Genomic DNA, 72,089 nt, shown 5'->3' with positions numbered 1-72,089 from the left:
CAGTGCCAGTACACAGGAATTAAACATAATGATGATTATTATTTCTCCTGTAATGCATTTCACCAAGCAAGCTCCAGGGAAGCCGCATAATAATGTGGGTGAAAGGTTGCACTGTTACACACTCACACACGCTCACACATATTCTCACTATCACACACTCACAAACACACATACTCTGCCACTCACACACCCACATACACACTCTCTCACACACATATTCTTACTAACACAAAAACAAACACAGACATACTCAAGTCGTACACAATCAGATCTCTCACTCACTCTCTCACTGACAAATGTGCATGCACACACACACACACACACACACGCATACACTCGCTGTCATTTAGATGTACACACACTATCGTCTCCAACATTAAAATTATTCTTTTGAAGTGTCAGGACATTTTCACCACCACTTTGATGAATTCTGGGAAAGTCCTGGAATCCATCCAGAAGATATGTGAAAATGGCTGACATTGTTGACTTTAAAATATAACAAGAATATCTTTTCATCAGCACTGTATGACTCATCTAGCATTGTTGCAGCGCACAGAGGAAGTGGGAAGCTTGTCCTTGGCCTCTGTCTTACAAGCATTTGTCTCACGAAGATTCCCACTTGAGTTCTCAGGTAATCACAGTTTAATCATTAGGACTGTTATAAGTGTAATCCTCTTTTGTCAACTTCACAATCATTACAAACAGGAATTACTTGTCAAGGAAAATGAATTTGAAGTCATTTGCTGAGAATTTTAGCAACAGCATTACTATTTCAATAACCATTAACTATATGCTGTAGCTGATTATAGTTTTATTTACCACGTTTTACCCAATTGTAAATATTCTGTTATACTATGAGATGGTAGAAAAATGTGGGCCTGGATTCATAAGGCATTTGACATCTGGAGTGCTGATGTAGGATCAGGGCTCATAGTGGATAAAGTTAGGATATGGAGACGAGAAAACATATCTTAGATCAGAGATCCTACACTGAGATGCTTTATGAATACAGGTCCTGGTCTAGGATCAGTTTAGCCTTTTAAAGCATAGTGGATAAGCTTAGGATAAGGACAAGGGGAGCTGATCCTAGATCAGCGCTCCTACTCTGAGATTCTTTATGAATATGGCCCCTGCGCCTTTGTAGCCTTAAGAGTGCTGGTGGTATTTTAGGGACAAGTCTGTGATGTAACTATTAAGAAGCTGCTAAGAAGCTTCCGATCCTTCGTAGCTCTGGGCCAGAGCAAAGGTAAAGGGCTGCTGCAAACTCGCTCGTGGTCACGGGTGAGACCGGCCTCAGGGAATACGCTAGCGTTCCCGTGCTACATTCACACTGCCATCATGAGATTGCTGCGCACTGGGTGGGCCCGAGATCCAACCCATCAGCGTGGGGAAGTGAAAGAAACCGCAGCAATGGCAGGCAGAATATTCATGAAAAAATACAGACGGAGTTACCACTAAAGACAACCCACTGATTTTAGCCAATCATGGTGTTGCTGTGGAGCTCAAAACTTTATGATTGGTTCAAACAAAGTCAACTTCAACTTATTACGGGGCTCATGAAACCATCTTTAAATACAGTATTTCCAAATTGTATTCATAAACACAAATACATACATCTCCCAGTGTTGTTTCTGTACTGTCAATTGATACTATCCCCAGTTACTCCGTGTATAGTCAGAAATACACAAAACAATACACTGAATATATTTTCTCCAAATAAAATAAACTGTAAATTCATTCTGAAAAGGGGGGAGTCAAGACTGGGTTGCAAGGCAAAAAACAAAACCCAATAAAGCGATTTCACATTATTTTTCTGCAGCCCCCTTGGTTAGGATGTCCTGTTATGTGCTGGGAAGTCCATTAGTCATCACCCATTGTTCGAGGAGCAATCTAAAAATAAAATAAAACTTTTGAAAGTAAAAATCAATTTAAAACTAATTTAAAACATGTGGTACATTCCAGCTCAGATCTTTAGTCAAATTTATGAGAATTTCTCCTGCAGGAGCCATATAGAGGACAAATAACGTCCACTTCTAATTTAATATCTTATTACCATAAGCTCGGTGCAATGCACAGCATAGCAAATTGTTGTTCTTGCAACCGCTCGCATACATGGTAGGCACTGGATTCCCTTCAAACTGGGCTCAATTTGCATGACACAGCGCGAGTCTGAGGGATTGGGGGGGGATTATACTGGAAAAGGCACTTCCATTCTCGGCCTATTGTGCTAAAGAGAGGTATCGCATTTGTACAGACGGCAGGAAAATGTGAGAATATTGCGACGGAGTGCCGAACACGCGCGGCGAAATGGAAACATCAAAGATGGGCAATTTTCACATTTTCGCAACCTACAGAAAATTCCCCGAAAAGGCTGTACTTTTATTTTAAAGGGAAGAGTATTTACCATATCATGAACACAGTTTTTTTTTTTTCCCCCTCAATTTTTAATGACTTGTCAGAACTATTATATTGCAATAGTACTCCGGCAACTTACTGTGGTGATTATGGACAATGATGACGAAGTAATAAAGGGCTTTCAGTTGAGCTTCCTCTGTTTAATCAGAAAACATGGCAAGTAGTAATGCCAGTCACATAGCAGCAGTTTTTAGTTCATGCAAAAATGTATTTCTATAGTAACCAATTAAACTGTCCATGCAAGGAGGCGGATGTGCAAATCAACTTGGTGAAAAATCAGGTACTTGCAGTGATTATTATTCTTACAGGAAAATGATGACTAAATTGTGCAATCATTTCAGGAGAATTCACGTGCTTATAATAACTGCATTTCTCGGTTGATGACACATTGAAGGGTCTTTCTTTCAGCATTTGAATCTACTCCAGTGATCAATGAAAAATAATTAGTTTTGTAGGCTCAATAAAGACTTTTTTTTAATCATTCCCAGAATCTTTTACTCATTTTTTTCTCAAATGTGCAGGGTTTTTCCTGCATTGAAATGTCTTAGCCTAGGCCGACTATAGGAGAAATCATGCACAAAATAAGTAAAAGAATTAGAAATGGTCCTTGTATTTGCTTTCAGGCTTACGTGTAAACTTAGGCACGATCAATTAACTTCAGTAGAATCCACTTAATTGCATAAAATAATGAGACAGTAGACAGAGTGGATGGAAATGCAGGCTTCCGATGACGACACATGATCGGACACTCGTTTGTGTTCATACAATTATGGGCACCTGCGAAACAAGTTCCTCCTCAAACTCCATTTTGTGCTGCTGTATCTCTGTGTCGGCACGTCTATGTAGTTTTGCGTGTGCATGAAACCTTCGCGACCCATGTTGATGCATCGTAGGCTTCAGGCATCAGCTATAGATGTGATCTTCAGCAGAAACTAGACTAACAGTTTATACTAGTCCTAGATCTTTATTTGGTTGAGAGACAACCTTAACCACGATTACTTACACAACTACCACTGCATATATTTCAGATTACATATCTGTATGTTTCAATATTTTATTGAAGAAATTCAGATGAAAAATTATCATAATATAATGCCTTTCATCACATGTCAGACTAATGAAGCTCACCTCAGCCACCGCCAATAAGTAGCCCCCACCTGGGTGATGCACGGCAGCCATTTTGCGTCAGAACACTCAGCACACATGAACGGAGAGTAAGAAACGCATTACCCAGCTATGCTGTCATTCTTATCCTATTTAATTGCCTTGCTCTTGGATACAATAGCAACACTTTCCTGTAAACTAAACCTGTGGGCACCTGGTTAAAAGTTCAATGCCCTAACTGCTGATAAGATACAATATACATTATAGCATTATAGCAGGAATCCCGCATACATTCTGATTAGGTTGCGAAACTGTAAAGCAATTCAATGCCTGAATATTGTACATGAACTGAAGTAAGCACAGTAAATAAGCATGAGATGGCCTCATAAACATTTGCCTTTGTCTAAGTGATGTAAATGTATAATTTAAAATGAAAAATGTTTCCATTGACTGGAGGAATTACTGAAAATTAAGATTAAGCCCTGTGAGCTATTTTTTGCTGGCTAATTCATTAGCAGTCCTTTGGAGGTGTATTTGCTTATTAGCTATAAGCAACCTATATTGGGGTCATCCATTTTGCACGCATTACATTAGAAGCAATGTGGACACACTGTATTGAAACTGAGCCTAATTCTTTTTAAACAAATTTTGTTGTTGCTCTTTGTGGGTCCTGACAACAAAACAACCTAAAAAATTAAAATAAACCACTTAAGATTGTAGCTTACAATTAAGGCAAAGCACACTCTGAATAGATTCAACGAGGGCCTGAAATCTATAGCAGTGCCTTCAAAATCAGTGGTGCTTGCTCCATCAGGACTGTGAGATATGCCAGTTACATCACAGGCTACATTCATCCAGCCCTGGCAGACAGACAAAGCCAACGTCTGCATTTACAACAGGCCACAAATACTGCCTGACGTTTATCGATTCTGAAGTTGGGTCACTGAAGAGGCTGTTTTAATCTTCAGTGGATATCAGCACAGTCCACACAGGCACAGCCTTTCAAGCAGATAAAGGTCACATTTTGAGAAAACTTAAGAGTTGGCTGCTTATTACTGCTGCCATATCCTGACCACAATCAAAAATAATACACTCAGCAAAACAATATGTAATAGTTTCGTGGTTTTGTATAAGTAGTACAAACCACAGTAATTCAGATGAAAAATGTAGGCCACATTTTTCAAATTCTAAGAAATATATATGTTATCCACTGCATTTTTGTGCCTTCTATAAATGAAAACTTTAGGTCACGAAACCAGCTGACCAAGTTGTTTTTTGAAAATGAAACATGAAAAAAGTGGAAACACATTTTTATAAAAATGCTTTCTACAGTATGAGCTCTTCTTTCAGACATCATCTCAAAACAGAATAAATTAGCTGATCAGTCACAGTGACATGAAAGATTAAATGTAGTTATTAGTGAGCATTTACACCTAGCTATGGCGGCATGCTGAAGAGGGATCTTTCAGGAAATGAATATAATTTCAGTACGCATTGTATGAGCGGTGAATATTCAAGCCTATTAAAGTTGCAAGTTTCTTTTGGGAAAAATTAAAAGGTGCTTTTTGCGTTTTCCCATCATTTGCTTGAATGGAGCTGGGCCTTTGTGCTCTGGGTGAACACAGAGCTTCGCTGGCAGGAAATGGGGTGATCTGGTGAAGCCAATGTTCGCTGAATGGCTTTGGCTTGGCTCTGGTGGCGCGGTACGGTTCGGGCTTCATGTGCTGCCTGTTCTTTTAAATCAAGGTTTGAGAAGAAGAGGACAGTCCGGTAAAACCAGCACAGATTGTGAACAGCGGGAGTTGCTGGGTGGCTCATTCGAGTAAGGCACCACGCTGAGGTGCATGGATGAGCGCCACTGATCAATCTGGACTGTGCCAGTGCCGAATGTGCCTGGTAGCTCTGTAAGGTGACGTCGCCCAGGGTTTAGGAGGGTTTGGTCAGTTAGGGGTCTGCAACTCCTTGCTTTATTGCGACCCTTGATGGTTGATCAGGCACCTGTGAACTGCATGACAAAGCTGCCTAGGAAAGGTCTTCCTCCTACTCCACTCTATGCAAGCTTATCTGTGGGCTGTGGTTATGAAAAGAAGCGGGCTGGTGACACAACATTTCAGAGGAGAGCCGCAGATGTCAGTCACAAAAGGTTGGACGTTCCAAATTAGTGTGGGATTTGGCCATGATCAGGACTACATTGGGCATCAAAATAAATAAATAAATAAATAAATAAATAAATAAATAAATATACTGTAAGCCTGCTCCTCTTTAATGACATTTCCAACAATGTTCAGATAAACACTTAAAAGGAATATGACAAATCTCCTGTAATGGGTAGACTCGTTAAATTTAAGAAACACCATTAATAGTGAGGGAAAACACAAAGGCCTGGATATAACCGTACCATTAATGTCCTGTAAAACCTAGATTGGATTCTAATTCACTTTATTCATATATCCAGAGGTAAGATGTTTAGCACATAGCTGTATAGAGGAAGACCTTGCAGAAATAAATGATTTTTTAAATCGGCCTAGATTCACACAACATCTATCCTTATACTTTGACTTTCAAATAAATGCCAGGGATACTTTCTTTTAAAACATAATTTGCCTTTTGAGTTCATTTTGATGATTACTGAACTTGGCAAGCTGTGTTTGTGGAGAAAACAGCAATGCTTTTATATAATTTTGAGTCAGTTCTGGACAATTCATTTGTTTGCCTCTGCAAGGTAATCTTACAAAATGGATGGATGCAAAATGACTTTGGCCTTTGGACACGAGGAGCAAGCAAGCATCATAAACCTTCCAACAAAGGTTCAAATTCAAATTCACTTCAGTTCATTTCAATTTAGTTCAGTTCAAGCTTACCTTTAAGAATTGATTTGTACATAATTCCCTCAAATGTGCGAATTTTCATAATTTATTGCAGGAGGAATGAACAAGGTCATTGTTCTATTGCATTTGATCCTGTGAAACAGAACCTGTACCTCATGTTGTGAGAAGAAGTTCCTGCCAGCCAAAGAGGCTGTGGAGTCCTGGTAAAGGAACTGGGACTCAAAACCCAACTCCCGAGGGGATCTAGTTTCATGCAATGTGTTGCTGGGCTACCTTTGAGTGAGATGCTAATGCTAATTTTCAACTGAAAAGGTAACTGACTGATTCCTACAGCTGACTTCTATCCTCTGCATTTGGAATGGAACACAAAATAATACAGGTTGTGTTCTTTGATTAGCTCTCAGTGCACCAGAACACACTCGGAGTGCTCTCTGGTTGTTGGGAAATTTAGAGCGTTCCGAGCATTGGCATTAGGAAATTCAGAGCAGGGAGTGTCTGTTTATTCAAATTTTTTAAATGGCTGAAGAAGTTAGTGTCGTTCGCAAAAGAGTGGATTTCTGTGCACTCTGTGACGCTCAAACCACAGAGCATTGAAATCAGAGCAGATTTTCAGAGGGAATTTAAGAGTGCGCCTGTAATTAGCTTATGGATAGCAGCTCTGTTGGTTATTTTCAACTGGAAAAAATAGAGAGCTCGTAGTATATTCCGCTCGGTACTGGTAGTTTTAGACTAGAGGCCTCCTAGAATATTCTGCAGATGTTTTAAACAAGTCTGAAACAAGAGGCTGTCATGTTGAGGGAACCTGATCCTGACAGCAGAGCAGTAATTATGAGCTGTTGGGTGGAAAATGGCAGGGATTCCCCCCTCAGCAAGGCAAAAGCCTCCCCCCAACCCACTCAGCAGGAGCTTGCATAAAGAAACAATGTGTGTGTGTCCGTATGTATGCATGTGTCTGTGTGTGTATGTGCGTGTGTGGTTGTACGTATGTGGTGTGTGCCTGTGTCCGTGTGTTTATGTGTGTATGCTTGTGTGTGTGTGTGTGTGTGCGTGTGTGTGTGCATGAAATATACAGTGTGGCCAATCATGACAGCATAGCTTCATCCCTCTGCCTGTGAGCGGTGGGGCTCTGAAACATTGCCTCTGCAGCTGCCAGTGGGGATCCTGGAAAACTTGTGTTGGTAAAAGTAAATCAGCTAAACTAAAACCATTAAGAGGCTCTCAGTGTAGGACTCAATGTATTTTTAAATTGCATTCATATTAAAAACTCATGGCTCAAACCAAGGGCAATCAAATGAGACCTAAAAATCATAATGAGCACATGCAGCAAACCTGGTGTTCTGTGTTTTAAGATCAATAGCTGTGTATGTATGGAATGCACATATGGTATTATCAAAGCAATGTATGTGCAGTATTAGTGTAGTTTAATCGGAGTGGAGCTGGGAAACCATATGGTTCAAGTCGCAGTCTGTAGGGTAGCTAACACAACCCATATGGGAATCTCCATGCGGCCAGGGGTTTGATTGCTTACCCTGGCACTTTCTGTATGGTACTGTGCTCCTATCTCTACCTGTAATCATCTCTGCTTTCCCACTGTCTGAAAAAAAGTAAAAAATAAATAAATAAATGCGCTAGGAGGGCAGCCTGTCCTGGTTTAAAAATTAATAAATAAGAAAGCTGCGCGCTTTGACGCAGTTACATTCTGTGCATCTTTTTTCCAAACAGTAACATCTGTTTGGTATAAACATGATGCTACAGCAAACAAACTTCCATGAATAATAAGCACAAAAAGGGCAATGAGAAATGAATAATTAATATATAAATATAGAATAAAAAGTCTACATGTGGTGACAACCACAGTCAAACTGGAAGGTTAAACTCAAACAGGAAGTTAAAAAAAATAAAAAAGGAAAGGGGTATGTGATCTTCATTTGCACAAACTATCAACTTTTAATGTGCTCTGCACTTTCATTTTTGATGTAAAAAAGCAAACACAATACCAGGAGTATAAACCCTGCTGTCTACTGTTCGGAGCAAATTTGAGTTCTCTTCTTTTTTTGAGAGCTGAATGTTCACCAGGGACAATATCCAACTCTTTGGCGCTTGTGATTTATTTATTTTCTCCTTCCTGTCCCCCTGTGTTAGTCACATGTCTGTGGTTTGTCGAGAGGACACCAAGCACCTACAGGAAAAAGCACTAATGGCAGCATCCTAGTAAGCAATCATCAGTCAAAACTTAGAATGTCAGCGAGGTAACAATAATTGCTGGGTATGACATTATTATTATTATTATTATTATTATTATTATTATATTCACCAGTATCTTATTTAGACGTATTTCCAGTATATTATAGTCTGTTCCATTTCTGTGAGGGTAAACAGCCTTATATAAACTAAATATTCATGTCAAATATTAATGTAAAAAATGAAATTTATCGGTTCTGTAATGGTGTCAGTGGATCCTCCTTTTCTAAATTTTCCTGAGGCAAGCCTGCCTCTGAAACAGCACCCAAAATGTCTGCCAACCGTGACACTCCATCAAGGGGTGCAGCCATTCTGGAAGAGAAGCAAAAGCCAAATTTAGGCACCCGTTTTTGGCTACGGCCTGTCCCCTTGGACAATGGCGGCATGTTGGGGACATCCTCACTGCACTAGCATGCTGCTAATGCCCGCTCCCCTCAGCACTGCTGTTAGGGAAGGGCATGGTGAGAGTAGTGTGCTGTTCTGGGCCTGAGACCAGTGTTCCTGAAGCCAGGGGAAGGGAGCCCAGCGCACTGACAGTAATCAGCCCCCAATGTTGCGAACATATGAATTCAGGCTCTGGCGTCATACCAGTCCAAATAAAGTTGGATTTATCAGATGGCAATCAGGGGTTCTGCCAATATTTTGAAGGGTGAGAGATTCATCATCTCTCCCTCTCTCGTCTCTCTCTGTCTTTCTCTCTCTGCTTCTCCCACCCTCTTCCTCTCTCATTTCTCTCTCTCCCTCAACATTCAACATTTGAGATTCAGTACTTTATTGCCATATCAACATCGTTCAACACAGAGAGGGATTTAATTCAGCTCATTAAAAACATGCACATGCATCACAGGTAAACACATTAAGTTGATTCATTTAACATGTACTTTAAACAATACACAAAAGCATATACACACACATGCACATCTGCTTTGCACTCCTGAATATTATACTGTCAATTTGCATTAAAATGTGTCAAAACGGCAATCTACAGCATAAAAAATGTAGTCCTAGTCCTTATTAAATAAGAAAATCTGCCAGTCGTCCCCTCCAACTTATGGACGAGCGTCAACTTTTTGAGTGGTTTTCGACCAATTGCAGGAATGAAATGTTGGAAATATAGAATTACTTCTCTGGCTGGGGATTTAGAATTTCGAAGCTAAACACTTGCAGTTTAACGGAGGATAAAATTATAGCAGTGACTTCAGCAAATATCTAGTTAGTTTGTTCTCTTAGTGGCTTAATTTGCTTTCTAGCAATACATAAAGATAGGTGAGCTGGCTAGATAGCTACCATTATCATTTCAATGTTAATACATCAAAAGCCATTTTATCTCAAAAGTAAATATGTCAAACAGATAGATGTTTGTCGGTACAAATATTAATGAATGATCAAGGTTATTTATAAGTAAGCAAGCATCAGTACAAAAAAGGGATTTATAAAGCTGTAAATGTAGTTATTGATAAGCAAGTTTCAATAGAGAAAGGATGACTGTAAAGTTACTTATTTATAAGAAAGCATTGGTACAATGAATGATTGAGCTAAAGCATTCACTATTGACAAGCAAGCGTCGGTTTAGAAACAATCAAGCTGTACCATAGTTTCCAGGATGGTGAAAACATTTCATTTTCTTTAAACTAGATGAGACTTATTTAGGTTATTGGCCCGATTGGGCAAGGGATAGATCAATCAACTGGCCCGAACCAATCTCATAGTGGCCCTGGGCCAGCAGGCACTCCTTATTGTCAAGCCCTGGTGTTCAATGCAGAGTTGTAGAACCCAAACAGAGCAACCAGGGGCCTCAAGATGCTGCAAGATGGAGCGTAAACAGACAGCATCATCTACTGACTGGCAAACAGACAGCATCATCTACTGACCGGCAAACAGACAGCACCATCTACTGACCAGTTAATGGACAGCATCATCTACTGACCGGCAAACAGACAGCATCATCTACTGACTGGCAAACGGACAGCATCATCTACTGACCGGCAAACAGACAGCATCATCTACTGACTGACAAACAGACAGCATCATCTACTGACTGGCAAACAGACAGCATCATCTACTGACCGGTTAACGGACAGCATCATCTACAGACCGATTGGGCTGAAATGGGACACAAACTGAAATGGGTCCAGTTTAGTGCTGGGTAAGTTACTGCAGACCAGTAACTCAAAAACCTTATTAATTACAGAGGTTAGAGAGACTGGCCTGTAATCATTAAGACAGCTTGTACTGGCCTTTTTAAGCACAGGGATTATAATGGATGACTTAAAACATGAACGGACCTTGCACTCTTCTAGAGACCAATTACAAATATCAGTAAAAACAGAGGCTAGCTGATCAGCACAATGCTTATGAGTGGCTGTGGATATCTGAACTGGTCCTGAGCTATCCTGAAAGAAGGATCTGACCTCATGCCCCTTAATAACAGAAGGTGGCTCTAAAATTTCTCCCCTAGTTTGAAATTCATCTTGATCTGCTGTTATTTCATCAAATCTGCAATAAAATCCATGTCATTTATCAGGGAGTCTGAGATCATTGTCCAGGATTGTATGCTTAGTCTTATAATTTGTTATTTGCTGAAGGCCTTTCCAAAGACCTTGGCTATTCTTTGCTCTCTGTTCTTTGCTTGTTCTTGTCCTTAACATTCTTTACGGCCACCTGAAACTCATATTTGGCAGTTTCAAATGACTCACCACTCTTGAAGCCTTCATTCTACAGTTTGTGTAGGGTTTACCGTCTTTGCTAAGCCATGGTTTGTTATTGCTGAAGACAGCCATTGTCTTGGAAAGAATGCACACCTGAAAAGCATGTGTACTGTATGACGTGACCACATCAGTAAATGCATCTGTGTCACTGCAATCCCCCTCCCCAAGAACATTCTCTCTCACTCTCTCTGCTCCCTCTTTCTCTTTCCTCATGCTTTTCTCACTCTTCATCTATCTCACTCACTCGCCTCCCTATCCTCACTCCCTCCCCTCTCCCCCCCTTTACTCTCTCATTTGCTCTCTCCTCTCTCTCCTGCCCTCCCCCCATTTCCCTCTCTTTCTTTTTCTCTCTCCCTCCCCCTCTCAGAAATGAATGCTTGCTGGGTTTTTTGTCTAGCTTTCAGAAAGGCAGCATTGTGTTGGGCACATTCTCCAATCATCTGCTTTAAGGGGCACATTCAATCTAAGCACTATGGGGCTTTGTCCTTACTCTGGAGTAACAGGATTAGGCTGGTGTCACAGTTTGTTTTCTCTTGTTATATTTAGTCATTCTTGTCTTGCTTGTTGTCATTTATTCTGTGAGATCCTTATGATGCAGGAATTTCCCACAGTATAAACATCAGCACACACACACACATACATATATATAGTATATGTATATATATATATATATATGTGTACACACACGCACATATACAATATATACACAATGCAACTATGTCATATGTACACATACACACATATGCAACACATCTATATATGGTATGTGCACACGCATGCACGTACGCATGCATGCACACATGCACACACACACACACACACAGACACACACACACACACACACACACAAATACAACAAACTGAAACTGAAAAAAATGTGCTGATTTCACTTTCAGACGCTTGACTAAACCAGTTGCCCACATCATCCAGGACAATTCCACTTATTCCTTATAACATTGGACGACAGTATTTTTTGCTCTCTCGAACACTGCTTGGCAGTATTTGTTTTTTTCCCCCTTCTGAACAATAATTAAATGTATTTTAAGGGCAGCAGGACCCTACCTGATCTAATTCAGCTTATTTCCAAACTGATTAATTCTGTAGATAAATGAATACCTTAATGAAATGCATGCAATTAGACTAAAAGCCCTATCAAATAGTTCCTGTCACTCAGCACTGTGACATTTAATTGAGAATGTTCCATTGGGCAGGCCCGTTTGCTGTGTACACAAATCCATTTAAAAACTGATCAGGTTTCACGAATGCAGGGAACGGAGGATGCTTAATCAACTAATTGACACAACAAAGACCTTTCTAATATGTTTGTCCAATTAAAGCCTATGAGGAATTTAATAACGTTGGGCCTGCTTGCAGTAGTGTTGAATTATTAAATGACTGTATTTTAGTATCAGAGCTGGGTGGAGAGCTGGCAGCTCTGTGTTTATATAATATGTTGAGCCTGAGAAGTTCCTTTGCTGCAGAACAGGACACACCGAGCCCAGGGTTTGATAAAAACCACCACGTCATCTTCAGGGACAGTGATATTCAGTCACAAAATGACAACAGCAAGAGTAAAATGGCTTTAAAGATGAATCTGCTGTGGCGGTTTTGCTACCAAGTAGACACGAAAGTACACTTTTTTCCCCTCAAGATGGCTTGCTGGCATTGTCTGAATCCAAAGGTCACTTTATTGAAACAGTGCCAGATTAATCTGGGAAGCTTTTTGGGTGCTTTTTTTCCCTGTTTTTATGTATTCATATTGTGGCAGGTCCAGGGGCAAGGCACAGGTTTCCCCACATGCAATATAAACCAGCAAGAAAAACCACACATTTGGGGAATAAAAAAAGGACCTCTATTTTGACAGCAGTCTTTTGTACCTCCAACAGCACCACAGAAAATAATCAAAAAAGGAAATCATTGCTAGCAAGCAATCCAAATTACAATCCAAACTCACTGTCCAAGCACAGAACAATTCCAAACACAGTACAGGTTCTCCAACAAACAAAGATCACAGTGTGGATTCTCCGACAAGGAAAGATCATGCGCGAATAGTCTTCTAAACTCTGTCGTCAGTTCATCTCTTTCTCCTGTACTGCTGGGCAACATCCCCTGGCTCCATTTGGCCAGGGGCCAACAAGCCAGAAGATAGCACCCATCTAACACCACTCCCCTGGTTCTGTCACACATTTGGTCAGGGAAAGTAATGATATGACCAGGTTTAATCTGTGGACCTGGCAGTGCAAAAGCAATATAAAAAACCATTTCATTTAACATGTTTACATGGTATATTGGGGTGGGCTTCCATCCCCCTGACTGTCTCACCTTATAGTTGAGCTCCACTATGACTCCATATGAGCCCTGTCAGGTAGTTAGAAATTTACAGTCAACGGTGGGGACCATCACCAAAGTCCGATCGGAGGAAACTCACGTGGTTAGGCTCCTCTATCATACACTTGTTATTGGGCTTGTTGTGCTTGCTGCAAATGTTCATGGACAAATGGCCAGATTGAAGCCATCCTCTCCTTTGTCTCTTGCACATGTTCAATGAGGATGCACTTCCCAAGCTTCCTTTTTAGGGTCTAAGAACTCCCATCCATATAACAACTCAAAGGACAAAAACCAGTTAGATGCTTGGGGAGATTCACAGACAGAAAATGTCTGTATAACTGATCCCAGTTTCTCCCATCCTTTTCATTGACCTTCCTCAGCATCTGTGTTAATGTTTGGTTGGCTCTCTCAACTAATCCATCAGTTTGAGGGTGATATGCTAATGTCCTAATCTCTTCAATATTTATGTGACAGCTTGCACAAGTCTCTCATCACTCTTGACATGAAAGGTGATCTCTGGTTGGGTAAAATGTCTTGTGGAAGACTGTCTCTACGAACAGTTGTTATAACTCACATGTAGTTCCTTTTGTTGCCATAGTTTGTTGGGGTATAGGCTCTCATTACCTGGTGGCATAGTCATTATTCCCAGAAAATACTAATGTCTTCGAGCCGATATACAACTTTATGTATCCCTTAAACAAGGTGAAGTTGGCCAGCTAGAGAAACTAGAGACTTGTTTTAAAGATGTATGTTTTTAAAGAATAGGATATTAGTAGTAGGTCCCAAATTTCTTATAGATAAATTCATACAGTTTTTGATCAAATTTAGATGGCTTCTCTGTCTCCACCAATGCAGTTGTTATAAAACTCGATTCAGATATATATAAGTAAGTAATATTCCACTTGAGGAATATATCTAAATTAAGCAAGATGTTATCTCTGCAGGATGCTGAAAAAAATGATTAATGCATTTGTGACCTCTCAGCTGGATTACAGTAATGTTTTACTGTAATTGATTGCACCAATTCATCCCTGAAACATTTCCAACTTGTATAAATGCAGCTGCTAGAGTTCTTACTATACAGTAACAAAACAATGTGAATATATCAGCCCAGTGCTAAAAACTCTTCATTGGCTGTCTGTTAAATTTAGAATTGACTATAAAATTTTACTGTTAACGTATAAAGCTTCGAAAGGTTTGGCTCAAGAATATCTTCTGAGTTACTTCCTTACTCCTCCAAGATTACTTCACAAGGTGCTGGCTATTGGAAAATTTCAAGTATATCTAAAATTGCAATGGGAGGCAGGGCCTTCTCTTACAGAGCTCCTGTCATATGGAACAATCTGCCTATGCATGTTGTCTTTAAGTGTTGATTCAAAACTTACCTCTTTAGTCAATCTCATAGTAAAGTAAAACTCGAGACAAAAATTAGCATTAGCATGATTATTTATGAAGATTGCAAAGTACCCACTGATTGTTGTGTACTATACATAATCTTGGTACTGGTGCAGTGGAACTGGTACCCACTGAAGTCTATGACTATTAATTACGTGTGTTCTGCTCACTGCACTCTTAAACATGTAATTAAACATATGAAGATGTAAAAAGATCAAGCTTCCTGTTCTGTGCTCTGTTGGGGGTACTGTCAGTCCAGGACCACTCTCGTGGTTGTGTGCACCCCTCTCTTCACATCTTTCAGATATGGTGCCATAGCATAGTGCACTTGAGTTTTTCCATATTACACTCTGACCTCAAAATCTGCAATTCTTAATCCCCTAATTTCTGCTGTGCCTAACCTTCTCCTTCTCCTGTTTATTTCCCTGGGGCTTCTGCCCTTCACTTGCCTTGAGTTGTGTACCCCTCCATCCTCGTCCCTTCCCTGGTTCAAGCCCACACCTTGATGCAACCTGGAGCCCCAGATGCATTGCCCCACCCCTCTGAACTGCATATTGCACATCCCTTCATTTGGACTGTAACCTGCTCAACCCATTTGATTATTTGCAATAATAGATCCCTCATTACTTTCCTGCAACCTCTATTTTCACCAGGCCGGCCAGCGGAAATTAGACTCCCCCTCGATAGCTGGGTCCCTCCCGAGATTTCTTCTCATTAGGGAGTTTTTTTTTTTTGCCACCGTATGAGTGTTTTTTCTTCCCACCGGGGAATTTTTTTTTCCCTCACTACTTGCTTATTGGGGTTCAGTCCTTGTCCTTGCTAAATTCTGCTTCTGTTACACTGTAAAGCATCTTTGTAATAGTTCTTTGTGACAGTTGGATACATGTTTCAAAATTTTACTTAGTCATGTTTTCGTGTTAAAGTACAAAATCAGAGCTACAAAATGAGGCATAATTTGATGAGATTTCGGGAAATATGACTATATATGAAATGTGACTTATGAATACTATGTTTTTGCAAAGCACAGTTTGGAGAAAACTGGCATTAAAGATTTTGTTGGGAATTTTGCCATTTCTCATCATACAATACACAATATACCAGGAAATATTGTATGAAGCTGTGTTATTTGTGTAGTTCCTAACCTAGTGCTTGTTATTTTGAATAGGTTTATATGATTGTTGATTAAACCATTAAAAATACATCTCAAGAGTTATTATGGTTGATTTAGCTCTGCAACCTTATCCTTTTTCATTCTTCCACTTCCCTAATCATTTTGGCATGACTCCCCCATCATCATGTAACTTCAAGACATTAAAAACTGCATTCCCTATGTACATATGACAACAATACTTCAAGGAATGCCCCTAATATTTGATAGTGAACAGGTAAATACTTCTGGCCAGATACTGTAGCTATCCCACAGTACCTTCTATATGAATGCTTGGAGGAAAATGTCTGCCCAAAAACCAATTTGCAATCGAATCTTGGAGGACTAATGGAACCGCTGTGTATCTGTTCACATTCCTCAAGTTGGACATCAGGCAGAGGACCTTAGCGCTTCAAATGCTGGTGGAGGTGATTCAAAATGTTTTTTCTCATACTGTGCATGAAAATAATATGGACCATTATTTGAAATTTAAAACAGAACCTAGTTGAGCCTGTATTTGATTAGTTAGCTATATCCGTCCAGACACTGATGCTTTTCCATAGACCTCTTTAAAATGCGGTCATTCCATGGAATGATCTATTCAACAAATTATTTTTTTTAAATTTTGGCTTAGTTCAGGTTAATGTTGAATAGACTGACACCAACCAAAACATTCTCTGTTAATCTAACTCTAAGAGAGTTAATATGCACCCAGTTGGGAACAAATGTACTGCATTTGTGTTAATAATGCACAGACAATTTAGAGTCTATTTTTTGCTGTATGGCCAGGCATATATACACAATAAGCATTATTGCAGCCAGTGGGTCGGCAGTAGAACCCAGCATTTCTTTCATAATGTGTAGGCCATAGATGGAGTAGCTGGTATTTGAATTCTTCAGCATATTTTCTAGAAGAGATTTTGGAGAAAAAGTAAACTGTATTGCTTTGGTTTTCTGTCTATTGTTGTGAAACCCAAAGTATGCTGGGAGATTACACTCTGAGATCCTAGGCCTACTCTGTAAAGAACGCTACAGCTGACCATGCTGCCCCTCAGATGAACTAAGTGACAATAATTGAGTTAAAAAGGGAAACAAATTATGTCAGCGCGCATTAAGCCCACAGAGTTATTTCCAAAAACAATACATGCCAGACCAACTCACTCATAGTCGGGGTCTATACTGGAGGTGGGGGTTGGAGGAGAGAGACAGACCTTTCTAGAACCTAGCTCTCCTCCTTTGTAGAGATGACCACTTAGCGAAAGGTCATGTAAATAAAAGCTAAAGCCTTTTATCTTTCCTTGTGCAACAGAATATACTGCCATTTATTGAATATATTGAATAATACATTTGAATTTACAGAGGAACCCCAAATATATTTTGCAATACATGACACTGTCATGATTTTTCTGCTTCATTATACATTCTTTTGAGTATATTCAGACTCATGTGACTGAGACCGAAGCGGAAATGTAAAAGATTCTTGTTTAACAAGAATCGGTATGTGTACTTAAATGCAGAAAATATCTAGAAACAAACAACTAAAACCGAGAAGTTAGCAAGCCAGTGTAATTGAACCTCAATCCAGATTCATATTTTAGTGAAACTCCTCGCAGTTATTTTTGCATGGCCTACTCCTTAATTTTTCATTCAGGCCTTTTCACATGGTTTCCAATGGCGAGTTTCACAAAAATGTGAGAAATCTAGAAAACATGGCTACATAGACGACTAACCATCAGTTCCATTTGGGAAGGTAATATTAATCTGTTCAGCTATCTGCCTTTTCCTGGGACCTAATCTTTGCAAGGCATCATGGGTAGACACCAGTCTTGGGTAGGCGGAGAAAGATCATTAATTTTTAGCATAAATAATGAGAAACCATTTTGATGTGATTCAGCACAGGCTAGATCTCGGACATAAGACATATTCCAAATTCAAAGTGCACATTCTCCCCCATATTATATAGGGCTGTGGAATAACATTCAATTGACACTCCACAGAAACTAAATATATGTTTTTCTTTGTGCCAGTTTTTGTCGTTGAGTTGGACACTCCCTAGTCCTACCTGAATGGTTCCCCATCCAGTCGAAAATGGATTCTGTAATCAGATTGCGGTGACTCATTTTTCAGGAGCCCGTCCTAAAGGTCACCTGATTCGGAGGAGCAGTAACTGCAGCAGAAATCCTCAGTGCTCTGATTCAATCTGAGTGAACAGACAAGCCTGCCGCCCTGTCCTTTAATAAGATTTAGGTCTCGGGGAAAGACAAACCTATAAAGTAAGTAAATAAATCACCTCTCATTTATCCTCCCCGTGCGCACAGAAACATTTGGATACATTTAAAGGATTTGATTATTTCTGCCAAATAGCGACTGAATAGCAACTTGAAGACCGATAATATTATGCTGCCTGACATATACATCAATGGCAAAGCACGCTTTGTTAACATCAGACTTTCTTTTCGCTTATTTTGAGAAGGCTGGTTTGCAGAACGTTGTCCCCTTTTGGAATGTCGACATGGGGGCAATTCAATAAAAGCAGCAAAGAGGCTTGGTTTTGTTAAAAAAGAAACAAAACAGGTTCAGTATCTGTATTCTATTACAGTACAGACAAGTTCGCTTTCTCTCATCACTTATAACAATTTTGGATTTGACTAAAAAAATTTACAAGAAATGTTGATTGACTTGAGTGCTTGATTCCTGCAAGACACTTTTTACTCAGTAAGTGTGTTTCTGGATTATAAAAAAAAATAGCCATAAAAAAATAGACAACAATTTTGACCCAGGCCCTTCCCACACCCTAACACAGCCAGGGTTCAAACTAGCTGTCACTGCCACCATGACAACCCCTATAAAGGCTCAACAGTCTACCACTGGGAAATTCTCAGCTCAACCTATTGCTTGGTCAGAGATTTTAAAATCAAGTCCATGTCTCACTGCTGTACCTGAAATGCCAACTTCTTCCTTGGTTACTGATTACAACAAGAATATTGCAAAGTATATCTGAAAGTGGTAGTAAATGGTATATTTGCCCATATGCTGAGAAGGGTTGCAAAATCTCTTCTGATCTTCTGGACTATATGTTGATCTTGTATTGATATTTCAATACATTACATTATGTTCCATTTCTATGAGGGTAGAGTATTGCAATAACACAGGATTTGACTATAGATTCTATAGATAATTTGAGTATAAGTGCAAACACTAATATGCTGAATGTACTTGTAGTAAATTCTTATGTATCTCTGGGTAGTTATAAATGGGCAAGGGATTAATACGGCAATAATAATGTCATTATTTATGAATGGCAAGTACTCAGCACACACAGTATGACAGCTGCAGTGAATGTTGATACAGGCCTGGGTATGCAGCCAAAGTGTTCAGCGATAATTCAGCACAGTTTATTTAAAGTCCAGCATGACGAAATTGTGTCACATTAACCTGCTGTGTATTGAGGATAATATACACATACAATGTTAATGACAGGTAAAATGTACTGGCATGTTTTGTTAATTTGAAATAGTTTTTAAACAATTTTACTTTATCAATGATATCATAATTTATTTTTTGGATGATCTTATCCCAGTTACAGTAGATCGACTACTACATGAATGCTATGTGAATATAAGTCTTAGTGATGGTAAAGCCATATCTAATGGCATTAATTCAAAGTATGAAAACTAAGAACTACATTACTTGCATTAACCAGGTGCACACCCCTCACTCCCCAAAATATTTGTGAGAACGGCACATTGAATTAGTTCCACAGACAGGTGCATAACATATTTGTATAAAAGATATTTCAGTAGCGCTGTACACCTGTCGGACATGTAATGCATGTGTTTTTACAATTTCAAAAGTTTTCAAGAGTTGGTGTTCTCTACTTCTAACACTGTTCTCTCATTTATAGTGAATTTAACATCCCCCCCAAATCCCTCGCTCTCCCTCAAACTCAAACAGCTATCTAATTTTCTTGCCCATTCAGCTTCAGATTAAGGCTAGCCTTGCTTCAATTGACCCTCGAAGAGAAAAATCTGGGTCTCAGGGGTTTTAAGGCAAGTGAAGAACAGCTCTGGTGGATTGGAATGTAAATCAGAAGGATAGTTCATCACTATGACCACAGTCTGCAACCTTTAATTGATTATTTTTTTATTTTTTTTTACACAAGGTATTCCATCTTGCTGTTCAGATGGCACTGCGAGTTTATGGAAGACACTGTACAGATAAAAATGTATTTGAATGAACAAATGTATACAGCTGAAACTTGTAGCAACTGACTGGGCAGGATTTTTTCATCAAAAATAATTTTGAAAACATCACATTTCATCTTGAATGCTTTCACACTTGGTGGAAGTAGACAGCCTGTTTCAGAAAAAGGTCAAATTATATAGCTCACAAAGAGAATGTGCTACAAAATTAATCAGTTCAGAATCTAGAATTCTGCTAGTTTCTAAATCAACTGAACCAGGTCTCTCTAGATGCAATTATTGTAGAAAACGAAACAAGCACATTTCAAAAGAGTTCATGAATATTAATATATACATGTGACATCCAAGGGACCAGCCTACATACCATTAAATTAGCTAAAGCACTAATAAAATAATATTGAAAGAAGAATATTAAAATTGGTGCATTTTCCCCTATATAAAATGTCCAAATATATCACGCAAAGAAATAGGCACAATATTGCACTATTCTGGATAAATTATACTCTATTCCGCAGTAAACATAATCTAACTTCAAAATTTGAGTACTCCGAGATCTGAACATGGCACACAATAATGCATGTTAATGCATCATATGCAAATAATTCCCCATAGTTCATTGCATGTCATACGTCCTTTCCCACAAACGTACCACTTTACTATGGCTATTCAATAGGCAAATAATCCCGCCAAGCCATTCACAATGTAGGGGAGAAAACATTTAGGGTACTCTGCCTCTGTGCTCATTAAATCCAACAATGCACACAATTCCAAATTTACCTTTGCTGGACCTCAAGGGTGCTGTCCCATAATGCAACACTGACCCTTAAAACCCTTGAAATTCAGATGCTGTCCAGCCCTTTTGTAAAACACTGACTTGCTTTCCTATAGGCAGAATTTAACAAAACAGAAAAGCTTGAAGGCAAGAGACAATTCCAATTTACTGATATAACCTGCACACATACACATGTACATGTGCACACACACACACACACACACACATATATAAATATACACACATATATAAGCACAAAAACAGGCAAGCATGAACATATGCACATACACGTGAACTGACACACAAGTATACACACATAGACGTATCCTTACCCACACACACACATGCACACATGCACAGAAACATGCGCATACAGTAAACATAAATACATTTCTAAATGTCAAGCAGTACTTTGGAGCACACATGAATGGGAGATAAATTTGGGTAGATAAAGTGGTACTTAGGTTTATTCAATGAAGAAATAAAACCCAGCCATGAACTTTTCCTCACAAGACCCACATTGTGTGTTTCTGGTATTTCTATTTTGTGTAGGAAACACTTCCCCAGGTTTGTCTACACAAATTATTTTTCTTCAGAAAACCAACTGAATTCCTGGCTCCCATTACAAATACACATTTGCATTCTTCATCATTGAAACACTCACTAAAATAAAAAATGTAATAAGATTTTATGTGAGTTATTAACATTGCGTGTAAGCCTCTTCAGTGCAGAGGAGGCTTTTTGGACGTGATAATCTCAATTAGAGATGTAGCAGGGCATAATCAGCCCTCTGTTGAAATGTGGAGTACCAGCCTGGGCTTGTGTTCCGGTCACTCAAGAGAGTGAACCCTGACTGACCCAAGCTCTGAGTGCAGTGCAGCCTGATCTTCCCAAGCTTTAGTAATATAATGACTGCCAAATGCTGACTGATGTCATTGATTTTGACTGGCCCTATTGAAAGCTTTGGCTATCGTGAGCTAATCTGCAGGTTCTCCAGAAGGCCTGGAAGCTTGACCTAACTCAAAAGGACTAAAGCCAGAAGGGCAGGGGAAACCTAGTGGTATGGTATTCTCAAGTAACTCAGGAGTTGCTGGCTCGAGCCACTGGTGGGCATATAGGGATGCTGACTTGTATCTGGAGAGAGGCAGTTTGGTCCCTACATGAAAAGAGGAAGAAAGAACTCTGCTTTTGGGCCCTTGAGCAAGGCCCTTGACCCAAAATACTGTTCCAGGGCTTTACTCTCTCTCTCCTCACCTTGCAACTGTTCTCTCAGACATTTCTTTCCTTTGAAAGAAAAACATGTTCTCAATGGACCTTCCCTGGTTAAATAAAGGATTTTTAAAAAGCTTAGCAGCAAACAATCCTAGTGAATAGAATTTGGTGAATAACTGTTCATTTTCAATAACATTTTCAGATTTTTAAACTAGTTAGTTAATTTGGTTGTTTGTTTTGTTCTTGTTTTCTGCATTTCTGATTCTTTACTTATTACTGTTCATGAATGTTGTTATCGTCATCATCACCAATAGCAATATTATTATTATTATTATTATTACTATTATTATTATTATTATTATTATGAAACACATCATTATAAGATGAAAAATCAGGAAGTAACACAGCAACATAGCAAATTAGCATAAAACTAAAAGGCTCGATTGTAGCATGCCATGGGAGTTTCTTGAGACATTCAATATTTCCTGGATGTAGATCCAGATCAAAACCAGACTGCCTTAGCCCCGATTGCAGCGTGCTCTCAAACTTGTTAGTATAGCATGCTAATCCCAATTGCAGCGTGCTCTCACTCTATTAGTATAGCATGCTAATCCCAATTTCATTGTGTTCTCAAACTCTATTAGTATAACATGCTAATCCAAATTGCAGCGTGCTCTCAAACTCTATTAGTATAGCATGCTAATCCCAATTGCAGCGTGCTCTCAAACTCTATTAGTATAGCATGCTAATCCAAATTGCAGCGTGCTCTCAAACTCTATTAGTATAGCATGCTAATCCCAATTGCAGCGTGCTCTCAAACTCTATTAGTATAGCATGCTAATCCCAATTGCAGCGTGCTCTCAAACTCTATTAGTATAGCATGCTAATCCCAATTGCAGCGTGCTCTCAAACTCTATTAGTATAGCATGCTAATCCCAATTGCAGTGTGCTCTCAAACTCTAATAGTATAGCATGCTAATCCCAATTGCAGCGTGCTAACTATAGTTCTGTACTTCGTAAACCTGCTGCTGGCTGGGTTTTACAAGAGGCTAAGGGCTATTCATGCAGAAAAACAATCCTAGTTCACAACCACGCACATGTGACTGGCTACAAAATTAATCACATAAATGAATTATTTTGTTGCGAAACAAATAATAAATACACTGTCTGTGTTTCCATAATTACTGTCCTTGGGTAAATTCAGAATTGTTATTCCATTAAATTGGTATATTAAAAATATACTTGATACGCAGGTGAAGACCAAAAACTGAAAGCATGCCACAGTTGACCCAAAAACTCTTAAAAATGTAAACACACAACCACAATTATGTATGTAATAACCAATAGCAATTACACAAGGTAGAACAGTAATTGATGCAAAGTATGCAACTGCAGAATATCTGTAAATCACTCTAAAGAAAGAGTAATTTTATATTAATAAATGATAATGAAATTGTTCATTAATACACCTATAAAACATGAATTCATTGTATTGAAGTTAATATTATTAATCCTAATTGTTTTGCCATTTCTGACCTAAATTAGATGCTGCTTTCTTCTTATAAATTACTTATGACTGCCCATTGAACATCAGTTAATGTCATCAGTTCAGTCATTTTTACGAGGTCAGTGATGTTCACATAGTTATCTCCGCCAGGCGAGAGCCTGGAGGGGATTATGCGTTTGGTCACGTGTGTGCGTGTTTGTGCGTGTGTTTGCGTATCTGTCCGCAGCTAATCTCGCATAATACTGGGCCGATCAGCCTAATACTTGTTGTGCATAATGGCAGCAGGCCAAGGACCTGAATTCTCAAATATTTTGCAAATCGGTCAACGACATGTATTTTTATTTGAATTAATTTCCATCATTGTCCATTGAAATACATTGAGTGCTAACTCCTCACTCCTCCTAACCGGCCGGTAGGGGCCGCAAGTGAACAACAACTGCTTCCGTTTCGAATGAAAGACCAGCGATTTAGAATGTCCATCTCAACGTTAAAATGCCAACAAAATAATCCGCCAACTAACGGGGTATGTTAATGCTTGAATCTGTCGCAATTATTTTGTTGCCTTTTTCACGCTGAAATTGATATTTTACATCGCTGGTCTTTTGGAATTGTTCCTGTCCAGATTTGAAACGAGAGTGCCAGTCTATAACGTCAACGTTAGCTCTGTCTAACACATCGTGGCTGATATGAATGACATTAGCTAATATGTCACCACCTTTAGCGTTACTTCACTGAATCAGCGTTTTTGGGATTTTCAGTGGCACATGGTAAAAACTTGTAATATTGTATTTGTCTGGTTGCATTGATTGTGTAGCCTCTATTGTTGCATCAGCAAAGCTAACACGCCCGGTGGAGATCTGCACCCTACTGAGTGCACTCTTCTAGTTTAAATAATGTATTTCGTAATCAAGGCAACATTTATAGAGAGGGTGACAAAAGCATTTCTTTTTTTGTAGAAAGCATGCAGTACATTTAGTTTTTTTAAAAATTTTTTATACTTGAGCAAACCATGAGCATGGTGCAGTTTTAATAGCATATGCGACTCAACCTGATCCTGGTCATGTGAAATTTGTCATGCCAGGGTACATTTTTCTGTTAAAGATCAGTAACTGTCTGCCTGTCAAAGTCATCACACGCAATCCAGAGGGGAAACATGCACTCATTTCTTGAACAGGTTGTGTCACATTGCCAATACACACGGAAAATCTACAGAACTTAGCTTGACACATTGTTTCCACTCTGTCCTATGGGCTCTGGTAGTAAGGTAGAAGAGGTGGGTTAAAGAAAGGTTAACAAAACATAATCTTAAATCAGGTTAAAGAAACAGTCCTCAGTAAGGTAGTGGAGGTGCATGAGACAGGTTAAAGGAACAGAGTCCTCAGTAAGATACTATAGTCCTCAGTAAGATAATGTAAGTGGGTGAGTCAGGATAGAGACAGTTCCCTGAAAAGTACTGGAGGTGGGTGACACCGGGGGGGTGTGATCTTAGGTAGCTACACTCAGTGAAATAATATTTGATTCACAAAAGAATTTTTAACAAAGGATGTGTCATTAAAGAACTAAAGGTCACAGTCACTCTTGCTTTCTATCAAACGAATGACTTCACAAAAAGGATCCTAATTAGGCTTGGATGAAAGTGGACACAATTATTTCTCCATAATAACACAGATGTTTGTATTTCAAAGGGATGTTGGAACTTTTGAAGTTTATTTGATTATTGGCATTATATGAGAAGAAGGCTTAGCATTAATTCTAGTATGTGTGTGTGCATGTTTGCGCATGTGCGTTAGTGAAAGAGAGAATCTGTGTGTGTTCTTCTGTGTTTGTGGGTATGTTTTTATTTGTTTGTCTAAAGTATATGTGTGTGTTATTCAGCGTTTGTGTATGCATGTGTCTGTGTATGTGCATATTATTTTTGCGTCTGTATGTCAATTTGTGAAAGTGTGTGTGTGTGTGAATGTGTGTTAATGTGCGTGTGTGCCTGTGGGCCTGTGTGTTTGCGTGAATGTGTGTGTTTTTTCCGTTTGCATGTGATTGTGTGAACGTGTGCATGTTTTTTTTTCTGTTTGCACATTATTGTGTGAGTCTGTGTGTGTTTTGGGGTGTGTGTGCATCTTTCTCTACATGTATGTGTTTGTATGTGTGCATTTGCAACTGTATGTGTGCATGAATATGTGCATGTGTGTGTGCCCGTGTGTTTGTGCGGATGTGTGTGTATATGAATGTACGTGTGTGTGTGTTTAACGTTTCCGTGCGTGCTTGCAGTGCATGTGTGTTTGCATTTTAATACATCCACATTCTCTCCTCTACTGTCAGCAGATCTTCAGTCAGTCTGTTGTTCAGTTTTAATGCCCTACCATTTGAGTTATTTATTTATTGAGTTACCGAGTGCTTTCTTAAAATGAATTATGTGAAATATGTGGGATTTACAAAGGCTCTTGCAGTATGCTTATCAGACAGAAACTCATAGACATAAGCATCTGAGAGGTTGTATCAATAAATCATTTTTAGATGTATCTGAGGTATTTTTATTCATGATTTTTAGATGTACTGTTTTACAATAATTACAAGATTTAAATTTCACAAGTCATTATTTTTTCTGAATATTTGAAAAAGCTTTGTATATATGTTTGAAATAATTTCACACACTTTTAAATTACAAGTTAATTTTACATTTTGCATTCAAAACAACCAGTGTTTTGAATATACTGTAGCTTTCACAGGGTACAAAATGAATAACATTAAAGACATCACACTTTAAGATTCTGTCTCTGAATCTTTGAACCCTTGCAACTTTCACTATTGTGAAATACAAAATTGATTTGCAATCATCATTAAATTAATATGTAAAGAAGTTATTTTTTATATGCATATATTATATGTAATTATTATGTATAATTATGTATAGTTATTTCCATATATAGATGCACCATTTTTTTATTGCCTGTATATTAAAATAGTTCAAATGTACATTTGGCCAAGGGCTGGTGGCCTTACTGCTACTGCCCCCCACAGAAAAAAAGAAAAGATCAGCGATGTTTGGTATAGAATATAAAATATTCTTTCCAAGGTACCAAGGGAAAACTAGATAAATAACTACTGTTACATTTCAAAATCTCTGTAACCTTTGATGTCTCTACAATCAAATGAGTGTGTGTTTGTGATAGTTCGTCCCAAAGGTCAGGCGGTCTTCGTCCACGGTCTCAGTCTCAGGACTGCTTGATAAAGATCCAAAGGAAAACACTGTGGGGCCCTAAAGCCTGCCTGGAAACAGTTGAGCTGGAGGACACGCTGGTGTTCACACACATATCCGTCAGGCGCATGTGTTTTAAGATGCTTTTCTTACCCAACACAAAGCGACTCAACACAGCAAGCAGCATATTGTACAATGTTACTGACCTGAGTCTGCCTCAGTATTCCTATTATTATTACTACTACTAGTGCTGTTGTTATTTTTACTTAATTTGGCAGACATTTTTTGTGACTAAGTTAAATGTCAAGGCGATGGTTTATGATGGTCACGTGTGAAATGCTTACTTACAAGCACTAAAAGCACAGAAACAGCAGCAACAACAAACAAGCACACTACAGTAGCATACAAAAGACAAAACAGTAATGCTAAAAAATAAATTAAGCGCATATAAATAAATTAAGTCAAAGTTCATAAAAATGTAAGTGGAAAAAAAAAATAGTACAAGCAGTCAGACTCCATTTTGTTATTTTTTAATTTTTAATTTGCATCCAAGCGATCCGTGGAAAGAAACTGTTGTTAAAACGTGTGCTTCTGGAGCGGATGCTGCTGTACCTTCTACCCGATGGCATGAGCAGAAAAGAATTGCGTGCTGGGCGGGAGGAATTACTGAGGTTGCGTTGCGCTCACTATGACAACAACTGGCATAAATGTGTAACCCTGCGAGTGTTTAAGCAGTCTTGCCCATCTTTTGTACGGGTTCAAGCTCACGTACAGCAAGGGAGCCATACCAGACTGTGATGCAACCTGTTTAAATGCTCTCGATAACACAGTGATTAAAGCTAACAAGAATGCTGGTGCTTACTCCAAATTTCCTAAGAAAACTGAGAAGCTGTAGTGCTCTGTTTTTAATAACACTGGTGTTAGTGGCCCATGTTTGATCGCTGGAGATTTGCATGCCAAGGAATTTTCAGCTGTGTACAATCCCAACAGCTGCCACATTTACAGTTATATTGGTAGTGTGTTTTATGGTAATTCTGCTGAAATAAAAAAAAAAAGTTCTTCGGTTCTGCTGACATTCAAGTCAAGGTTATTCTTCCCACACCACACCACAACATTCTGCACCTCAGCGCTGTAGGCTGATCATTATTAATGGTTATTAGGCTGGTGTTATCTGCAAAATCATATTAATATTCAGACAATGTCATACAGTAGTTCACAATCATACTAACTCACACACACTGTCACACAATGGCTCACAAAGGGTTGTATCTGTATTTGATATCCAGAAGAAGTGGAAAGATTCTGAAAAAAAAACACTGCTCAATACCTTTTTCGTCAAGCTTGTAGAATTTTTAAGACCATTTTTTGGTCCATGATCATTACCGTGCAATAAAAAATAGAGCAGAAATACCAAAAAAAATGTTTTATCTGAAATCTTGTATTAGTGTGTCATTGCGTGGGAGCCTGAAATGGTCTGAAAATCTTTCATATACAGCAGTATTACGTGCCTGAGCTTGAGAACAGTACATCTGTTTGACATTAGTCATGTGCCTTCTGCACCATGAGAAAGTGTCCCAGATTTAGTGTAGTTTCACTGTGACTGAGATCTGAGATGCTCAAGGCTTGCGATATTAGCTCTTGAAAATTCATTTCAACCACCGTAGGTGTACGGTGCTTTTATTCTCAAGCAGTACAGTAGGCTGGAGTTATTAATCTTGCCTGGTATGCATTGTGCACAATGAGTCATAACTGTTTTGTTTTTTTTGTGAAGTCAGTACAATTTTTTTTTTAAAAGATGTTCTGGCAGATTAAAGCATTTTTCATACACAACTGACACGTTTCACTCAGCAAAGAAAAGGTTTTTTTTTTTTTTTTTTTAAACATGCTTTGCATTTGAAAAAAATAATTGAAACTGACAGTTTGGTTAATTTTTGTTTTATTAAAGAATGGAAAATCTGGCATTTTAGAAATTCATTTGCTCACAAAGCAATCTCAACATTTTCTGTATAGGTCCAAAGTCTGTAAGGTTATATTTCATGGAAACTGTCCAGATTTTTTTGCCTTTGGAAGAGACCACTCCCACAGCCTGTGAGGTGAAGCTTAGAAATGGCTGAAAAAATATAGTACACCTTAAAAAATGAAGATAAACACTGAACACTGGGTCATTCTCCACTAAACGATATCATGATTGCATAGACTAATTCCTGTCCCCTACTGGGTCAAACAAATGAGGTGTGCATGAGAGAGAGAGCGCCTTTCAAAAACCCCCATTTCAGGGGCTATTAACATTCATTATATGTGCCAAGATTTAATCAACATAACCTTTGGGCTAGATTTCTCTTCCTGCTTCTGGACTGTACCTTTTACTCTCCGTGCAGTGCATTGTGGGAAACGATGAGCCAACATTCTGATTACTTGTTATGGTAAGCATTTTTATTGTTCAGTGAAAATTCAATTATAGGACAATGTAAAGGCCTATTGAGGCCTTTGTTCACGTTGGATTTTTTTGGGACAGGAGCCAGTTTACTCAGAATAAAATTCACAGCTTTTCTGTAAGCAGAATCATGCAGCACTTTCAATTTGCTCACAGATATGACCGTAAAAACGCAACATAGCGGCACAGTTGTTCCGCATAACTACATTCATGGGCATTTTTACATTGGAGAAATGCCATGAGAGAGCAAAAGTATGTAGGTCACTGTTGAAGAAAATCCAATATTTAAGATGTAGAACTCGTGTGTGCCACGGTAGACATCAAAAAAGATTCCCTCCATCTGTTCGATAATTACAGAAGTGATTTTAATTATGAAAATTGAGGGATTTTGTTGAAGTTGCCAAAAGAACTCAATAATTATGTGAAATAACAAATGGGCCCCTCGTTTTCCGTGCTGATTCCCATTGTCTGTACTGAGCTCAGGTCAGTAGAGCGCGATGTGGGGGTTCATAACCCTGTCGAGCTGCAGGGTCCGACGGTTTTTATTGTCGCTCGGCCTAATAGCTGACCAATAAAAGCAGCTGATTGGACAGGTGACTCACCTCACTTGGCTTTCTGTAGGCCCTGCGTGGGGGACCCCTGCTGCAGTGGTTAACAAACTGGCCTTGTCGTCTGAGCAAGGTTGCCAATTTAATTTCCCAAAAATACCACCATCTGCTGGAGCACTTTACCTGGATTACTTAAACATGTACCCAGCTGTGTGGATGAGGGTATGTGCCAAGTAAATATTGATAATAAGTCTGTGGGGAAAATGGCACACAAAATTGAGAGTTTTGGCGATGTGTGTGGCTTTTGAAACATTTGTTGCACTTAAGATTTCCATTGGATAAGCACCAAGCACTAATAAGTACCCCGCAATCACCACCCCACCACTGCCATTTTGACATCAATATAAGGGGAGGGGCAGATAGAAAAAGGCAGAGTTAGGATAGAGGAGGGAGGTATGAAATGTTTATTAAACAAGGACCAATCAGACTTGTCATCATCATCATCAAAGTTATTGCTGTAACCCACCTAGCGCAAAAGAAAGCCTCATAATTTAAGCTTCTCCAGTTCTTGGTCGGTTTGTGGTCGGTTCATCAAGTTAAAGGGGCAACAGAATACAGTATGCAGCCATCGAAAAGAGCTACTGCTCTCAATATTTTTAGGTCAGTGACTTGGTTCATGACATGCTCGACACCAGGAGTCGTAAATTATTCACAAGAAACCACTCAGTAGATGAGCTGCCATGTCACTTAAACTTACCTGAACTCCAGATGGGTACGAATATCATCCATCAGCATTTGTGTTTTCATTTCCTGGAGACCCATTTTGGCAACGTCCACACCCCACTGTACAGCATGCTGTGTTTTCAAGCCTCCCTCTAAACACAAAATGAAATTCTCATTGGATGGCAAGCGGTGAGAAAATAATTATCAGGGAGTGCGAAGAAGCAAGCTCCCGCCTGAAAATAGCCATTCTCACCTACTTTCATTAGTCACTCGCCTCAGAAGATATTCATTGTCAAAATGGGGCTCGAGCCAGTGTATAAGATAGGCCACACTCTAGGAAGGAGGTAAATTCGGGTGTAAAGTACAGTACTCCTCCAGTTGGCGAGACGTCGCTTATGTGCGCAGTTGACATGAGACAACGCAACAACAAAAAAAGCGCTGAACCTCACAGAATCGCACTTTTCCACCTGAGGAAATGACACCTCACAGGTCAAACAATCAAATGTTAATGACAGGCCAGCCACAGCTGTTTCTATTCGAGGTCATAGTCCATGCCATTATTTTATTTAAATTTTGTCTAAACCAGGCTATTAAGGATATTTCCCAACGTACACTGCAATGGCTTTACCCCAGCCATTAGTTTGATATTGGACTTAGACTTTCCCCCAATATCTTCTTTTGGCAGAAACTGAATTTTTGACACAATAGTGGCACCTAGAGTTTGAGGAAGATAAATTAGACCGAAACAGTACACAAACCAGAGTGTCCCTCACTCTCCCTCTCTCTCTCTCTCTCTCTCTCTCTTTCTCTCTCTCTCTCTCTCTCTCTCTCCCTCTCTCTCTCCCTCTCTCTCTCTCTCTCTCTCTCTCTTTCTTTCTCTCTACCTACCCCTACAGTAAGCCTCTTCAGTTCAGTGGCGCTTTACTGGAAAGACAGGTGCGCGCTACAAGCACAGCACTTCAGAACAATGTATTGTGTGGCCAGCCTGTGAAGCTTTACAGTAGTATAATCTTATTCATTAATCCTCAGGTACAAATTATAATGCAAGCATTGAAGAACCGATACAGTATTTGTGCCAGGTACCCCCTTGTGCGTCCTGTGTTTTTTCTTTTCCTTTCTGTGACATCCAGCTGCAAGGACAGTGCTTTACAGAGAGGGATGCAGACAGACGTAGCAGGGGCTTGGACGAAGCTACTGTGTCATTGAAATGCTGCTGTTATTTTGGGCACTGAATGGCCTCTCTGACTGCTCCTGTTTTTGCTTATGCAGGCTAATGGTTCTGCAGGAGAGAATTGTGCAGGGGTTCTGTGCCCTCGGGGAGAATATTACTGCCCATTTCTCACATTTGCGTTAATAAGCATTTTATGGCGGTGCTTTGAATCGTCTGGAGTGCTATGCCCAGTGATGACCCAGCTGCCTGCCCGCCTCATATTAGCCTGCATTACAATTTCATATGCTCTGTGGATGCTCCTGCTCACAGTGAGTTCACAGACCGCTCCAGTCCTGTCCTTCCCCTGGATGTGAAGCCCATGCCTTAACACAACATGGAGCTCCAGACGCATCACCCCACCCCTCTGAACTGCATATCATACACCCCTTCATTTTGACTTTCTACTTTACCAGCTACTTTAATACCTCAACTGTAACCTGTTCAACACTATTTGTTGCGGTAGATCCCTAATTACATTCCTGATACCACCCATTATAGCTTACTTTACACCGGGCCGGCCAGCAAAAATTGGACTCCCCCTCTATCGCTGTATCCCTCCTGAGATTTCTTCCCATTGGTGATTTTTTTATCGCCAACATTTCAGTGTTTTTATTTCTGCTGGAGAGTTTTTTTTTTTCTACCTTGCTTGCGTTTTGGAAGTTTAGGCCTGGTTTTTGCCCAATTTTCCTTCCGTTACTCCATAAAGCATATTCGTGACAATTCTGTAAAAAGTGCTGTACAAATAAAATTGATTGGATTTGATTTGATTTGATCTGATCGAAACTCCCCGAGAGAAAAAACGACAGCTTTGAAACCCGAGCCGTTGAGGGCTCAGTGATTCGTTCAGCTGCTGAAGCTCCGGGCGCTCAGGGCTATGGAGTATTGGCCTGCGTGAGATTCAAACCTATGCCCTCAGTACCAGCTGTGCTAATTTTACAAATTGACACTACATTGGCCCTCTAGCCACACATCTGTTTCACATCCTTTTTTAACAGCCTGTTAATAACCTTGGCCATCTCGCCTTGACCGTCTGCTAGCGGAGCGCTGCTATAGCGCCTATCGCCAAAACGCTGGCGGCACCAACTGCCGCGTTACTGGGCTGCTAGCGACCACCGCCTGCTTCCTGGCTGGGAAAAGTCTGCTTCCCTCCATCACGGCTCTGCCCCGCCATCCAGCCAGTGCAAACAAAAGAGCAGTAACCATAGCGATTTGCAGACAGTTAAGATGGGGGCTATGGAGGGCAGCTGGAGTTAGTCTTTAAGCCATTACTTATGAATTTATGCAACAGTGCGCAACATTGTTATCATTACAGGAAACGACTCTTGGTTTACATTGCCATTGTATACATCTCACCCAGTGAACAGTACAAACTATGGTACCCCCAACCCTATTATTTTTCCTTCCTCTCCTCTCTTCCCTCACTCTTGCTCTCTCTCCTCCTCTCTCTCTCCCTATATAAATATACTGTGTATATTACACATATATAGTTTAAAAAAAACATTTTACTACATACATTTTGCATGCATGAAGAATACTGCAATACATTTACGTGTTAACCTGCGTGCATAATCAGAAAACACTATTCAACTAATCTCTACTACTCTCTCTCTCTCTCTCTCTCTGTACCTCTTTTCCCTCTTTGAGGTTCTAAGAAGCAATTATATTTTATTTCTGATAAAACCGCACTCAGAATGCCATGGTCCTTTCATTCAGCTGATAACTGCAAAATAGAGAGTGGGTTTATAAGAAGCTAGACTAGGCTTCAGCCTGGTTCTGTCTTACCCGGAACTAGTTTTGACAACAGTTTCACAAACGCAATCCGGCGAATAGGTCAGCCGTAAATGAAAACAAATACGTATTCTCTTTGAATGATAGGGATATTTAATGCACAGCTGTAAGCCTGTAAGCAAACGCTTAACTTAATATTGCTGTCGCGTATTGAGAACCTTTATAAAAAAGACATCAAGGCATTGGGCTTGAAATCTAAAGCCTGAACCAGCCTTGACCCCAATGCATCTGTCTTCAAGACCATCTTTTATGCAATGATGGTAGTGTGAATAAGACAGGGTTGAACATGTGGATAAATTATGCACACTTAAAATGGCTTTTAAAAGCTTTATCGGGGGGACAAAATTTGCAATAAGTTAGATTCCTCCCGCAATGGCCTGTCACTCTCTGAGATGCCATTATCAGGGCAGAGAATTATAAAGAAAATGAACTGCGAGCCACAAACATTATATAGGCCGACCAAATGTATGCTCAATATGCGCATAACTACAATTAGAGGCTGTGCAAGCTCTGTACTGCTATAAGTGCTATACTGGAATATATTACACAGATGGTGAATTTGCTAGTGTTACATTATCTACAGCACAGTACATAGCACATCAGGCCTCTGTTACAAATGGTATGCCTGTTTAGTCACAAATGTGTAGTTCTGTATTAATGCTTGCAAAATTATTTTAGAAACACCATGTCCTTTATAATAGGTTCAGTTTGTGTGCGCATATACTCTATGGTCCCTATGCATCAAGGTAAAAACAACTAATTCATTTCAAGGTCATTGTTTTGTCATGTGTCAGTGTATTATTTATTTTAGAAATTCATTTTCAGTCCTGTCATATGAGCATTGCAATTCTATTTGCTTATAAAGAAAGGAAAATATGTTTGGTGAAAATGTGTGTGCACTGCAGCATTTTCTTTTCTATTATTCACTTAAGGTCAACTATGTGACTGTATTCTCTATACTCAGTGAATGTAGTATACTCTATACACAGCGACTAACCTCAGTACTCCAAGACTGTAGTATACTCTATTCACACTGGCCATGGTGTAGTCCATACACAGTGACTATTTCCTATACTGAGTGACTGTAGTATACTGTGCACATAGTGGCCATAGTATAGTCTATATACAGTGTCGGTATTGTATTCTATACTCAGTGATAATTTACTATACTCCATGACTGCAGTATATCATATACACAGTGATTCTACTCTACACTCAGTGACTGTAGTATACTCTTTATTATTATTATTATTATTATTATTATTATTATTATTATTATTACTACTACTACTACTACTACTGTATTCTGTATACTCAATGACCACACTCCACCCATAAGTTCATATATCTGAAGAGAGAAAGAGAGGGAGGAAGCGAGAGAGAGAGAAAGAATGTGTGTGTGAGAGAGAAGAGAGAGGGGTCGAGTGAGAGAGAGAGAGAGAGAGAGAGAGAGAGAGAGGGCGCAGTCTTGCTCTATTTTTATTTTGATGTATTAGGACAGGGGGAGAATCATCACTGAATCGCTTTATCACCCGCCTTTATTATGGCACATTTGTTTTCATTTCGCTCACAGGTTCAGCTGAATACATTACCCATTTCCCATGAGGGCTGTGTCTGATTTTAAACTCTCAGAAGACAGCGGAGAGCACACAAGAGAGCATACTATTATTACTACCAATAATAATAATAATAATAATAATAATAATAATAATAATAATCCAAAAGGTCCAAATCCTATTTTTCATTAACTTTGGTGCACCAGTCTTGAAGAAGTTCTTTTTGGCTGTAGATTGGGATACTTTAAATTTTGGAAAACAACATATGGCAGAAATTAAACAATTGAGTAAGTCTTCTTCATCCCTCTTCACTGACTGTATGTATAACACATTTTTAATCCAGGCCAAAGATTGCTTTATGGTCAGAAATGAGTTATAGTATGGTCACAAATGCACAATACATGTATTAACTCAAGGTGGTGCAAAAACACATTAAAAAATTGTGGTCAAAATCTTTCGTGATCATGTGCCAAATACATCTGTGAAATTAACATGCAGTGTTCAGTTACGAGTCACGCCTCACTTCCTGTGTATGCATATTCACCACAAACTTTGTGAGAGTGTTATGGCAAGCACTCTTGGTGTAGAATTTTTTATTTATTTTTTTGATAACTTTTCATCTTCAGGATTAATGAGTCAGAGTGCCAAAAATCCTGACAACCGGGTTGAATGTTATAGAAGGAATTCTTTTTTTAAAAATAGACAGTTTAAAAAATTGCTAAATTGTGAAAAATGTAAAATGGCATAAATCATAAATGGTCTGGGCGTTGCTTTCTGTATGACTCAAGGAATCAGAGATCATGTTTCTAGGCCTTGCAGTTCATGAGATGCAGGCCAAAACATAAAAGTCTTTTTTACTGAGCCTTCCATGCGGTCAAAGTGGATAGGTTTTGGTGACTGAGTAGTGAGTGACATTTGCAAGTGGTTCGGTAACTCAGCCTTAATGTTTATGAAATCCTGATTCTGTTAAGGCATAATAATAATAATAATAATAATAATAATAATAATAATAATAATAATAAAGACAACATTTTCATCACCAAATCAATGCACCATTGAACTCTGAGCTCATGTGAGCATTAAATTTGACCCAAAAAAACAAAAGATGGTGGGTGATAACTAGGTCTTAAAAACAAAGATCTAGTTCCTGAAGACGAGAGCAGGGCGGCCAGCCTTCTTTCTGAAGTTCTGAATTAGGCCCTCCGACGAGGGGTGGAGGTCGTCTTTACCTCCACACTGTGGAATTACGCAGGCCCCTCACCTCTGATGCAATTTCAGAAGATATATTTGCCGCCCTTTTACCCCTCTGGCTGTTTAATCGTCATCACATCACCTCGCGCATGTCGGACGGGACTATGCAAATCGGGACTCTTCCCCGGTCCTTCTTTCCTTATGGTGGAAAAGCGGGAACATCGTCACACAAATGAGACAGCGCCCAGCAAGAGTGCTAGACGGTAGACGCAGCGCGCAATGTGAAAATTTTCTCTTAATGTGCATCTCTGCTGAGCCCACAACCCAGCGAACCATTCATGACATAGTACCGGTTTGCTAAAAGATATGTAGGGTATGCGTAACACGTGCAACGATGATTCCCCGTTGATCTTCGAGTCCGTACCATCAAATGCTAGACCTTGGTTCATTGTTTATACTATCCATACAAGGCTTGATCCATGAGTCCGTTTCCCAAAGGACAGAGGGTGTAACGCCTTGCGTTTCGTCATGACACGTGCCAATGTACCAGAGATGCAAATACAGTAGAAGAGATGTCAGCCAAACATTGTTTCCCTTCAGCTCAATAATTTGCTGAAACCTTTTCCTTTACCGTTTGAGTTTGACTGGCTGAACTCACGCGTTGTAATTATTATGCATGAATGAAATAGGAATAGTTTTTTGCTTATTGTTTAATTATATATTGTGTTTTTCTTGGAACTGTGTGTTGAATTCTTTAACCATTATTACATCTCCGTGGCTCTGTCGCCTCCTCCAGTGAGGTAGCTGTTTGAATGTGTTGTTATTTTCAGTTAAAGGTGTCCATCTAGTGGTAATTATTGATACTACTGTTGAAAATTTAAGATGAAATTTTTTTTTGTTTTATATAGATGTGTATGAAAAAACTAATACATGAGTAATCGTTAGTTTTTAGTACTCCTGTTTGAATTAATATAGATTATTTATCATTTTAATAAAAGCTATGTTTTGTGTGTTGGACAAGTAGATATTTATAGACATTTTTGACAAACTGCGGGCTTTGCTGAGGCAGGAATGGGAACTCTGTGGGGGTTTGTGGTCTAAAGCAAGAGAGCAGACTGGTATGAACAACCTGAGACTGTTGTTGCACACAAGGAAAGCAGTATTGGCATGATATAAAAACTGATATTCATGTTTGTAAATGTGAATAAATGCTATAAAAACAAATGTGCCATATGTACAAATGGAAACAATGTGCAAGCTGCTCCTGAGCTATTTTAAGTTTCTTTTCTTGCTTTAGACCACCTAGATGACCCCATGTCAGCCATTGTAGAGCTATCGGGCTGGAAGCAACTTTAGATAGCCTTCATCGCACACAGAAAGTGTCTAGACCAATCAAAAAAGCATACATCAAAACTGAAGTTTATTTTACACGCCCAGAAATTGAGACATCCCTTTGAACATTGAAGTTTAATTCCCCTCTTTGAAATACACACTTATAAACAACAAATCTACACCAGGAACAGTTTTGCCTCCATGTCTAAACACAGGTTATTTCTTTTCATCATCTCAGCTTTCCCCACAGGACGCAGTCATCTCACATACCATATAGACCAGAGGTGTCAAACTAAATTCCCAGGAGGCCACAGTGTCTTTGGGTTGTTGTGCTTTCAATTAGCTGTCAATTCAGGCCTTGAGAACAAAGTGTGTGGATTCTTTAGCTGATCAATGACTTAAATGAACCACTGGTGCTGAGAACACCCCAAACCCAGCAGACACTGTGGCTATCCAGGACTGGAGTTTGGCACCTGTGATATAGACATATTTATGAGATATCAATTGTGAGGTAGCATGTTATTTCTAAAAATAAATAAATAAATAAATAACCAGCCAAATTGACATTTTAATATATGCATTTCTCATTTTTCAGAACTACATTTACCCATAAGTTTTTAATGATGGTGTCAATCAGAATCAGGGAGTTATATATAAATTATCCCGAGTAATCCTCAGAATCAATCTTAAAAATCGCAGATAGCCAATCTTCCTCATTCACAGAGCTACATTATTATTATTATTATTATTATTATTATTATTATTATTATTATTATTATTATTATTATTGCAGGGTTCCTTTATTCCCAGGTGTGGCATACCCCAGTATTTCTGTTGCCGGGCACCACAGGATTCCAAATTGTCTAAAAATACAAGCTTCCCTGAGTGCCTTCTACCAATCCTACTCTTTTTTCGCACCGCAATCCCTTCCTCTACAGATAGTAAAGAGAATATCTTTATTATCATACTTCAATGAAGAACTTAACTGCACACATTTTTAAAGACAGACGATAAGCAATTCATTTGTTTCCCTTGGTGATTTTACCCCCTCCCTTGACCCTCCCTTCCTCCATTTTCCATTACCTCTCACCCCTCAATCCCCCTCCATTTTAAGTTCTAAAAATATACAAGTGATTAAATTGACTAAATTGTTTTGTGGCCTGTTCCCACTGTCAGTTGAACATCTGCACAATACCACAAAAAGAAGTAAACAAAAAACAAACAGGAAATGCAATGATAGCCTGCATGCTATCTCGTCGCAGTGGATTCCGACATTCTCCAAGCCTTCGCTATTTTTCATTGGCCAGGATTTGATTTGCTCTGCCTCTGAGAGTGTGAGAGTGGAAAGGAAGCCCCCCCACCCAAACCCCAACACCCAGGTGTGCTCAGGGGAGGGTGGATTGCATTTGGCAGAAATGGAACTCCTTTTCCGCTCCTGCAAAGTCTGAGGTTCAGCACTACATCATTAGGGTTCAGTGGGTTTTTGCAGCCGGATAATGCTGCTGACCGAAGTAAATCATTCAAGTCTGGCACCCTCCAACTCCCCCAGCCCACATACTGGGAAGGCTTCGCGTCATTGGCCGCCAGATTGGTCTGTGACTGCACTGAATTGCCCTCTAACTGACCAAAAAATTGCCTGGGATTGTTCTCAGTGGGTTCGAAGCCCAGCAAGAATGGCCTTTTTAATGTTCTGTGAACTGCCACTTATAGGCAGCGGACCAAAAGAAAGGGCACTTAGAGCCTTCTTCTGGCAAAGGAGGCCATAATAACACCGTCCTTGCTATCATAAGTCATTTCCATGGATAGCCACCGTGATCCAAAGAAATTTCAGGTGTACACCATCCGATTCTGGACAAGAAGACATGGTATCAAGGAATCCAGTAATGTGGATTTTCAGGTATAATTGTACCAGATAGAGGGCTCTTCAGGGATTTTGCGTTCGGGCATTTAGCAGACGTTCTTTCACAATCTGGAATACAGTCAGATTTATACTGAAGCAATTCAGATTAAGTACCTTGCTCAATAGCAGTGCCGCATGGGGAAATTGAACCTGCAACCTTCAACTGAACCCACAAGCGCACTTGCCTGGCTGTTATAGTACACTTCCACTGTGCCTTGAGCAGGTAATGTGGTGAAAATCACCTCCTAACCTAAAGGATTATTATAAGCATTAACCTGCAACCTCAACCCATATATGTTGGCTTTCCTCCAAGCCAGTTGGCTAACAGTGATTTGGTCAAACCTGTCCCTGTTGCTGCCTAGAACTGACGGTCTTTTCTGTTTTTCTTTTTAACAGTAATATTGATAAATGTATAGTTTATAATAATAAGAATATTGTGACAATTGTGAAATTGCATTGTTATTATCTCTAAAGGTCATACTTGCTATATAGGTAATGTACTATTTTTGAATCATTGCTTGCTATATCTCTCAAAGTGAAAAAACATTTCATAATGTCAGATTTCTAACTGTTTTCCCTGGTCACCATTGAAACTGGGGTGCTAAACCAAAGGTGGGATACAAATAATGCATTATGACAGATAAGATAAGACTAAATCATATGCACTGTTTATTTTATTTTTTGGGAACATGAAGAAGTGGTTCCAGGCCCCATGCTAGAAAAAAGACAAAGTGGTTGCAGAGACGGCAGAGTAATACTGATGTATCACAAACATGAACGTAGGTAAATTACATGTGTCTATTTGCAATTAATTGTTTTACAAAGCAAGGTTGACTCTTCAGGCATCAAAGCCTGATGGGGACCGAGGAATGACTTTTATTGTGGTATTATTTAAGACAGGACCCACATTTTTAGCCAGGGTCTATAGATTTCCTTGGGCTCAGGCTATCACCAGCTGTAAGGAAGAAGCCTGAATCTTCCGAAATCTGGCAACACGCAGGCGCTGGCAGACCAGCTGTTGAGCAGTCCATGACTGCCCCACCCAAATCATTTTATCTCATGTAATTATAGCAGAGGCTATTGATGTAACTCCTCTAAGCCAGGTTGCCAATAACTCTTTGTGGAGGCAAGTTACACCAGAGTTACAGACAACACCCAAAGATATACGATTGCCAAGGAGAGCATTATAGCAGGGAATTCCAGCTTGCCAAGATGCATGGCCATTTAATAAAGTGGTTATGTTGCTGTATTTTTTCTTAATGTCAGCAAGTCTCAGTTTAGCACTGATAATTCAGCTTTATATACAGATGGGTGACAAATTAAAGGAAAAACCTGAATAAATCAGTGGAGAAACAAATTCATCCATACAGGCATACTGCATGATAAAATAAAGCAATTAATGTACGATCATGCTCTGTCGTACGTATAAAAGTGCTGAGCAGGCCCAGTTGACCTCGACCAGGTGGCCCAACACCTTACTAAGACACTTTATGTTGGCTTTTCCTTTAATATGTCTGTGTGTGTGTGTATGTGTGTGTGTGTGTGTGTGTGTGTATTAAACAGTTTATTGTTATATTACAGTATGCTTAAAAATGCCTTTGGATCCCCCACTTCTGAAAAGATTCCTGTGCAAACCATTCTGCGTGGAAACTGCATAAAAAAAGAATATACAATTTAAGGAATAAACATTTTAAAGCAGAATAAGGCCGACAAAATGTATTTCTTTTCGAAGTCGCTCAACTCAAGAGTCTTCCTTTTACAGGAAGCTTGGTAGATGGTGTTCTCCACACCAGCAGGGGGCAGAACATCTTCCGTGCAACATTGAAACCGACCTAGTAGAAGAAACTGGCAGGTTTCCCGAATCGTTCCTACCACAGAACTGTTCTGTGGTTGCTGGCGTTGAACAGTTCTGTCGTTGCTACATCCAGGAGTCAGCGGAGACTCACGGGTGACAGTACCGGGCTCCGCCGGACGGAGACGGTCCGGCAAAAGCTTTTCGTTTGTCCGATGACAGGAGTTATGGAGCTGTGAGACTCTGCTCTAGAAATTGCGTCCTTCTTGTGAAGAAATGACAATCTTTTCCTCTTGCACAGGTAGGCGACTGAGCTTTAGCGAATAAGCCTGAGGTGTGTTTTTAGTTACAATTAGCAGCTAAGCTAACCTTAGATATTTCACCCGCATTGCGGCCTTCTTCACTCAATGAAACCGACATTGGGAGATCGAATTTCGCATATTAACTGCAGCATAGTCCCGCGTTTGCTGGTAGACGGCTAAGCCAGGCAGTGCTAGCTTGTTACTGGTTCCTAGCTGTCGGATAATCACCTGAGCAGCAGCTTGTCTTCCGACCTTCGGCATCAACCGCCCGGCTGTCAGCTTCGTAGGCTCATGGTAGTCTAGCAAATGCGGTGATATTTTAAATAACCTTAACCTTACTACAAATGTTAGGACGAGTAGCGTTATCTGGTTGTCCGTTAACCAGCTGCCAAATTTTTGGATAAAATCGTGACACTGACAGCGGCGCAGATTTCAAAATTTGCGCCGGTGCCACAATAGTGTAGGTGAAGTTTAGCTAGATACTGCAGCTGTAACGTACATATTCGGAAATGGATTAAACTTTAATAGATGTCTTACAATGCTGAACAACCAAAAACTCTGTTTAATTGCAAATGTCAAGATTGACATTGCACTACTGACACATTTCCTTGTCTGACCTAGTGCTTCGAGATTTTTTCTCCAAGGCGTTTTACTAGATAAACGAGTTTGAAAGTTAAACAAAACACAATTCATACCATACATTCATGTCTACAGAACCTCCTCGATTAAAAGCGTAGCTTCATTCGCCCATTCTGGTTTGGTGCCCTGTCATTTTTCTTGCCACGCCAGGAAATGAGGAACACAGAGTCACCGACGATGTGAGGAATTCACACATGACACAGGACTCAGTTTTGCTGAACTGACCGTAAATGCTGTTTAAACCCTTTGAACTGGAACCTGGGTCCTCTGTTCTGTTTTCTGTTATCGTTGGCACACTGATCACTACCAAGATGAAAGCGTATCGCGACATCTTCAGTCAACTTTACATTGTAGAAACGCGTGCAAGTGGCGTCGTTTTAAAACATTTTGTACTTGGGATCAGCTTGTGCATGATGTTAGCCTACAGCATGTAGGACTAAGCTGGCTTTTTACAGTTGGGCAGATTTTATTGACTGTAGTGTTAGTCAAAAGCTGGTACTTTTTCAGATGTACATACTTTCTGTACTAACCACAAATATTCAGATCTAGTATTCTACAATTGCCTTGGTTTTTCCATCTTTCTCTGGTGAGCACTTGCTGTCATAAGTTTTAATAATAGTCTGTGATACCCTCTTTTGGTAACATTTGGTATTAAGGTTATTTTTGCGCACGCACGTAGCCTACAATTAAGTCGAGCTTTAGTGATTTTTTGCATGATAAGATTATGCCTCCTGGGGGCAAGTTTTTTTTGGATCTCTTATTTACCTGATGCTATTTGTAAAAGAGCTTGGTTGGTAGGCTACCTTATAGATATTGCATACCAAATAATGTTCAAGTTGTTCATTTTAAAATATCGCGCAAGATATACAAATGCAATTCTATGGTATCTGCGTTTACTGATGTGAACAACACTTGTCGGTTTTGTCAAAAAGGAGAATGAAGTCTTCTAATGAATTATGAGCTTGCTATGCAAACCATCTGACATTGATCTTTTTCCCTTTCTCCTCTCTTCGTAGGCTACATGCTTTTAGCGTATACTTGGTGTGATTTATGTTAATATGTGGTGCAGTGATGGATATTTGTTCTGTAGGTGTCACTAGCAATACCCTTTGTTGTATGCTATATTTGCAAATAAAATAAGAAGAAAAAAAAGAAAAAAACAAGGAAGTCGAGCACTTCCTTCGTTTTTACCCAGTGAACTTTAATAACCTATTCAGAGTGTAGCTCGTTAGCATTATCTGTCGTATTCTTCGTTTACTGTCGTAAACCGCGAAGACCGGTACTGAGCGAAGATTGACGTTTCCTTGCAGGCAGCTATCAGACTGAGTAGAGGAGAGGCATCATGTACTCAGAGTGGCGGTCCTTGCATCTGGCGGTTCTGGGCGACCAGGGGCACCTGAGCGTCCTGCACAGCTACCCCCCGGCGGTGGGGCGCGAAGTGGCCAACGCGGTGGTGCGCCCCCTGGCGGCGGCTCCCGTCTCCGACGGCGTCCTCAAAACCGACAAAGAGGTGAACGTCTGATGGTCTAACGTCCTACTAGCCGGCTCTTAAAGCAAAAAAAAATGTGTACAACTAGCCTCACTAAAGTACTGAAGGACTGCACATATGAGTATTGTCTTTTTCTCTCAGTCTGTATCATTTGATCAGAATGAACTGCTTTTTGGAGTGGGCTCTCCTGTTTGCCTGTGCTGTGGTGTGTAGGGACTCTCAGTAGCAGTATGCCGGTGAGAGGGGCTGCTGGGGTTTTTGCAGGTTCCATCATGGTCATTTTCACTGAATGGTTTTTATTGACTGTTTCTCTTCCTTCTGACTGACAGCATCTCCAGTGTGTTGCTCTGAGCTGTCTGATTGGCTAAAACGGCATGTGGCTGTGGGCACAGTCTGTCTGTCTGTCTGTCTGTCTGTCTGTCTGTCTGTCTGTCCCTCTCTCTCTCTCTCTCTCTCTCTCTCTCTCTCTCTTTGTTAGATGCACAGGTGAACAGCCCTGTGTCTCTGTGTATGGCGCAGGTGAAATGGACGATGGAGGTGCTGTGCTACGGCCTGACTCTCCCCCCGGACAGCGAGACGGTGAAGATGTGCGTGGACGTGTACACGGACTGGATGATGGCCCTGAGCTCCCCCCGCGGCCCCATCCCCCAGCCCGTCGCCAAGGAGCCCAACCTGTACGTCCAGACCATCCTCAAGCACCTGTACAACCTCTTCCTGCCCAGGTACTGCGCTGCCTTCCCGCATGTGCTCACACCGAAGAGTTTTGAAAGGCTCTTTTCTCTGTTTGTTGTCTGTTCCAGAACTCCATTTTAGTCTCCCATAAGGTAATGAACCTAAGGTAGATTCTTTCCCCCACTCTCTTTTTATGTCTTTCTCTTCATCTCCGCTACCCCTCAATTTCTCTCTTTCTCTCACTTACCCATCCCTTTCTCTTGCTTTTTTGTTCCTACTCGTTTTCCTCTCTGTCTGGTACACCCCCTCCTTGCTTTCCCTCCCTCCCCCCCTCCCCCCCGCTGTTTCTCTCTCCCTCCCTCCCTCTGTCTCTCTCTCTCTCCCTCCCTCCCTCTCTTCCCCTCTCCCTCTCTCTCTCTCTTTCTCTTGCTCCCTCTCTCCCTCTCCCTCTCCCCCTCTCTCTCCTGCTCCCTCTCCCCCCCCCCCCCCCTCCCTCTCTCCCCCTCAGGTCTGAGCAGTACAGCCCGAGTCACTATCGGCTGTGCCAGCTCGTGCTGGTGGCGGTGCAGAAGCTGGCGCGGGAGTCGGGCAGCATGGCGCGGGAGACCTGGGAGGTCCTGCTCCTCTTCCTCCTGCGCATCAGCGACACGCTGCTGGCCCCGCCCACCGTGGGAGGTCAGTCAGCGCTAGGCCCCACCCCCTTTCCCCAGGTTTAGCGGTGTCACTGACGTTAGTGATGTCACGGTGAGCGGTCTTATGGTAGTGATGTCACAGCGACTTGTCTGACATTAGTGATGTCACAGCACCCGTCACCCTGTCGATAAACCCTATTTCGGCTGCTTGTATTCGCGACCTCTCTATTTCGGTCACTACCCATAGCTCATGACCGTAGGTGAGAGTAGGGATGAAAGGCGACTGGTAAATTGAGAATTCGGGAATTTGCTTATCCAGTTTGCATTTGTTTTGTGGATTTGGAGAAAGGAAATGACTGTGTTCTTTGGGGTATCTTGTGGGAGGTGCTGGGGGAGTATGGGGTATCAGGGTCACTATTGCGAGCCATTCGGTCCCTGTATACTTGGAGCGAGAGCTGTCTTCGCATTCTCAGCATTAAGCCAACCTTGTTCAAAGTGGATGTCAGACTCCACCGAGGATGTGCCTTGTCTTCTCTCCTGTTCCTGGTGTTCATGGACAGGGTATCATGACGCAGACTGAGCGTGTCTGGTTTGGGGACATAGGAGTGGCATCTCTGCTGTTTGCAGATGATGTCGTCATCTTGGCCTCATCGTACTATGGTCTTCGATGCGCACTGGAACGGTTTGCAGCTGAGTGTGATGCGGTCGGGATGAGGATCAGCAACTCCAAGTCTGTGGCCATGGTCCACTCCTGGGAAAAGATGGAGGGGGAGCAACTGCCCCAGGTAGAGGAGTTTAAGTATCTCAGGGTCTTATTCACTAGCAGTGTAAAAGGTACAGGAAATTGACTGCCTTGTCGTTGCAGTGGCTGCAGCAATGCGGGCGTTGTGTTGGACGGTGGTGAGGAAGGAGCTGAGCCAAAAGGGAAAGCTCTCGATTTTCCAGTCGATTGTCATCCCTACTCACTTTAAGCGGAAGTCAGAAAATAGTCAAATGTACGCTTTATTAAACTGAGCTAACACGCTCCAACAGAACTGGAAAAATCATGTAAGACATAAACATGTCTTACAGGCAGTGACTGTGTGTGACGAGCCGTGTAGCGGCCACGCTATCCTTTCAATTCCCTCCTTGTCTCCTAGCATCGGGTAACCATTTAGTGATTTTTTACATTTTATTTCGTTTTGTTTGCCCATCCCTGAGCAATGTGCTCCATGATTGGTGTAGCTCCTCTCTGGTTTCTATGCAAAAGGTGATGACAGCAACATTATAGGCCTATTTTATTATCCCTGTTTTGTTGTAGGAAATTCAAAAAGGGATCCTGGGAATTATAGTTTACAAAACAACCTTTATAGCTGGAAACAATGAAAAAAAAAAACCCTGTTCGAAGTCATTACATATGCACTTCCTGTGGGTAATGAGAACATTTTGTCACAGGTGGATTTCGAAATGGCTTCGTTGTGGTGCTACCGGTTTAGTTTAGCTCTGTGGCTGTTCAGTTTCAGACCTTTGTGCCCACAGCTGAGAGGCTTTTGCAGGTTTATTTAGACTGCGAAAAGCAAAGAATGGACTCACTGTTTATTTTGCGCACCGATGATGAGATCTCTGAGCTGTCTGTCAGCCACAGCTCTGAAACTGTGGCTTTTAAAAGCGGTGCATAAAAAGCAGCTGTCACCGTGGAGAAAACAATGCATGGTTATTCACACAAAGCGTGCTGTCAGTAGGGTTGGTGATTAAGTGTGCCCTCCCACGCAGGTGGCATCGCGGAGAAGCTGGCGGAGAAGCTGGTGAGCGTGCTCCTGGAGGTGTGGCTCCTGGCCTGCGCTCGCTGTTTCCCCACCCCACCGTACTGGAAAACCGCCAGGGAGATGCTGGCTAACTGGAGGCACCACTCCCCCGTGGTGGACCAGTGGAGCAAGGTCATCTCCGCCCTCACTTCCAGGTGACTTCCGCATACAGGACGCGAACACTGTAGACTATGAGCACCATGTGGAACCGGGTACAATGAAAGATCACCCTGCCAACTACACACCCTGCAAATTTGTTATGAAGAAGGTCATTTTAGACTTAATTATTTACAGTGAATTTTGTAATTAAACTATATGGGCCAGTTTCTCAGCAAGGATTAAGCCTAGTCCAAGACTATTCCAAGAAGTTTTCTTTTTCAGTGGTTATCACCATTGGGGATATGTTATTAGTCCAAGACTAGGCTTAATCTTTGCCTGGGTAACAAGCCCTACAACCATTATATGGAGACACCATGTTCAGAGTTCTTACAATAACACTATAACAGGAAATAAGACAATACATTAAATTTTTCTTCATCCAAACCTAAAATATACGGTAATTTCAATTACACTTCAACTTAAAATACACTGAAAGTAAACTGGAATGTTCAGTCAGCAGAATTATTCAGTGAAAATAGTTCAGTGAATGCTGTAAAAAATTAGAATAGGGGAGGTTTCTTTCAGGAATGGAAATGTGATTTTTACGTTTGTGTTTTTTAAAAATGTATTCTTTGTAATTCAGGCTTCTGCGGTTCACCTACGGTCCCTCGTTCCCTGTGTTCAAAGTTCCGGACGAGGACGCCAACCTGATCCCGGCTGAGATGGACAACGACTGCGTGGCCCAGACGTGGTTCCGCTTCCTGCACATGCTGAGGTTAAAGAACGGTGACGCCGAAGCGCGGCTGCGCACAGCGATGCCCCTTCCAGTATCACCTTCCCACCTCACTTTCCGCCATCTTGTTCCACATATGAGTAAACTGGACCAGACTGTAATGCCTATTTTGAAAGGCAAATTATGAAAGACCCTTTAAATTGCTTCAATATGTAGCGGGGCTGTAACTAATATATGGCAGTGCCAGAGGTTTCATTTCAAGACTTCAAGAAAAATTCTAAACTTAAAACTTGAAATTTGATTTCCGTAATTTCAGAATTTTTGTTAAATCATAATAAAGGTTTATTTTATCAAGTTTTCAATTAACAACACAGCCTAAAGACTCCTATTCAATCGGAGTGCAATGCAGTTTGCTCAGTTTCAGTGTAAGATGAGTGAAAGTTGCTGAAACCGCTTTGCGGTCAGATTGAATAGGGGGAATGGGAGTCCTCACGTTGTGATTCTTACTTTCCTCCAGCAATCCGGTGGACCTGAGCAACCCGGCCATCGTCAGCACCACGCCCAAGTTCCAGGAGCAGCTTCTGAACGTGAGCGGGGTCCCCCCGGAGATCATCCAGCACCCCTGCCTCAAGCAGCTCCCCCAGATCTTCTTCAGGGCCATGCGGGGGGTCAGCTGCCTGGTGGACGCCTTTTTAGGTAAGGGCTCCCACAGCTGTGTTACTGAACCCCCCAAACAGCACCTAGGGACATCCCCAAAAAACTGACGTGCAGCGTGCTGTAGAGTACTGTGATATAAAATGCCTGCTATTGTGGAGTGTGCCGTTAGTTTGATATTTTCTAGAAAAGAAATAACTTTTTTTTAAATTGATTTTTTAAAACATCAAGCACTTGTTACTGTTGCTAATCACGATTCACATAATCACTGCATATCCTGATAAGAGTGTCGCAGTAGACTACTTAGCCGCCTGATAAGGGTGTCACGATACAGTACATATCCTGTTATAACACAATGGCGTACAGTCTTTAGGAAAAACTTTTAGTTCCTGTCTGTCTGTCTGTAGTCACAAAGGCCCATTGTTTTTCTGGGGAACCTTCTAGATGATGACAGCAGTGAGTTTGCTTAGAAACCTGTGGCTGGATGCGGAACATTTAGATGTTTGGCACAGTTCTTTTGGATTGTTCTTTTGAATTGGTCTGAGTTGTGTGGGAGATGTCTTACCAGTGCTGCTGAAGTGAGGCGATGTAACTCTATTGGAGCACGGTGATAAGTTCAGTGCACGTCGTCCATTTTGATCGCCGTCCCAACTTGCGTCCCCCAGGGGTCTCCCGGCTCAAGTCGGACAGTTCCCCGCCCACACCCGTCAACAGACTGAGCATGACCCAGCCCCCTGCCACCACGGCGACCACGCCCCCGCCCAACCGCAGACACAGGCCCACCGTGGTCAGCAGAAACTCCAGCAAGGGCTCCACGGTAAGTCCCGCCCCCGGTTTGGGCTTGGTCAGAACCGTTCGGGCCCACGGTGTCCCCAATTTACAGGATGGGACCATAGGGAACCTTCCGGTTTATCTACGTCTAATTAACAAAATAGTGTTTTAATAAACACGTACTGCTCAGTTAAATTGGAGAAGGGGAGTCCCTGCAGGTGTGTGTGTGTGTCTGTATGCATCTGCTGGTGTGTGTGTATCTCCAGGTCTGTGTGTGCATGAAGGGCTGCATGTGTGTTTGGTTCTGTGTGTGCGCTTGTTTGTGTTTTAGCGTCTTGTAATGCAATTAGCCCAGTAGTCGATTAACAATTAAACCAGCAGAACTGCACGAGCCTCTCTCCCAGCGTGAAATGTTTTGTTAGTTCAGGAAGGATCACATCTGCTCTCTCAGAATAAAAATGACTCAATCAGAGCTAATTTAACGCTGAACATTTCGCCATGTGACCAGTGTGGGAGGAAGGGAGTTTTGCAGTACCTGTAGCTTTGGCTACACTAGCATGAATGCACCACTATGGTTGAATTTCCACGCGCCGTGTCGCTTTCCCAGGGAAACCTCTCCCACCCTAAAGCCTCGCAGCAGAGCTCCACCTCTCCGCTGTCCAGCCCCAGCCAGGCCAGCGTGGAGCCCCGCCCCCTGCCCGCCCCTTCCAGGCCGAAGGTCAACAGCATCCTCAACCTCTTCGGCCAGTGGCTGTTCGACGCCGCGCTGGTGCACTGCAAGCTCTACAACGGCGTCAACAAGGACCACAGCATGACCGGTGAGGGCCGCCCTGTGGGTTCCGACCGCCACGCCGCCATCAGTTCGTTTGAATTAAAATTAAGAAACGTTGTGCTACGCTCGGTCGTGTGCCCTCTCTCCCGCCGTTCTGCTCGTTTACCAGAACGGTAAACATGGCGTCGTACGGGCGGGGTTTGAAGTTCTGCCATCATAGCTCAATGCTCTTTTTTCTGAAGTTCAGAAAGCACAGTACTCACAGTACTTGTGGTTTCACAGCAGAGACGCTGTGTTTTTCCGTGTCAGTGGTTAACCGGACCACGGCTGCTGAATGCTGTTTGTGTCCTCGTGACGCGCTTGATCTCGAGAGCGATCCTATTTGTGTCTCTTGAACAGAGAACGCTGTTTTTCCTCTAACGGGGTGCACCTCGTTTCTATTAAAAGAGAGGAACACCGGCAGACCTCTGCAGAAAAGCGTCTTTCTTCAATCCCAGGGGGGGCTTTGCAGAACCTTTGAAGACACAGAGCCCTTCAAAAAACTGGTGATAGCATTTGTAAAACGAATTGCAAAAAACAGAGCACGCTTTTTTTTTTTTAGATTAAAGCCAGCACCCTGGAGGGGCTGTTTTAAGACCTGCCATTTTGTATTCGGACACGCTGTTGTCTGTTAGCCAGTGGCCACGCAGACCAGCCTGCTTCTGTAAATGGGTTCCTCTGTCTGTCTTTCATCTGTTGCAAAAAAAAGAGTTCAGCAGGGACTCAAACAAACAAGCAAATACCACCCCCTGCTCTCGCAGTGAACCATTCAGGGAATCCCGAACAGGGCATATAAATGGGTATGAGGACATGTCTGCAGAAATGAGGCTTAATGATGTGTGTCAGAGCAGGGGTGCTGATCTGGGACCAGGCTTTCCCAGTGTGTATCTGTTGTTGGCTAAAAGGCAGAACTGACCTCAGATCAGCACTCTTACTCTGAGATGCTTTATAGGGGCCCTGTGTGTCTGTGTGTAACTTGCATGGACGGGCTACAGAAAGCTTGTACAAATTTCTTGACTCGATGTGGAAACGTGTGAGATTTGGTGACCATTCCCAGATTATTTAAATATACTGGTGTCATAAATATTCCTTGCAACTGCAGGACCACCGTGTTGAAGAGGTGGTAATGTGTCTGTATATAGCAGTTAAGGATGTCTTTAATGCTGTGTCTGTCCCCTGTGAGTTGATTTGATTTTTAGTTTACCAGTCTGCATGCTTAAATTTCTGGCTGTGTAATAACACTACCTGTCCGGTGGCTTCAGCTAACTTGCTGGCTGTCTAAAACGAATGAAGGGCCTTGTAGTTACCCCTCAATTATAAACAAATCAGTCTTGTGGCTTGGAGCATCCAATCAGAAACATTGAAAACTTTTACATATTCAGGACCTTGATAGTGATTATTGATTGGCTTTTTCCAGGGAACTGAAAATTAAATTCTGAATATAGTGAGCTAAATTTGACAGAGAACAAATTTTAAAATGTCTTCAGCCTGGAAATATGCCAACTAAAACAAAATTTGAGTTACGATTTCATATGAAGAGGTTTGTAACGCTGCTGTGTTTTGATTCCTTTCCCATTTTTATTCCTGTTATCTTGCAGCAACTTTTATCCAAATTCTTCTTTCTTATAAATCTTGTAAGTAGGAACCTTGTAGCTTCTCTTAAAATCGCAGTGATTTATTTTTTGTTGTTTGTGCATTTTTTTTTATTCATGAACCCTATTTTTTACTTTATCATTGTTTTCATTGAGTCATCATTGTTGCACTGCTCTTTTTTTGGGGGAGGGGGGAGACAGACCCCCCAGTCCCCATCTGGATCACACCCCATCCTGTGTCAATCAGTCCAGCCCCCCCCATGTTGTCCCCATGTCTGTGATCATGCAATGTGTCCTGAGGTGCTTGCACTAACCATTTTAAAGAACTACAAAAACAAAAAACAAAGCCTTTTCCTTTACACAGAATTGAGTATTTTTGTTCTTTACTTTCCATTTCCCAGTTGTTTGGTTTTGCATTGATTTTGCATTGGTATCACATTGGTTTTGGGTTGGTTATTTTGTTGGCATTATGTTGGTTTTGCGTTGGTATGTGCTTTCTGCATGACCCGGCTGTCTGTCCTGTATTGTCAGTGTGAGTGGCATCCTGTTTTTCCGGAAACTTCTGGGTGCTGACAGAGAGGCCTTGCAACTGTTCCCCTGTCAAGCCGGAACTGTTAACTGTGAAGTGTAGAGCATAGTTTCCCAAGTCACTAAATTCCCGATGCACTCTAAATGGCTCTATGATATCCAAAGAATCGTAATCACATGGCTTCTCTTTCAACATTTTATAGAGATATTTTTGGGGACAAGCTTAGAAAGAACATGCACTGCGAAAGTGGTCTTCTGAAGCATTATGTGGTTCTCTGACAGTGATAGGAACAGTGGTGTAGCTGGTTTAGTCACTTTTGTGGTAACAGGCTTCTCAAGGTAAACAGATTTTTGCATTTTTTAATTCCTGAAGGTAACACTGATGTTCTCACACTGTCTATTTTTGGCCACACTGACAGCTGTAACAGACCTGTCACAGTTGACAGTGATTTTGTTCGCTCTCTCGTTGCAATATACAGTGATTTTGGTTACTCCCTCTTCGTAGTAGGTTGAGATTTTGGTCACTCACCCATCACGGTTGATGGTGATTTTGTTCACACACTTGTCATATTAGATGATGATTTTGGTCAGTCACCCATCACAGTAGTTGGTGATTTTTGTCGGTCACTCGTCACAGCAGATAGCAGTAGGTGATTTTGGTCACTCTGGCCATGCTGCTGAAGGTCATTTTTGCAAAGCTCTCTGTCAGCACCACCTGCTGTATGTACGAACAACCCCCCCCCTCACTCACGCGCCCCACCTTCCTCTTCTCCCCCCCCCGCCCCCCCCCCAGCCCTGGCCTCCCAGGCGGGCGTGGAGCTCCGGCGGAATGGGTCCCGCATGTCCTCGGGCTCCATGGTCTCCAACCCCCTGTTCGACGTCAACGAGTTCCCCGACAACTACGAGGCGGGCCGGGCCGAGGCCTGCGGCACGCTCTGCAGGATATTCTGCAGCAAGAAGACCGGCGAGGAGATCCTGCCCATCTACCTGTCCAGGTAACGCCCCTGTGGCCACGCCTCCGTAGCCACGCCCCTGTCCCGCCCACCTTACAGCTCCACAGAGGTGGAAAGATGGATTTCTGTTGATTTACGTAAAAGGAAATTGTATATTTGTCACAAAAAGTCAATATATATAGTCAAAAACAAAATTGCAATTTTTTTGAGGTGTAACAAGAATAGCTGCTGGGAAAGTATGTAAATGGTTCCATGTCCTGAGCTCGCTTTGAGTGTGGATTTATCATTTTTTTGCGGTCAACTTTTGCGTCTCCACCAAAATTCTGAACTCACGTGTGAAATGATCTGCTGGGACCTGGGACCAGACCCGGCCGCTCTGACGGACCCGCTCCCTCCTCCTCCTCCTCTTCCTCCTCAGGTTCTACATGGTTCTGATCCAGGGCCTTCAGACCTCAGACTCGGTCTGCCTGCCTGTTCTGGCCAGCATCATCCTCAACTCCTCCGCCCTCTTCTGCTCGGACCTAAAGGGCATCAACCTGGTGGCCCCCTACTTCATCTCCGCCTTGGAAACCATCCTGCCGGACAGGTAGAGTGGGCGGGGAGGTATGCTGGGCGGTGGGCGGGACATTGGGTGGTGGGTGTGGCGGTGGGCGGGGCATGAATGACCCCTGTGTCAGCGGCTGGGCTTTTGGCTGACTGGAGCTCACAGTTGGTTCGTTTAGATTGAGCCTTTGAATGAAAGCCGGCCTGCTTTTCTCCGCCTTGCATTCTCAGCTGAAAGAAGTGAACCATTAAAGGACTGTTGGTTCTGTTGGAACACCTTGCAATGTTTTACAAAGCTTCTCGATCGATCGAGGCTTTTCGCTGCAGTAATAAAGCGTTTGGCTTTCAGGTGGCCTATTAAAACTCTGGGATTCAGTGTATTGGCATGCCCCACAGGCTGGCAGGAAGTCCTGACCATAACAACGCACACTGTGTCCAGCTGCCCTACAGGCTGGGGAATAGCTGACCGTGGTTGCGTTGTACAAAGTAACAGGGCTGAGATTTTTTCCATAGTTTCCAGATGGATCAGGAAGCGCTCATTTTCAGTGGCTCCGGGGGGGGGGTGGGCCGCCTGGTTCTGGCGTTGTCGTGGAACGCTCTTATGGTGCGCATGCTCGACATGTCCGAGTCCTTCGCCTCAGGCTGACATTTCAGGTTCCAAAAATAAGTGTTTCCTGAGGAATTGGGAAAAAATGAGGGGACATCACCTCCCTGTAGGGGTGACATGCAAAACGAAGCGTGATGTGATGCATACAGGTTAGGAGAGCACTGCAGTCCACACAGTAGTCTTCCTGGTTTTATGCTGGGCTGTTGGCCGTTTGGGCTTAAGAACTTCAGAGCAGAAGAACTTCTATTGTGTTTCTGAATTTAATTTCCACTTCAGTTCAGTCTGTTTAGTTTTATGTCCTCTGTGTTTATCTTAATTTCCATGTCTGTTTAGTTTTATATTATTTAGCTTTAGTTTCAGTTTCAGGGGGAGAATGTGCGTTTTGATTAATGTGCTATTAGAATTGAGAGCCTTGGGTTTAACATAAAAAGACTGGAAACATCAATAACAAATGGGCATTAGAAACTGGAATTGTTTCACGATACATATACTATGTTAATTTCCTAAAATTAATTTAAAAAAACGACTGGAAATTTTTTTGTTTTAATGTTTTATTTGAATGTTTTATTAAAAAAATAAATAAATAAAACGACAACCATGAATCAAAGATTTTAGTTTTAGTTTAATTTTTATTAAATTTTGTTTTCTTGGACAGACATGTTTATTATTTTCATTTAATGTCGTATTCACAGCAAGCTTTTACTCTTGTTGTGTTTTCTTTATACATTAATAACCATGCTTAAGACGGGTGGCCTAAATCTGTACACCCCCGTACACCCCTTCCACAGGGAACTGTCCAGGTTCAAAGCCTACGTCAACCCCATTGAACTGAGGCGGTCCTCCATCAGTATCGTGCTGTCCATGCTGCCTCTCCCACACCATTTTGGCAACATCAAATCTGAGGTAACTTCTTCATACTTTTATCTGTTTATCTAACCTGAGGTATGTCTCCAAAAGAGCAGTACCCAATCGCCCTGTAGGGGTTAGTATACAAACTGTTGATTTCAGGGCAAAAATTTGGGATTCAAAATTTCAGTTGAATAGAATATCACATTTCTATTATTTAGTATTTATTCTTTTGTACTTATTTTCTGAGGTAACTGGGTGATGACACAGGCATATTTAATGGCAGAACACAGTGCTCATTTTGTGAGGTAACTGGGTGATGACACAGGCATATTTAAAAGCAGAACACGGTGCTTATTTTATGAGGTAACCGGGTGATGACACAGGCATATTTAATGGCAGCTCACAGTGTTCATTTTGTGAGGTAACTGGGTGATGACACAGGCATATTTAATGGCAGAACACAGTGCTCATTTTGTGAGGTAACCGGGTGATGACTCAGGCATATTTAAAGGCAGCACACAGTGCTCTGATATGCAGCCATTTCCTGTTCCCGCAGGTCCTTTTGGAGGGAAGCGACGACGGGCTCCTCCAGGACAAGGCCTTCACCTTCCAGTCCCTCAAAGTGCGGCTCATCAAAGTCCTGATCGGGGCCCTCCAGGCCGAGACCGACCCTCACAACACGCATATGGTCCTGGGTGTGTTTGTGGCTCCTGTCTGCGCAAACTTCATCATCGCCACCAATGTGCAGGAGAAATGGGTTTTCTGCTTTGCCAGACCCTGCAGTTATCTCAGTTTAAACCTTCTTCACAGCTGCACACTAGACTCAGGTTTCCTTAAATGACAAAGAGGAAGTGAAGCCTCGTCAACGGTCATACACCCAAAAAGCACACAAACTCGCTTGCATACACGCTCCCACGCGTGAATGGAGTAGGACAACATTACATCATCAGAAGTCAATGTTGACTCTAGGCAAACCTACATTGTGTGAATGTGGGTGTGTGCGTGCTTGCACGCTAATGAATAGCATGTATTTCTGTGTTTAGGTGCGATGCTGAACATTGTCCAGGATTCGGCCCTGTTAGAATCGATAGGGCCACAGAATGAAATGGTAAGCTTTGGTAAGACATTTGTCGATAAGACAGGTGCCTTTGACCAGGGTAAGAATGTCTTGTAGTTGTACCCAACTAGTATAGAAGTAATATTAACCCATAGCACCAAGGCCACACAGAGCAGTGGTTGGAGCAAAACACTTTTTTCATTTTTAGGCCTGTGTCAGACATTCTTATTCAGAGCAACTTAGACAGCTTTTTTTTTAGAATCCATTTATTCAGCAGAACTGCTCACTGACACATTTCAGCTTAGTTACCTTGTTTGTGGGTTTAGTGGCGGTGCACTGCCTGGGATTTGAGCCTGCAACCTCTGGCCATTGTACTCTACTACTGTCCTAAATTGAAACATGGCCTGGTCTTGGTTCTTTGCCAGTGGCAAACATGGCCAGTAGCCCTGCAGGGTTGTGTGTAATTGGTTCTAGCATCACCCACGGCGACGTCGATCGGGCCTGCACAAGTCAATGGTAACGGGTCCTCTGTCAGTATGTGTCCGGGGTAACAGGCGCTCTGTCAGTATGTGTGTGTGTGGTAATGGGTGATCTGTTGCCCACAGGCCAGTGTGGACAGCAGCTACACTTCCATGAGGAGTCACAGCCGCAACAGCAGCGGTATGAGCACGGCTAGCGGGGGGAGCTCTGAGGCCACCACCCCGGAGGCAGAGCGCATGGCACAGGCCCTCCACCGAGACTACGGTAAGCCCGAGAGCAGGAGGGTGCTAACCCTCACTTTGTCTACACATCTGCAATCTGACTTACATTCTACACATATACAGTCACAATCACGCTCTCTACACGGCTACAATCACACTTACACTCCACACATTACAGTCATGCTCTTTATACACATCTTACAATCACAGTTACGTTCTACACATCTACAGTCACACGCACACTCTACACATCTACAATCACAATCACACTCTACACATCTACAGTCACACAGACACTACACATCTACAATCATACTCTACACATCTACAGTCACACAGACACTACACATCTACAATCTCAATCATACTCTAGACATCTACAGTCTCACTCTTTATACACATACACAAACACACATACACTTTACAGCTCTGCAATTGCACTTACTGTCATATTTTACACTTACATATCCACACTTAAACACTTAATGTTTGTCTACGCTTGTCAATTTTACTTCTGTAAACCGTTTTGGTAAAATAGGAAAGAAAAATGAAAAAATAAATTGAGTAAATGTTTCTTTTTCCTCAGTAAACCTCATCAAAGTGGTATGTTGGCATAATAGCTTTGGGTGAAAGCCTACTTACATGTTTGGAGTGATGCTGTGCAGTTTGATGTGTAATAAATAGATTCATTATTCTTGACTTGCTGCCTTTATGAATACATTTCTACTAGCATATTTCAAGTTTTATGTGGTAGAATGCTGGAATTGTGTTATTTATGGTGGCTTTTTTGCTGATATTTCTAGAATTATGACTCCCAACAACACAGTTCAGCAGTAAGAAGGAAAACATTCCTGAACCTTTGTTCTGCCACAAAGCTCAGTTTCCATCTTGGCTCCTTGTTCTATGATTTTAGGGAAGAGCTGGTACTTGGCAGCTTGATTTTCACTAGTTATTGCATGTGTGAACCTGATTTCTGCTTTTAGATTTTAACAGCACCTCTTCTGTGCGAGCTCTTTAATCACTTACCAAACTGCTAACACAAGTATACAATTTATGTGAGCGTGCATGTTGATTTAAAGGCAAGCATGACCCTGAAATCTAATTATTGCTTTTGTTAATTATGACGAAGGCTTCTGTGTTCACCATAGTGGCTGAAGTTTCCTGATGGCACTGATTTAAGTATGTGTGTGTGTGTGTGCCTGGTTATTCCTTTCAGCAGCTGACCTGTCAATCAAGCTTTAGTTAAATCATCAGAAATCTCAAGGACAATATCCTAAACCCCTCAGCTGGGGTGTTAGAATATAAATATAGCATAACATCGATAACAGAATTGTGTATTTTGTCCATATTTAGTTGCTGATAGACGCTATTGTCCAGTTTGTCAGGTTTGTTAAGTATAGTTGCAGATGGGACTGGCTTGCAGGTGCTAGTTAAATGGACAAACTATGCGACTAACGGTCGCATGTGAAACTCTGCATTTAGCATTGTTGTAGTGTATCATGTGCTAATAAAGCTGGAACGCAGAGTTGTTTCCACTCACACAATGGTCACAGGAGCAATGAATGTCTGAGTTGAGTAATCTCAGGACGCCAGCGTTCTGGCCACTAGAGGGCTTGCACGAAGGGGTTAATTTGTGGAAAAAAACTGAATTGGTATAATATCTTGTACCAATGTAGTTATGTGGTACTTTACCCTTTAAAGAAAAACTGTCGATTGAATCCAGGCTAAAATTTTGGACGAATGTTTATTGAACTCACGCTAAAGTCGAGGACGGACCTTGATTGAATCCTGGCCGCCGTATTTGGCATCTTTGCGGTTTGAAGCCGTAACCGGAGGGCGGCCGCAGGACCCCTCCGCCGCGGTCTCCCCGCGGTGGCTCGGTGGTCTCCGAGTCGCTCTCCGCCTCGCCGGCGCACGGTTTTTGGTGGTTACGTGGCGCTTCTCCCCGCAGACATGGCCGCCGGCTTGCTCACCCAGTGCATCCACCTGGTGACCCAGAAGCTGTCGTCCCAGTGGCGGCCCGACATGAGCGTGTCCCTGGCCGCCCTGGAGCTGCTCTCCGGCCTGGCCAAGGTACGTCACGCCACGCGCCTCGTACAGGCTTCTGCCGTTACCATGCTATCATATCCTCTTATATAGTGCCATGAAAAAGTATTTTCCCCCTTCCTATTGCATATTTGTCGCACTGAATGGTTACAGACCTTTAGACAAAATGTACTATAATACAAAGGGAGACTGAGTAAACACTAATCGCATTTTTATAATGGAAAAAGGTTATCAAACACCTGTATCATCCATGTGAAAAAGTATTTGCCGCCTTAGTTACTCAATGAACTGATAACTACATTTGGCTGATTGAGCACAGTCAGGCTTGATTGCGTAGTGAATCTTGAGGAGCACGCCAGTGTGCTGTGCCCGAGTGATTGACGGTGTCGTTTCTCGTGGTCGGGCTCCCCCCGCCCCCCCCCCCCCCCCTCAGGTGAAGGCAGGGGTCGACACAGCGAACATGAACCAGGCGGTGGGCGCGGTGTGCGCCTACATCGTGCACCAGTGCAGCCGCCCCGCCCCCCACCACTCGCGGGACCTCCACTCCATGATAGTGGCGGCCTTCCAGTGCCTGTGCGTGTGGCTAACGGAGCATTCGACCATGCTGGGGGAGAAGGTACGCCCGCCCCCCCCTCTCTCTCTCTATCTCTCTCTCTCTCTCTCTCTCTCTCTCTCTCTCTCCCCATTTTACTCTCTCTCTGTCTCTCTCCCCATTTTACTCTCTCTTTGTCTCTTGGATGACTTTCGGTGATGTGTTGAGACCAGTCCAGCCACTTAAGCACAACTGTACTCTTTTTATTTTTATTTAAATTTTTACTCTGGTCAGTCCACTCCTCTCTCACTTCCTCTTGTCCCTCCATTAGTTGGCCTACCTGTCAATCACTTTGGCAGTCCTTCAGAAGGCAGACTCGCACCTCATGCTCTCATTGGCCAGAATGCATTCCTAGAAATTGCACAAGTGCAAGTATTTATAGCCAGCATTGCTTGGTCACTATCTGCCTGTTTAAAGCACTGATTGTGCATTAAATGGAGGCCGTCTGAATAGAGACTACAGTTTTACAATGAGATGAGCTGAACTGCTGACCTGTGCGATTCTCACTGCAGTACTGCCTAATGGAGGTCCTGGAGATCGTGGAGCTGGGAATATCGGGGAGCAAATCCAAGACTGGCGACCAGGAAGTGAAGCACAAAGGGGACAAGGAGCTTAACCCCGCCTCCATGAGGGTGAAGGAGGCGGCAGAGGCCACTTTGTCCTGGTGAGGACGCGCCCCTTCAAACCAATCCTAGCCCATGAGGATTGATTAAATGGTCACCGAGGCTTGTTAAACTGTTTCTATTGATGGGTTCAATCTAGGGTCAGGGGCCAACACCATTTCAATTCGGTCAAGTCGGGAACTTAATTGAATTTAAAGTCGGTGTAAAAAAGCACCTGTAATTTTCGATGAGGTTTTTTTGAATTAATTCATATTCAGTCCATTTTATGAGTAGGCTGCATTGAAATAGCATTGACCCTGATGGCGATTGAGTGTGTCCTGACCGTAGGTGTCTCCTGCAGCATCATGCAGGTGCTGGGGGCGTTCCCGACGCCCAGCGGCCCCGCCTCCCCCTGCAGCCTGCTGAACGAGGACACGCTGATCCGCTGCTCCAGGCTGTCCGCCACCGGCCGCAGCAACTTCCGCTACTTCGTCCTGGACAGCTCGGTCATCCTGGCCATGCTGGAGCAGCCCCTGGGGAACGAGCAGAGTGAGCGAGTCTGGTGCAGCTCACTGTGTTTGGAGTCAGTGTGTGGAACAGCATGAGCTCTGTGTGTTAAGAGTCAGTGTGTGGAACAGCATGAGCTCTGTGTTCAGAGTCAGTGTGGGGAACAGGATGAGTCCTGTGTTTAGAGTCAGTGTGTGGAACAGGATGAGCTCTGTGTTTAGAGTCAGTGTGTGGAACAGGATGGGCTCCGTGTTTAGAGTCAGTGTGTGGAACAGCATGGGCTCTGTGTTTAGAGTCAGTGTGTGGAACAGGATGAGCTCTGTGTTTAGAGTCAGTGTGTGGAACAGCATGAGTCCTGTGTTTAGAGTCAGTGTGTGGAACAGGATGGGCTCTGTGTTCAGAGTCAGTGTGTGGAACAGGATGGGTCCTTTGTTTAGAGTCAGTGGGTGAAGTGGTAGGTAGTTTGGTTTGGTGCTGAAATCATATGGCGTGGTGTTTTGAAATGGCAGGTTTTTTAGTTTGTTTTTGAATAAATGCATGTATTTGATTCAGGGTTTAACATTTGTTATAAGGGTTTGTGCTAATATTTTGAGTTGGTGCATGAAATGGCAGAGTTGAGGCATTTTGAGTCAAGAGCCGTGTCACTCCCAGCAGACCCCTGCCCGTCCCTGACCGTGCTGATCCGCGGGACGTCCGGCAGACACGCCTGGACCATGCAGCTGCACCACCAGCCCAGAGCGGCGCGGGCCAGCCAGAAGGTGAGCCTGGTGAACCAATCACAGAGCAGCCTTGCAGGACTCCACTGGTTTAATGGCACTTGGTAAATCCGAGTACTCGGAGTTTAAGGATGGATACATTCTTTTAAGTTCACTCTTTGGGATGGTGGGTTATTCAATTTTTAAATGTGGTGTTACTATTCTTAATTTGGTAAAAGCCACCATAAAGTAAAATGTTTTCTCGAAAATTCCACTTATTTTATATTTAAAGTAGAACAAAATATGAATCTTTAGATGATTAATTATCATCCATCTAACCTGATAATAAAATAGTACTGAAAAAACTATATTTTTATTTATAGTCTCACTCTCTCTTGCCCTCTACATTCTCTTTATCTCTCTCTCTCTCTCTCTCTCTCTCTCAGGTGTTTGTTCCTGAGAGCCGGCCGTCCCCTAAGAATGACGTGGGAACCCACTACAATGTGAAACACATGTTCTTCCCTGAGGAAGCGTATAACATTCCCTTTGTGAAAGCAGACGTGAGCATCCCAGACCTGGACGACATTGTCAGCCCGGAGGTGAGAGGGAACAAACTGACCTGTAACCCCTACACGCCCCACCCCCACCCCCACCCACCCATCACAAGAATATTACAGTGCAGTGGTGGGGATTAAGAACTGTGTGCAGGGGGCGGGGCCTGTGTGCAGGGGTGGGGATTGGGGACTGTGTGCAGGGGCAGGGGTTGTCATATCGTTCACACACACACAACGCGTACCCTCCTCTGATTGGTCCTAAACTCGCCCCACCCCAATGCGTTGGGGCCAGTCGTAGAGGAGAGCGGAGAAAAGCAAAGCCCTGCGCTCTGTGATCCGCAGCTGGGGGTCCAGCACGAGCGGCTGCAGAGCATGATGGAGCAGCAGGTGGAGTACGAGTCCTCTCTGGAGCAGCAGCGCCAGGACCTGTGGAACAGCAAGACCTTCCCGGACCCTCAGGTCGACTGCAAGCCCCCTTCCCCGGCCCAGGAGTTCCAGACCGCCCGGCTCTTCCTCTCCCACCTCGGCTTCCTCTCCCTCGAGGCCTTGAAGGTACGCAGGCGAGGGAAGGGGCGTGGCCACAACCAGGGTCACGTGGTCACGACAGTGATGCTTGCCGCTGCATGGGCTGATCCATGTAGCTACCCATTCCATTTTAGAAAAGAATCTTTTTAGGAAAGGATTTTCTATTAATCATAACCAAAGATATGCTCTTTAAAAACCTGCATATTTACTATAGTGCCCCCTAATGGCCAACCGATCCCAAATTTCACAATGTAGTACCGAGTCAAGAGTTCAATATGCTCTCCAAGTTTCATGATGATCGGCCATTACTTAGCCGGTCTAATGGGCCAAATAGGCCAAATGACCCCAGACTAGTCTACAAAAGTTGGTTTTGCGAAAAATTCAAAATGGCAGAAAATTTTAGCTTTCTAATTTTTATTCTAGACCACACAGTTCAAGAGTAAACAGTTGTGTTACAGCGCCACCACCTGGCCACAAGACATCATTGTGGTAACCTGAGTAGTGGGGGGCATAGGAACATATGCTCTCTGGGGTACAGTCTTGTCGCCCATTATTTAATATAAGCACGTCCCAGTGCTCATATTACATACATCCACACATACATCCACATTACAAGTTTTGAAATGAGTAAGAAACTTCTTTTCCTCCCTAAAACAAAATCTACATCCTTACACAGTACAGCTAATGAACACAGAATATATTCAAATTAAAATATTCTAGCAGAATTGGAGTTGCTGACATTTCACTTAAATGGATTTATACAGTTGCATACCTGTTGAAGTAATTTTAGTTGATGTCGCCATTTTGAGTCCAGTCACGACGCCGCTGTGTCACACTGCCACTGACTGTAATGCAGCACACGCCATTCCTTTCTCTTCCAGGAACCCGCCAACAGATGCCTGCCTCCTCACCTGGTCGCGCTGGACTCGGCCCTGCCGGGCTTTTTCGAGGACATCGAGTACCTGGACCTGCTTCCCTGCCGCCCCTTTGACACCGTGTTTATCTTCTATGTGAGGGCGGGGCAGAGGAGCTATCAAGAGGTGAGACGGTCGTGGGTGTTTACCACAGCGAGGAAGTCTGTTCCTTTTGGGACAACTGCAGCATATTTTTTTAGCATTCTCAGTTCAGAACACTGTTCCTGATATTCTTATGTTACATGAGGTAGATGCCAGAGTACTCTGAGTTTGGGTCAGTTCCATTTAAGTTCAGTAAATTCATATAAACTATCCTCATTTGTTTGCGGGGAAAAGTCCTGATCAAACATTTATGGCGGTTTTAAATTCACTGGAGAGAAATTTCAGTTTGTTTCATTGGGGGGTTAGCATTAGCATTAGTGTTAGTATTAGCGTTTAGTGTTAGCGTTGTTAGTGTTAGTATTAGCGTTAGCATTAGCATTCGTTTGTTAGCATTAGCATGTTAGCATTAGCGCATTACCATTATGGAGGTGCTCACAGTGTCCGCGTTTGGCTGCAGATCTTGAAGAACGTGGACTCTTCGGCCAACGTTCAGCCCCACTTCCTGGAGTTCCTGCTGTCCCTGGGCTGGCCGGTGGACGTGCACAAACACCCCGGGTGGACGGGGAACATGGAGACCAGCTGGTCCATCAACGGCTGCGGGGACGGAGAGGCCCAGCAGCAAGGTGAGAACGCCTCGGATGGTTTTGTTTGCTTTCGAAGCGAGGTTTGGATTATGTGGTCACATTGTTTTTTTACCATAGATACTACCTTCCACTGTGTTTCTCATGCTTAACTTTTAAATGCAAAGAACAGCAAACCAGAAATGAGCGTGCCACAGAGTGATTCGGATGAAGTGTTTTAACCAGACCCGGTCGGGAGTGCCACGCTAGGGCCCTTTGATCACCACCATCCCGGCGTTCCCTGTTCTCGCTTCGGTCCTGACGGTTCCTCTGTGTTCCAGCAGAGGACGCTGTAGCGCTGGAAGACAGCGGAGGGGGCGTGTTCAACGGTGAGAAGAGAGTGCTGTACTACGCGGACGCCCTGACGGAAATCGCCTTTGTGGTCCCGACCTTCAGCGACTCCTCCGGTACGTCGTTTAAAATCACCTGTCCCTTTGATTTGTCGCCATTCTTACGTCGTACAGACATAAATAAGTCATAAATAAATGCAAAAAGGTCACCTATAATATAGAAGTAGACGCACCGATCACCCAGGCAGGATATAGGAATACAGGAATAGACCAATCATGTAGAATCTGATCTTCCAGGATGTAGAAATATATTATCTGATCATCCAGACGATGGAAGTATAGATATTGATAGCCCAGGATATGTAAATAAACAGATAGGCCACTCATAAATAAGATTTGAACTGGCTCACCCAGGAAATGGTAATATTGAACTATATCAACCGGGATATAGAAATATAGAACTATATCCCCCAGGATATAGAAATGTCAGGATATAGAAATGTACAACTAGATTACTCAGGATATAGAAATAGATAATTAGATCACCTAGGATATAGAAATACAGACCTAGATTTCCCAGTGTATAGAGATGGCCAGTATCGTATTGTGCAAATGAAGGCTGGTAATCAGACTGCTTTGGACTGGGTACTCAGGAATCACACAGTTCTTTTTGGGGCCAGCAGCTGATTCGTCAGAAAACAGCGAGCCCCCCGTGGAGACGGACTCCCAGATGGACCCAGCGCCCGTTGCGCCCACACAGCTGAACCTGACGCTGGACCTCATCCCCAGCCATTCCGACAACCTGATGGGACCCCCGCAGCGGGTACGCTGAGCCAGAAGAGGGCGCTGTTCCTCATATTTCCTTTTAGTCACTGGCTTAGCAATCCTCTTTTTTTTTTGTCTTGTGTCGCAGTGTGATGTTCTGTACAATATCCTTTTCCTAATTGAGAAGAGCTGATGGGATTGGCTTATGTTGAGCGTGTCAGCGTTTGACTGACTCTGGTTTCTGGGTACTCAGAGCCCCTCGGTGAGGTCTAAGAAGCTTCCCTCAGGAAAATCGGTACCACCTCTGGGCCCGGAGACAAAGGTTCTGGTGGTTTGGGTGGAGAGCTTCGATGACATCGGTAAGGGCCCGTCTGTTCCAGGATCCTAGGATCTGTAATCAGAATATAGCTGTTTCAAATCTCAGGTGCATTGCAGCTGTTGTGTATCTTAGCTCTGTACTTGATAGAAATTGTTTTTTTTAAATAGCTCCAGGAAAGGGTTGGTGAAATTGAGATATTCACCTAAATTCGCTCATTCTGATATTCACTGTTCTTGTTCTGTGATTATCACTGTTCTTATTCTGTGAAATCCACTGTTCTCATTCTGTGATATCCACTAATATTCACTGATCTCATTCTGTGATATCCACTAATATTCACTGATCTCATTCTGTGATATCCACTAATATTCACTGATCTCATTCTGTGATATCCACTAATATTCACTGATCTCATTCTGTGATATCCACTAATATTCACTGATCCTCATTCTGTCTTCTAGAGAGTTTCCCCCTCTCAGATCTCCTGGCAGAGACCAGCACGGGGTTGGAGACGGCCTTGAACAACAGCGCCTCCTGCAGGTAATGTCCCTCACTCACAGTCACAAGCACAGGGCCCGTAGTCATAAAGCTGTAGTCATAAAGCCTGCAGTAGCAGTGAGTATCGAGGTTCAGATTTCCCCACTTCCTAATCTTATCCATTATGAGCCAGAAGGCTAAGCTGATCCTAGATCAGCGCTCCCACTCTGAGAAGCTTTGTGAATACGGGCCCCTCCTCTCAGGACGCCTGTAGGTGCAGCGAGAGCTAGCATGTTTACCTGGATGTGCTCATTAGCTCATTAGCGGCCGTGATAGTGTTACCGGGATGTTCTAGAAAACGCGGTGAATGGTTGGGGTTGGGGGAGGAGATGCGTTTCCGACGGCGACCCAGCTCGCTCTCCGCCCCTTTCCCGGGCAGGTCCCTGGGAGCGGAGAAGGACGTGCCGGTCCTGTTCATCCAGCCCCTGCGGACGGGCCTGTTCCGGATCCGGCTGCAGGGCGTGGCGGGGAAGCTGAGCACGGTGATCCCGCTGGTGGACGGGATGGTGGTCAGCAGGAGAGTGCTGGGTGAGAGATGTGTTTTGTGTTTACTCAGGTTCCCCTTGTCTAATATTACATTTTGTCTAAAGATCTGAAACCATTCAGCGGTTTTTTTTTTTTTCGGTCTTAACAACAATTTTACCATACATTTATGAAAAAAAAGGATAAGTAATACCAAGTCATTGTATCAAAAATAAACCAAAATCAAAACATAATATTCTCTGACCGAAATAAAAGGTATAGGCTGAAGCCTGAGCTTAATATAGTATAGGCTGAAGCCTGAGCTTATATATGCAATAATAGAGGAAATCAGGAAGGGGGCAAATACATTTTCATGGCACTGCACTGGATTAAAGTCACGCATCCTCTTGGTAATCACTCAAACCGCATAACCTCCCTCGGCGAAGCTAATCCAGCTCAAACAGGGCTTTGCTTTCCCCCCTGAAAACCTGATTAGCTTCAGCTCTGGTTAGACTTAACGAACCGAAGCTCTCCGGCGGGCGTGGCGTGGCGTGGCGTTCTGCTCTGCGGTCGCCCTTCAGCGGTGTGCTCTCTTCCCCAGGCTTCCTGGTGAGGCAGACGGTGATCAACGTGTGCTGGAGGAAGAGGCTGGAGTGCGACTCGTACAGCCCGCCGCATGTGCGGCGCAAGCACAAGATCGCCGACATCGTGGGCCGCTACCGCAACAAGCAGCTGGAGCCCGAGTTCTACACCGCGCTCTTCCAGGAGGTGGGAGGGAGGAGCCCCAATCTGTGACCCGCAGACAGGCAGGCTTTACCCGGGCTGTGCAGGCTCTACACGGGCTGCGCAGACTTTACACGGGCTGCGCAGACTCTACACGGGCTGCGCAGACTTTACAAACTGTGCAGAGTTTACAAACTGTGCAGAGTTTACAAACTGTGCAGAGTTTACTTTGGCTGCGCAGACTTTACAAACTGTGCAGAGTTTACATGGACTGCGCAGACCTTACGTGGGCTGCGCAGACTTTACAAACTGTGCAGAGTTTACTTTGGCTGCGCAGACTTTACAAACTGTGCAGAGTTTACTTTGGCTGCGCAGACTTTACAAACTGTGCAGAGTTTACATGGACTGCGCAGACATTACGTGGGCTGCGCAGACTTTACAAACTGTGCAGAGTTTACATGGACTGCGCAGACATTACGTGGGCTGCGCAGACTTTACAAACTGTGCAGAGTTTACAGGGGCTGCGCAGATTGTGCAGTCTGTACACAGGCTGCTCTGGCCTTACACTTCCTGCGCAGACATTAAACAGACACTTTTTATACGCAGCGTGACCTGCGGAGAGGCAGACTTTACACACGATCTGCGCAGACATAATATGAACTGCGCAGATGTTTACAGACAGCGCTTAACACGGACTGCACGGAAATATCGTATTTATTTTCTTAAAATGGGCATTTGACCACTACAGAATTTCAAGCAAAAGTTCACACGCGGACACAAGAGGGGTCCTGTTGGGCACTCACTGGTTTAAGCAGCTCCGTCACACGCACCCTGGATCTTCTCTGTAGTGATAATCAACACAGTACTGGTGTATATTTCCCTCTCTGTTTTGTTCATTTGTGGTGAAAGTTGGGAAGAAGTCAGTTCCAAATATTTATGAAATAAACCCTTTCGATACCGCCCTTCCTCCCAAAAAAATAATCCCTGGCAATGTCTGGAATTTAAATTTCTGTATTCTCAGGAAGTTTAAGACTTTTTTTGTGTTAGCATTCGTTTTTTGTATTTGGTGCACTTCAACAGACTGACCTCCACTGTAGGCATTAATATTGGCCATTTTAGACAGTGTTCACCGGTTTCCATTTTGGTTCCATTTGTTCTTGCACTGAAACAGTTGGCATTTTCCTGAGCAGTGTCTCACCAAAAGTCATTTGGAAGCGGCGCGGCCCAAATGACACGGCATCACGTGACGCATCGTCACGGCAACGTGCAAATCCCCCTCATGCCCCCCCCCCCACTCCCCCCGGCATGGCTTCCTCTGCCTACGGATTCGGGTTCACCGCTGGTTTTGGGAACGAGAAGCCGACTGTCCCCTCTCCTTGTCCATCCCCCCCCCCGCATCCCTCCGGAGATCAAAGTCTGCACGTGGTGGAGATCTCGCTTGTTCGGAGAAACGAGTTCCTGTCTTTAAGCTCTTGGTGTTTTGACTCGGGCATCTGACTGGGTCTTTTTTTTGTGCGTTTAAGGGCTTAAGTCGCGCGCGCATGCTCGGTTAGGGTCAGCCACAACCTCGTCTTTAGAAGGCCTTTGTTACATTCTGCTGGAAGGTGTGTGGAAGGTCTTGGTCAACCTGATATTTTTTTAATCTGTATTTTTAATGAAAGTAATGGCTTCTTCCCCCTTTACTTCCTGATTATATCTGTGATCGACCTACTGAGCCTGATTTTAAGTTTTCAGTCTTTAAAATACCTGCTAGTGCAGCTTCCTTACATTTAGCTTTTTAACATTGTTACTTTTTATGTTGGATTATTCATAACTGGACAACCAACCACCTTTACCTGGTGTTGATTTAAACTTTTTAAAAAATCTTATTCTTGCCATAATTATTTCAGGTTTTTTTTTTTTTTTTTTTTTTTTTAACAAATTGGTGTTATTTACTCAATAGGCCAAACCCTACTACTTAATAAGGAATTATGTGAATGAAGATTATAGGTCTGTTTAGGAGATACATTTTATCTTTTGTTGTGTTGAAATAAAAAGTTACATGTGAAACTGAATGCGTTGTGCCTGCCTCTTAAACAACCACTGGAAGATGAAATGTTGAAGACGGCGTGCTAGAAATTAGTGTACAATCTCAGTTTCGACAAGGCCAAAACTTGATGTTCCTTTTTCCTGTTTCACAACTTTTTTCCCTCTGTAAATAAGGAAAATTTTAACTCTAGTTGTATAGAAATGAAGGACAATATGTAAATATTAATTTGTGAAGTATATTTCTGTTGCCTGTCCACCAGGAGAGGGAGAGGAGACTTATGTTTGTATTTATGCCAGTCACGTGTCCAAAATAAACTCATTGGATATTGAATGTAACGCACATGCATTGAATAAAACCTTTCTGAGATGGCCTCATACAAGGCTGCGCTGTGTGGATTTGTGTTTTGACTGCGTTTGGCATGTTCAAGCCAAGACCAAATATAGGACAGTCAGTAGGCAAAATAAGTCTACAGATATTAAGTTCCTGCTCACATAATCAAACATTTGCGTTTTTTATTTAATGGGGAGATCTGCATGTGTCTACCTACTTAGAAAAATACAAATTCTGCCTTTAAACCGGTGTAAAATGTAGTAGTAATTGCTGTGTACATGGGAAAGATGAGAATCGCCGCAGTATAAATCCAACCACAAGGCGGTGTTCCAGTCCACCAAAAAGTTGCAACTTTGACACTGACAATAGGTATTAAGTACAGAAAAACAGACCACTCACCAGTCTTCCAGCTTCCAGCATGTGCGTTTCATATTTATTAAGGAAAATCATGCTCAATAAATTACGCAAGAACATAATTTCTTTGTATGATGCCAATAATTTATAAGAATGTATCTGCATTGTCCTTGCTTTATTACATAATGTTATAAAAGATGGGTGCATCTAGGGTCGTATTTTAAGGGCACTGGCTTTAGTTTTAGTCTTTGGTAAGAAAATGGCAACATTTTACTAAAGATCTAGACATATTTTGGACACGAAGACCGCGAAATGCAGATGTTGGTGATAGGGATCGCTCCACTGTTACAGAAACGTGGGCAATTCATCACACTCAGTCTCTCTTCAGCACATGCACCATAGGTGTACTTGACAACAGACTCTGGGATTGCAGACGGAATAACCTACTCACTACTTCAGATTCTACCATGGCTCCCTTGACCCCCTTTAGATATTCTTTCTTTCTTTTTCCTACTTTTAATTTTCTTTCGGGATTAGATTATAGCCGTGTAAAAATCGGTTAATCTGTTTAGTGGTAAATACTAGTTGTTTGTTACGTGAACATTACACTTACAGATTATAAATGCGCCTCGTCCTTCGTGATACCGCATTTTTTTGTAAAATATTCGTGAGAACCACACTACTGTTTGTCACTCTGTACAAGAACAACTGCCAATATTGTGAAACTAGTCGCACAATTGATTTGACGCAGTGTCGTTACACAGAAGCATGACCGTTTAACAGTTGGGCTACTGTAGGCTTTAAAATGTTCATACAGCTGGGTGGAGTTTTTCAGTGGTCGCAGGCGTGGTTTGTGGGTTCATCTGTTTAAGAGTTACTTGTGAGGACTATAATGACCAGAACAGGGTGATAAGTTGATAAAACGGAAAGTCGTTTATTGGGCTGGGCTGTCGTTTAGACGTTGCTTGTGGGTGTGTGGAAGTTGAAGTTTCTTGTAATTCAGGCATGGTGATTAAGTAATCTGCTGTTAGGTTTCGTTGAAGGAAGGAAGGGGATGGGGTGGGGGATTTAAATTGGGATGGCCATCCGCAAAGTCTGGGCTTGGTAGGGGCATGTCCCATATCTATAGAACCAAAATTTGGCACTTTTCATGGTTTCCTACAGAAATAACCACAATTACCACAGACTATCAGCCCTTAAAGCACATTAATTTATCTTATTAACCTTCTGGTCTCGTTTAGAGACACAGAATTCAGATACAACTTCAAATGTCCACACAATAAATCCCCAAAACATAAAAAACACAGGGCCAAGTTACATTAAATAATTTAGGAAACTTTGGGTAGCATTGCTGTGGAATAAAGCTTGTACAATTTGTATGAGCTAAGATGGCCAATATTGTTTCTTGTACCTTGGCCTCATTTTGATATGAATACTTTTAACACAAACACACATTTGACCATTAGCTAGATTTATCATTTATCATCACTCGTTCATCAGAGGCAATGCGACTGCACAAAATAAGGTTAGACAGCAGTTGGCCCAATAATGGCGAGTTTTATTTATTTATTTATTTATTTGTTTGTTTGTTTGTTTCACAAAGGCGAGTTGTTAGTGTCATAATATTTAGAGCATGACGCAAATTGATGCGAGTCTTTCGCAAGAGACCAACGTAAACCTGCGACTTTGATTTATTTGAATACAGGCTACGCTATATTTGTGTATAAACCCCAACAGTGCTTCATAGATTTTTCATCATGCCTTCTTATAATGTGAAAAATTGACACTGTTTACAATGGCAACAAACTGAAAAGCGATTACCCGTGATAAATTAATATAGTTTCAAAATAAAAACCGAATCATGTCTCTCTCACACATACACATACACATACACTTAACTGCAATAGAAAGAGAACAATTATTGCTGTTGACATTTTCTTTCGTTTTAAAACTTCTTGTACTATTTTATTGTGATACAATTTAAGGTGTAGTATTTTGTTTCACCGTTGCACGCTGAATGTAACTGTAACCATGATAGGGGTTATCGCTCAATTGAAAGGGGAACAAAATGCGCATGGGTATTTTATTTTTGTCAAGGTTTGCCATACTCATAAAAAAACACATAATCATGCAAAATGAAACATATATGATTTACCATAGTTTTGAGAATCTTCAGTGGAA

At 42.2% G+C, this 72,089-nt stretch overlaps 1 protein-coding gene across 11 annotated transcripts; it reads left to right on the top strand.

Annotated features, from left to right (window-relative positions):
- The first annotated feature begins 41,587 nt into the window (after window positions 1-41,587).
- Window positions 41,588-69,600, top strand: LOC118208227 (ral GTPase-activating protein subunit beta-like). 11 transcript variants are annotated; one of them, XM_035382699.1, is made up of 31 exons: window positions 41,588-41,827; window positions 43,778-43,977; window positions 44,476-44,678; window positions 45,137-45,303; window positions 47,013-47,199; window positions 47,787-47,918; window positions 48,394-48,572; window positions 49,196-49,347; window positions 49,909-50,119; window positions 51,711-51,746; window positions 53,026-53,227; window positions 53,604-53,771; window positions 55,124-55,238; window positions 55,741-55,879; window positions 56,228-56,292; window positions 56,847-56,985; window positions 58,894-59,015; window positions 59,422-59,604; window positions 60,093-60,244; window positions 60,544-60,731; window positions 61,344-61,447; window positions 61,831-61,983; window positions 62,281-62,490; window positions 63,345-63,503; window positions 63,937-64,102; window positions 64,381-64,506; window positions 65,070-65,212; window positions 65,408-65,513; window positions 65,935-66,013; window positions 66,390-66,538; window positions 67,074-69,600. In XM_035382699.1, exons 2-31 carry the CDS (start codon window positions 43,810-43,812, stop codon window positions 67,265-67,267), a joined length of 4,497 nt encoding a protein of 1,498 aa, XP_035238590.1. In that variant the 5' UTR covers window positions 41,588-41,827; window positions 43,778-43,809; the 3' UTR covers window positions 67,268-69,600. The 11 variants fall into 11 exon arrangements, with proteins under 11 accessions (XP_035238590.1, XP_035238591.1, XP_035238587.1 ...); XM_035382700.1 differs by having other exon boundaries at window positions 61,341-61,447; window positions 64,384-64,506; XM_035382696.1 differs by having other exon boundaries at window positions 61,341-61,447.
- Window positions 69,601-72,089: the final 2,489 nt, after the last annotated feature.

Source organism: Anguilla anguilla, chromosome 11, assembly GCF_013347855.1.
Source record: "Anguilla anguilla isolate fAngAng1 chromosome 11, fAngAng1.pri, whole genome shotgun sequence".
Classification (NCBI taxonomy): domain Eukaryota; kingdom Metazoa; phylum Chordata; class Actinopteri; order Anguilliformes; family Anguillidae; genus Anguilla; species Anguilla anguilla.
The sequence above is the reverse complement of the archived record's forward strand: the minus strand, read 5'-3'. Positions and strand labels throughout refer to the sequence as shown.

What these genes read in the sequence shown, in the direction of transcription:
- LOC118208227 (XM_035382696.1), top strand. Translation starts at nt 43,810, where the DNA reads ATGTACTCAGAGTGGCGGTCCTTGCATCTGGCGGTTCTGGGCGACCAG. An exon ending in GAAACCATCCTGCCGGACAG is followed by an intron (nt 53,772 to 55,123) that starts GTAGAGTGGGCG and finishes CCCCTTCCACAG; the next exon opens with GGAACTGTCCAGGTTCAAAG. An exon ending in CGACCATGCTGGGGGAGAAG is followed by an intron (nt 59,605 to 60,092) that starts GTACGCCCGCCC and finishes TTCTCACTGCAG; the next exon opens with TACTGCCTAATGGAGGTCCT.